Source organism: Lepidochelys kempii, chromosome 21 (assembly GCF_965140285.1).
Source record: "Lepidochelys kempii isolate rLepKem1 chromosome 21, rLepKem1.hap1, whole genome shotgun sequence".
NCBI lineage: Eukaryota > Metazoa > Chordata > Testudines > Cheloniidae > Lepidochelys > Lepidochelys kempii.
This window is the reverse complement of record NC_136400.1, coordinates 16,028,580-16,081,600: the sequence shown is the minus strand read 5'-3', so window position 1 is coordinate 16,081,600 and position 53,021 is coordinate 16,028,580. Positions and strand designations below refer to the sequence as shown.

General features: G+C 46.7%; 1 protein-coding gene across 1 annotated transcript; it reads left to right on the top strand.

Annotated features, from left to right (window-relative positions):
- Window positions 1–458: 458 nt before the first annotated feature.
- Window positions 459–49,817, top strand: PKP1 (plakophilin 1). Its single transcript, XM_073320054.2, has 13 exons — window positions 459–660; window positions 9,227–9,327; window positions 20,677–21,074; window positions 28,969–29,113; window positions 30,308–30,515; window positions 31,877–32,054; window positions 35,151–35,265; window positions 35,828–35,983; window positions 36,316–36,492; window positions 42,478–42,631; window positions 43,333–43,519; window positions 48,514–48,598; window positions 49,746–49,817. The coding sequence occupies exons 1-13, from the start codon at window positions 459–461 to the stop codon at window positions 49,815–49,817; spliced, it is 2,178 nt and encodes a 725-aa protein (XP_073176155.1).
- Window positions 49,818–53,021: the final 3,204 nt, after the last annotated feature.

The window sequence follows — 53,021 nt, the reverse complement described above, 5'->3', positions numbered from 1 at the left end:
GTGAGTTTTCTATCTAGACACACAGCTGGCAATGAATCTATGAAGGGGAACTGGAAGCCGTCACTCCGAGGATGAAGTTTCCCGAGTCTGTTCCCCTCCCACTCCACCTGCCTGCTCTCGCTTCTCTATTGCCTGGTGCATTTATGTAATGAGTGTAAAAAGCGCAATCGCATCCAGGTCAGCAATAACTTGCCTGCCCTGCAGCACCTGAGCTGAGCGTGCTGTGCTCTCGGAGTGGGTGTGTGCAGGCAGGGGGCTGTATATCCAGTCTGACGGAGGGCGTGCCAGCTCACACCCCAGCCGGAGAGCCAGGGGAAGGAGCGCGGAGAAGCCAGCAGCAGAGGGCCGTATGGCAAGGAGGGATTCTTGAGGTTTAACCCCAGCTCAAGAATTGTTACCATTGTGTTTTCTGAAGTGCAGTCAGGTGAAGTTGTACTCCACTCGCTCTCTCTGCAGCCATGCTTCACTCTCCGCTGAAAACAGCCCTGGCTTATGAGTGTTTCCAAGACCAGGCCAGTTCTACATTGGCCTTGCCCTCGGATCACAAGCTGAAAACTAGGGGCACGGGAAAACAGAGAGTCCAGGAGCAGGTGATGATGACGGTGAAACGGCAGAAGCAAAAATCCTCTCAGTCGTCGAACCTTGGGCACTCCAACCGAGGTAAAACAAAGGAAGGGTTTGCTCCGCGCTGCCGCGCTCCGAGTAGCAAGGGATTCACGTTCCCCCTCCCTGAGCCAACTGAGAACCCACAGTGGGTTTTTATTTGGGGTCTTTGTAATCTAGGCTATTTGGTTCTGCTGGGTTTTGTCGAAAAGAGACAAGCTGGCCCGTTTCTCTGGAGTTGCCTGCTGGGATTTCTCTGTCCAGAGGAAATGGCAGGAAATCTTACAGCCTCTGGAAGGGCTAGCACAGGACTAGGAGTCAGGACCTCTGGGTTCAATCCCTGACTGTTGCTGTGTGATCCTGAGCAAGTGACTTTAACCACCCGTGCCTCTGTTTCCCCATGTGGAAAGTGGCAATCATCCCCTTCTCATGGCTTGCTTTGGGGCATAGTTAATGTATCTTCATGATGTGCTTTGGCAGCATCAGATGGAAGGTGCAAAGCATTATTAACTACTCGTTCCCTGACTCTAAATAGTGTTTCACTTCCCAGACAGTGATCTATTTTCCCAGCTTTCCTCTGAGTATTTCCCTGCTGTTTGGATTATTTGCCAAATGTCTTATGACCTGCTCTGTATCTGGGCTCACAGCTTTGTGCCTTTTGTGCCTCTAGTCCAGGCTTAGGAACACTGACCATGAGCAGCCCAACGCATGGTTTCCTGTAATGGCCCTGCAAGGCTCAATGCAGCCAGCTAGACATGTGCTGTCTTTACACAGGGACAGTGTAGCAGCTCAGGCATGCTAAGGAGTTTAGAGTGATGGAGAGCCCACGCTTTGTAAATCACAGGATACATTCTTTGTAAATGTAAATGCGCTTTGTAAATCACTGGTTTGCTCTAGCAATCGCTGCTCTGTCGATTTGTTAGCACCTAAGAGGAGATGATGGAGGATGAGGAATCCCTATCACATTTGAAAGGTGACAATCATCTCTCCCCCGGCTCATTACTATAACTGTGCACCTGAGCTCAAAGCGCTTTTATGAACCCGACTGAAAAGCAGGTCAGCAACGTTGCTCACATTTTACAGACCGGGTTAGTGAGGTACAAGCAAAGCAACTCATCCGTGGTTACACAGCAAGTCTGTGGCAGAGATGGGAAAAGAACTGAAGAGCCCTGTCTCTTAAGGCAGAGCCTTAACCCCAGGACCATCCTTTCTCTTTAGAGTTTGCTTCATTGTTCTTCCTTTGGGGAACTGTAGAAATTCTCCAGCAGAGGGGAAAAAAACAAAAACCAAAAAAACCTCAGAGCCAAACTGCGTCCCCACCCTCTCCCCCTCCCCGTGCAGCGTGGTCCATGTGTCAGGAAGGGCTTTCTGATTGGGTCACCTACAGCTGAGCCGCTCTCACCATCCATTGCGCCAAGTTATTCCGGTCTCAGTTGTGCTTGTGATTTCCAGTGGCCTTGTGATCTGGATTTCACTCCTGCTGTCAGAGCGGCAAAGCTGGGACACATCCTCCTGGGGAGAAGATGTCCAGCTGTGATGGAAGGATAGTGAGAGGTGTTAGCAGGAAGGATGAGTGATACTGATGCTGAATGAGACATGCAAAGGTCTCTGCTCAACCCTTGAGGATCTAGACTGGCTTTGCAAGGTTGTAAGAGTCTCAAGGCAGATATGTATAGATGACTCAAATATGAGAGGGGTCAAATATCCAAATGTTCTAGGTAACAGCAGCACTTGACTTCAAATGTGGGGCTGGCTTCCGAGGAGAAGCAGGGCTGCATTATGGAGTTTGGGGTAGGGGCCAAATGTTTATACAGTTCCAGCTGGCTTCCTAAGCCCCCTTGAACTATTTCCTTTGCATGCCAAACCCACTGCATGGGGGATGTAGCAGCTCTGTGGCGGAATGTGTGTAGGCAGTACCCCATACTATGCCAGGATGGTAGTGTATGAAGCTGTGACCGCTGTGATTGTGGGAGCCAGGAGCTGGTGTTGAAGAGGGCAGAGGCAAGCTTGTCTGTGGCAGCTGAAGGCGCTAATCACAGGGGTAACTGGAAGATGTGGTCATGTGTAAATCTGTTCCTAGCTCCTCTCACTTTTATCGATTAAGGCTTTGTGGTCTCAGGATCTGGTGGAATAAGAAACAAACCAGGCTGACAGTAGGTGCCGGATGAAGAGGCAGGGACTCAGACAACTTTGCCAGTTCGTGATGTTATGGTCGCTGTTCACCACAAACACCTCAACTGTAGGCAGAAATCTTTGCAGGTGTCCGTGACGATTCTGCCCCACACCTTTGCCACAGCTCTGCTGGGGATTCAGCCTACGGCTGATGGGCAGGAGTGGGTGCCATTCAAAAATGTCTGGAGAAATTGGGCAGATATTTACATTCTGAAACAGAATCGCCCTTGAGGATTTGATCCAATAAACACCCTGATTTTCCAAAGTGCTGAGCACCCACCACTCCCATGGATCTCAATGGGAACTGCAGAGCACTCCGTGCTTTAGAAAACCAGGCACCTTGTTTAGGTAGATAGGCTCCTAAATCCATGCTTCACACCTGGCTGCTGCTGTTGAAAATTTGGCTAATTGTTGGTAATCACCTTGGACATTCCTGGCCAAGATATTTAGGAAACATCGACTCTGGGACATTTTCTGCTTTTTAATTCTTCTGTGTGTATTCAGGGACTAAATAGCATTTCATGTTATGGCACCCAACATTGTGCTGGGTTCATCACATGATATATAAATTGCACAAGGTCCCAGAATCAGAGCAGATATCCCAAAGTTCCCTAGAGAGTGGGGCGGGGGTGGAATCTCAAAGCAAAGTCACTTGAAAGGAGTTGGATTAGCATGGGATTTTTCAAAAGGTCCTATGTGACCCAGGAGCTTGTAGAAAGTCAACGGGGCTTGTGGTCCTAAAATGAGGTGCTTTTTGAAAATTCCACCCCAAATCAGGCTGATTCTGAGTGAGCAGGTGTCTTCATCAACAGCGACTCAGTGCCCACCTTGTGCAGAGAGGCCAGTGAATAAATGGGCCATGGAAAATGAACTCTCTCATCCTGGGATGAGTCCCTACAGCTCCTACTGCTATGGCAGTGAGTGTGGGAAGCTTACTCTGTTGCCGCCCCAGGCCGATCTCTGTTGTGGCTGGATAGAGGACTTTGCGTACTCCAGAGCTGTTAGAATAAACATACATTGATATTTTTTTTTAAAGCCATAACATGGGCCATAAAATTTCATCCCATTAGCCCTTCATTGAGCACAGTAACTTGTGTTTGGCTAAGACATGTCTTCTAGAGAGGTAGCCAGTCTTGAGATGAAGACTTCAAGAGCTGGAGAATGCATCGCTATCCATTGCTAGTTTGTTCCAATGGTTAATCGCTCTCCCTATTTCTAATTTGAATTTGTCTGGCTTCAACTTCCAGCCATTGGTTCTTGTTGTGCTGCTCTCCGCTACATGAACGAGATTAATACACACCCATTCCCTTGCTGTGGTGTGGGTTCCTGGGTTGTTCCTTGTTTACTGGGTGGCTGTGGTTTATTCCTGTGGTGTCACTTTGCATTTTTTTTAAATAGATAAGGTTTGGAAAAAAAACAACCTTCTGAATTTGCAAAAAAAATGGAAAAACTGCTCCATTGACATAGCTTATCTCCTCCCCTATCCCTCCATCAGTCCTTTTAGCCCTGCTTAAGGTCAGGTTGCCTGTGAGGAATCTGATTAACTTCCATTGACTAATGGCATTCCTGCAACTCACTCACTGCAGCTAGCCCTTAGTCACATGGGCAGCCCTACTGAAGACCCTCTCAGCAGGACACAAGGTTTGCAGGGGCAGACCCAAAAGACTTACTTTCTTTGTAAAAGAAAAGCTATTTCTAAGGAACGATAGAGATCCATACAGCAGTCTAACCAGCCCCGAGCCTGCTCTTGCCAGCATCTCTCTGTTCAATGTCACCTTTAGTGTGTACAGCTGCAAACTATAATGCTGTGGCCCAGATCTCAGTTGGTGTAAATCAGCATAGCTGCTGTTGACTTCAGTGCAGCTCACAGGCGCCGGAACTAAGCGTGCTGCCCCACCCCCTGGCTTGAAGTGGATTCCATCGTGTACACTCAGTAACAGACGTAAAGGTGGCAATTTTGCAACAGAAAAGCTTCAAAAACAGACTCCAGTGAGAAACTGCTGAGCTTGAACTAATATGCAAACTAGATACTATTAACTTGGCTTTGAATAGAGGCTGGGAGTGGCTGGGTCATTACCCATATTGAATCTATTTCCCCATGTTAAGTATCCTCACGCCTTCTTGTCAACTGTCTAAATGGGCCATCTTGATTATCACTACAAAAGTTTTTTTTCTCCTGCTGGTAATAGCTCATCTTAATTAATTAGCCTCTTACTCCACCTTTTCATGTTTTCTGTATGTGTGTTTATATATATAATCTTCTTACTATATGTTCCATTCTATGCATCCAATGAAGTGGGCTGTAGCCCATGAAAACTTACGCTCAAATACCTTTGTTAGTCTCTAAGGTGCCACAAGTCCTCCTGTTCTCATTGTATCCAGGGTTTGCAGTTGGTTCAATGGCTCTCCGCACCCCCACTATACAAATGGTTCCAGTGCCACTTTTCTTTCTGCCAGTACCCCTGGGGCAGCTATGCTGATCCACACCTGCTGAGGGTGTGGTCCTTCGTGTTGTGTCTCACCCTGCCACTAGGAACCCTCTGGCTTACACAGACTCCGGCTTAGTCCAAGTGCATGCGTTTTAAAGATCTCATTAACTGCCGGGCTAAAATAAATGGTGTACAGTACACATTGAACCGTTAGGTCTCAATACTTCTGGTGGCAAGTGTAGGCTCTTCCCCAGTGAGCAGGACCAGCGGATTTCCCAGCCCCAATAAAGAGTTCCATAAATGCTCCTCCTCTGGGACTTTTCCTTGGTACTCTCCCTTTTCCACCCCTCGCCATGCCATTTTCCAGGAGACTTTGGCTTTCAATTCCAGAGCCTCGAGATCTGGGATACACAACAGCCACCTCCACTTGGAAAGGCAGATTATGGGAGACCTACATTGTCCTCCTCTCCTATCAAAGCCCCCCCCGCTCATGATAAACCGAAGCATCAACTGCTTAAGTAGGACAGGACAAAATGAGGCTGATGTTTTACACTGATTTCCCCATGCCCCTGATGCTCTCTTGCATGGAGTTTGAATTTCCTGTCCAATTCTACCAGCTGAGGGCCACAATTCCATGACAGTGGAGAATGCAGATTTCACACCCCAGGCTTTAAAGAGCATAGCACATTTGGTGCTATATATACAACAGAAATTCTCAGTAATAATGCCAATTGTTAAATCTCACGGGGGGGCGAACTGTCCGTGATGCAAAATTCCTTGCGAGTCCAGCCCATAGTAATGAGGCTACACAAGGAAAGCAAACATGTGCCTCAAAGGGGCTTATTTATTATTTGTATTGTTGGAGTACACAGGACCCCATTGTGTAGGCATTGTCCAAACACAGAACAAAAAGACAGCCCCTGCCCCAAACAGCTTACAGTCTAAGTCTTACAGACCGATGGGGGGAGTACAAAGAAACAGTGAGACAATATCTGTCAGCCTGGCAGGCCATGACCATGCAACTCTGCTGGCTGGTGACCCAGTTCAAGAAGCATTTAGCACTCTCTCCATTGACGAGCATCGAGCGCGAATGACTCGGGGTGATGCTCAGCTAGGGAAAGAAAGGGTCTTGCTGCAGCTCAGGGCAAGGTCCTTATGAAAAAGGAGGGGTGGGGAAAAATTATCCCCAAAACAGTGAGGGTCAGATAAGCCCACGACCTGCCCTGAGCACCAAACCCTTCCTGGCCTCAGGAGTGTGTAATGAAGTAGTTGTGCTATGTTTAGCTGGGTTACACAGAGCATTATGGGATGGAGCCAGGCTCCACCCCTCCCTTACTTTTAGTTAATGGAGTTTTCTCCTGACTCTTGTCATGAAGTTGAATAAAGCAGCAAGTTCCCAGCCTGCAGAGCTGTAAGGCTGCAGAGAGTGGCCCTTTTACAAAAAGGGGAGCTGTTGAATTGCATGGGAAGTGGGCAAGGGAGGAAGGCATAGAAGCTCCACTCTGGGTGTTACTGGACGTGAGAACAGATCAGGAGAGCGTTAGCTAAGAAATTATTTCCAGGCAACTGGGGCCAAAGGATCTGTCCCTAGTGCTGGCTTTGTTAGCTAACACATATCACCGGGAAGAACTGCATGGGTTAAACCCATAGATTCATGTCCCACCTTCCTCCTTCCCCACCCCAGCACTCAGTGCAGTAACCTGTCCCATTGAAATCAACATGGAGAATTGTGCCAGGGGAATGCACAGAGTGGGGGAGTACTCAAACTGGAGAGATGCGAGTGTGCCGTACATCCGTCCACACATGTCTTGCCAATACAGCCCTTATAGGAAAGTCCTTTGGAAGTGAATACGGATGAAATGAGTAGGGTTATAGAGAAATTAATAGAGTTCTGGACAGTGCTTAATTTGTAATGAAAGAGGTGCTGGGGCTCAAGCAATTATTTGCCGGGGCTCAATAAATGGTTTTCACTTTCATAACTGATGTGGCAAGCTCAGACGTGCCGGGGCTGTGAACTACCAAGCCTAGAGATGCTGGTGCTCAGTCCTGGCCCAAATTAAGAATTGGTTCTAGAGAAGTTACTCTCCGAACCTCTTGAGTTTAATGGACAATAGAATCTTCAGTCTAGACATGGGCACTGAGGGGTCGGGGAAAATTTCCCTGCAGATGCCCATTCTGGGTAATTTCTCCTACCTCTTCTGGATCAGTGTTTCTCCCCCTCTGGTATAGTGCTCCAGCCTAGAATGATCACACGGTCGTGGTCATCCTCCATGCTATTACTCTGGCCTAGAGTGATAACTAGAATGTGCCAGCCTCCAGAGGCTGGCTGGGCTGGAGTGCTCACCTGCGCCATGTTTGTTCATGCCCCAATGTGGGTGTTATTAATGAGTTAGAAGTTAGGAGCCTAAATACCTTTGAGGATCTTGGTATTAGTGGCTGTAAGGCACTTTGAAGAGGAACAGCTCAGTGTGAATGACTGCAGGGTGTCTCAGAGCTGGCACACCAAACAGTCAAAGATGTAAGAGAGAGAAAGAGAGTTGGTGAGGAATCTTCTGATGAAACAAGGCTTTATCAACAAATGCCTGTTTCTAGAACACAAAATATTTCATGGAACCTTTGGATGACCTGTAGGCAGGTGTCCATCAGAAATCTGCCAGGTTTCCTGTAAGCTCACCAGGTGGAATGCTGAGCCAAGGCCTTTCAGAGTCTGCAGCTCTGGGACAGCCAGCCATGCAGACTGGCCTGGGGCTGTGGGCACCAAGGCTTCCAGGCTGCCTGCCCCAGAGCTGGGAGCCTAGGAGGGCCTCAGCCAAGGTTCCCAGAGTTTCTTGGCTTCTGGCTCTCCGTGAGCCAGACTGACAGAGAGCCTGGAAGCTCTGGCAGCCATGGCTGGGCCAGGGACCATGGAGCTTGGGCTTCCAGGCTCAATTTTCTTTTGGAATTTTCATAATGAAGTATTTTTGATTATTTTTTTCAGATTTCCTTTCCGTGTGAAATTTTGAAATTCTGCTTTTTCATTCTGAAATGGAACAAATTCTTTTCCAGACTTTTGTGTTGAATGGAAATTCAAGAGATGAAGGGGCTAAATTTTCAAAAGTGCCCGCTAATTTGGGTGCTCAAATTGAGATGCTTTGGGCTTGATTTTCAGAGGTGTTGAGTGCCTAGCGCTCCAGTGAAATTCCATCATTTGGAGCCAGTGGGTCTTTACGTTTCCTTAAACCAGGCCTTGGATGTCTCATTTTGGGTACCCAAAATTAGTGGGCACTTTCAAAAATGTAGGTCTTACTAACTCACACTGTATTGTGCTGTCACAAGGTACAATGGAGTTCCAGCTTGGAGGACAGTTAACACTTCTTCTAATCTTTGTTCTTAACGGTCAATGTGACCTCATATAAAAGGCTTTTGGAAGGAAGGGGAAATTGGCGAAATGAAGCAAGGATTACCTTCTTAGAGTTTGCCAGTGGGAGGTAGATGGAAAGAGGCTTTACACAGCAGGGCTGGTCAGTTGTAGGCTGTTGAGAAGTTCATGTTTCTGGGCTGAGTTATGCTGGTAGCTGATTAGAAAACCTGCAGGGTTTCTTCTTGATCTAAGAGATTTGGATAAGGACAGAACTGAACCTCTAAACTCCATTTCCACCACCATTAGCTAAGGGCTAGAATCTTTCACCTTGATTCACAATGAGTAGTTGAAATTCATGGGACTGCTCTCGGAGCAAGGCATTACCCAACACAAGAAAAGATGGAAGACTGTGATCCTTAGAGGTGACTGGAAGGTCGGATCACCCCTCTCCTGCCCTTTATTCCTTTCCCAATGACTACTCAGAAGGGGCTTCTAGCCTTATGCAGCCATGTCCATTGAGAGAGGGCTTCTCTTCTCCCTGATTTGTGATACATCCATTGTCCTTCTCTGGTGGACAGTAGGGAAGACCTTGACCCATCAGAGAACAAAGAACTCCTTGTCCCACATGCAAACCACATAGGAGCTTAGCTTTCCGTTCCTAATGTTGTTCTTCTGCTTGCAGGTTCCATGTATGATGGTTTGGCTGATGGCATTAACTATGGGACGACCCGGGGCAGCTATTATGCCAAAGCCCAGACAGGAAACAGCAACTGGGGGTATCCGGTAAGGTGTTCTTTTCTCTGTGCCTTGCTATTGGGGGGTACAGAGAGCAACTCACAGCATGAGAGTCCATAGGAGTGGACTGCTGGTCAATATGAGGAGCCAACTGTGCCGTGGAGACAAGAGTAAGATGGACATCAACAGCCTCCAGATGTTCTAGGTGGGCAAGGGAGGAAGTTTTCTTGTTCCCCTGAGAACGGAGGTAATAAATTTGTTTGGGCAGCACAAGAAGCCTGGATCTCAGCAGTCCACAATCTGGATCAGAACTCTCCTCTACTTCTGGGTGGATGGTTTGGGGCCATTATGGGGGTAGGTTCAAGGAAACTTGTTTCTGAAATCGGATCCAGTATTTTGCTTCAGGCTTATCTCTGCAAATAAGGGAAAGATTCAGTGACAGGAGTGCGGGGGGTAGGTAGGAAGGTAGGTCTCACTGAAGCTGTTGCCCCACCTAATTGCTCTGCCTGAGACGGAAATGCTGCATTTCAGAGCCCTCTGTTTAGCCAAGCTGATGGCACTGAATCCAGGATAACCTGAGTGGTATTTGCAGCACCCTACAAAGCCTGGTGATACTTTTCAGTGATTTGGCCATTGTGTAAAAACACCCTGGGGGTGCAGCTGGCAGTTTGGGGATTTAAATCTCCCCTTATTTAGCTTTGTTCTTGCTCCTTCTCTTGTTCCCGCATGTTTGCTATAAATGCTGTGTCTTTGTTGGCTGGTGAAAGCCAAAGGCTGGTTACAATTTAGATACTGGTTCACGTCTTCTGTGCTTTGCTTTGTTGAATGATCCTCCATATCCCCTAGCCAGCGCCAGCTGACCGACAACAGCTGTGGCCACCAGGAGCGCCCGGTGTTGAATGAGCAGCAGGCAGAGAGTGTGTATCTGACCTGAGTGGTAACTAGCAATGAACTCACAGGTCAGATCCGAATGCAAACCTATCCCCAAACTCAGTGCTGGTTAGAGTTAGGACTTAGGGTTCAGGGTCACCGAGTCCTCTTGGAAAAAAGCAGATGAGATGACTGGGAATGATCAGGGCTTCTGTTCTACATCTTCTCCCAAAGATGGCACCCGCAACAGCACAGTGCCCCCTAGCATTGCAGCTGGGCACGACTTCACTATTGACTTGTGCCGCACCTGGCTGTTTTCTGAAGGTCTCTTCTCCAGGTACGGGCCAGGGGTACAGTTCCTCAAAGTGGCTGAGTCCGATAGACTTTCAGTGAGGGTCCTAAGTTCCTTGGTGACTTTTGAAAACGGTGCTGAGTCTTTGGTTACATTGGTGCTTTTGAAAATGTAACCCCAGGCCTAAATCTGCTTGGGCCCGTGAGATTACACACTACATCCAGACAGGGGAACTTCTTTTTCCACTCTGCTTGCTCCCTAGAGGTAGTAAAGGAATGCAACCACCACCACCACCCAACCTCCACCACCACCTGTTTTCAGCGAACTTTGAGCTCTGTCTTCAAGTTTGCTTGAAACTAATAAAATGTCTAAACTCTGTTATGCAGGTGTGTCTCCCATTTGCATTTCCTCTACTTTAAGAAATGGAAAAGGTGGCAATAATAAGAGGGGCAATTTCCTTAACACCTTTCATGATGTCTTGATTAGAATTATCGTTTCTGTGAAGTCTTAAAGGTTTTTGAGCTAGCAGGGCAGTGATAAGAACGTGACATCACTTATGGTTTTGCACTGAGTCCAGACAAAACGTTGGGCACAGTGATCCATTATAATCCTTGCAAGCCTTGATTGTCTATCCCCAGAGTATGAAAAGTACTAAAGGAAATCCTTCTCTATCCCCTACAGTAAGATACAGTCCCTGCCCTGAAGAATTTGCACTCTAAATATTGTTCTTTTTGGTAGGTGACCTTGAATCACTGATTCTACCCAATGTCTCTTTGGTGATAAGAGAAGTTATCTAGGAAGTACATGGAGTTGCTGGTTGGCCTATGGTTTGCGTGTTACTCGTTTATTCTCTTTCCTCTGCAGTTTTCTTTACCTGGAGAATCTGCATGGTCACTCCTGGGTTTTCCCTTGTATCTCATTTTACTATGTGATGCACTCTCGATAAGCATGTGTGATCATGTCTCTCACTAGTGGCTGGCACACATAGATAAAAGCCTGCAAATTACTTATTAATAAAGACCAGATTTTGATATCCTCACTCCTGCTGCGTAGTACCTTACTCTGCACTTGGCACCACTGAGATCGGTTGGACCACTCATGGAATAAGGTAGTATTCAACCCGAGTGAGGGCATCAGAACTTGGCCCTATGGGTGCTCTCCTTTGGTGTTCCCTTGGTAGAGACTTTTGATGATGAAAGTCCTGGGTTCTATCCCTGCTGATGACCCATGGTACAACAGTCTTATGTCGGATTGTTCTGACAGAAAGAGGACCTGTGTTTAGGTAAATGTGGGCCCTTCTGAATGTTACATCATCATGCCATGGGAGTGGTGGATTGTGTGATCTCATTTCGCTGATGGCTGCATGGAGCCACACTGCGCAGTGGGGTCTGAGTCATGCACGGGAGCCTGCGAGAGGCCCTTGCAGGTACTGTACGCACCTGCAGGCAGCTTGCATGTCAGTCCTGAACCTAGAGGTTGCCACCACTTCCCCATCTTGGTGATCACAGACCTATTGACAGCCAGGGACTCATCCAAGCTGCAGCTGTTGTACTGAACTGACCAGCGTCTGACCCAGAGGGTTCTGAAAGGGGAAGGAATGCTTGGAGCAGAAGCCCCATATAATTAGCACAGCAAAAGACCCTTTAGGCCCGCGGTTGCCTTTCCCTGCCGATGTTGCCCTGCCCTCTAGTTTTTTCTTTTATGTTAATGTTGTGGGGAATGCAAGGTGTTGGATTGGCAGCCCTAGAGGCTTGAGTGCTCCGCTTGCCCAATGAATGGGTACATACTAAGCAGCAGAGTGCTCTGTCTCTGCAAACGAGGCAGACAGCTGGCCATCCTAGCAAGGAGGCCATAAGTTGGTGTCCATGACCCTTTAACTCTTTGGTCTGTCTGATGATGATGCTAACATGGACAGTAAATGGAGGTAAATTAGTGCCTGTTATTACATTAATGAGTAAATGCCCTTTTGTGACACTTCTCCACTAGGAACTGTCCTGAGACCCTCAAACTCATGACATTTGTGGAAGCAGCTGGTGCAGGAGGTGGCAGAGCTCTAGCTACCTGCTTTCTTCCAGCAGAGTCCACCTGCTCACACTGAGTCCTCCACCAGCTGCAGCGCAGAATGGGCCTTAGCAGACCATGGAATATGGCTTTGTTATCCCCAGTCCTGCACTCTCTCTGCAGGCAAAATTCCCACTGACTTCAACAGGAGTTTTGCCTGAGTTAGGATTTCAGGATCAAGGTCGTTATTTGTTGCTACTGAAACATCTGTGGAGAAAAAAGGATGCTTGGGGCATATTTCTTAAAGAAAAAGGAATTTTGTTTGTTTCATACAACCACAAGCGCAGGCGCCCAAATCCGTGAGTCCCGATCCAAGGTTTTGCATCCTTCACAATAGCCGCAAGCTTAACATTTGCTTCCCTGGCCAATGCAAGTTGGCTCCTCACAGAACTAGATCAAAGTTACCTCTCTGCCTGCGACAGAGAAGCAGCTTCCAGAAGTGAATGGGAGGGGATGAGCGTCTCTGGAGGAACAATGTATTTTTGCTGCTTTTGCAAGTGTTCCCCTTGCTGTGCCGTGCCGTGCAGCAGCCACTCCATTTCACAAGCAAGATCAAGGGTGTTCTCCACCCATCACTCAGGGTGGGACCCAGTCATATTTCATTGCTGTAGCTTTTCCCTGCGGCCTGGGAGAGACTCGGTCTCAACATGTTTATATGGCATCATTTCCTTTTTTGCTGTCTGTTGCTCTAGAAATGCAACTGAAACTGGGAATGAGTAAAAAAAAAGAGAGAGAGAGCTGGGTAATAAAAAGATTGCATTCTTAGGTGCAGAATTCAGAAACGTCCAGCCACTGGAGTGTGTGGGGGTGTCGTGGAGTTGCAAAGAAAATCAGGAGATCTGGGTTCAATTCCTGGTGCTGGCACTGACATGCAACCTTGACAAGTCACCTCGCCTCTCTGTGCCTCAGTTTCCCCATCTGATCAGTGGGGATCATGAGAATGACTCTTCCCTCTTGGTAAAGTGCTTTGTGGTCTGTGCATGAAAAGCACCATAACAGGGCTAAGTGTTGTTAACCATAATACTAATGAATATTGTTATGTGACTTGCCATGACTCAGTTTCTCCATCTGTAAAATGGGGATAATGATACATTTTTACTTACCCCCTGTGGGTGTTATGTGACTTAATTAATTATCCCAAAGTGCTTTGAAATCCTGGGCTGAGGAATGGTGTCCTAGATACGCTTGTTAATTTAGATGTGGGTGGATTTTACTGCTCGTAAAGGAAATGGATTGATATTTGGTCAGAGAAGTTCTGACTCTTAGAGCTCCTCTACCTTTGCAACTCTGCCATTGCCCCTCAGCCCCCTTCCTCATTGTATTTTTATATGGATCAATGACCCCTAGGGACTAGGCTTGGATTTCTAAGGTCGTTTCACAGGGGTGATGAGAATTTCAGACTCAAACTCAGGGCCCTAGCAGGATACGTGTGACTTCCCTGGAGTCAATGGGACTAGGAGGACCTCAGCTTTCCAGAGCTACAAGTTTAGACAGTATCGCCGTGGATCTTCTGCCCTGCTGGTAGGGACTGTACGAAATTCTGAACTCACCGAGGGAATCCATGCTGCTCAGGGCTGCGCAGAGCTGCTGTAGGAAAAGCAGAAAGTCTCACTGTGAGATCTCTGTGTGGGGACTCTCGTTGCGCTTTTGTATGGAGATTTGCAAAACTTGCAGTGAAGAATGAATCCTGATTTTCTGCCTCATTTCTCATTTTCAGGGGCAATTTCTGGGCTTTGCCAGCCCTGCTCTGCACTCTTAAAAAAATAATAAAGCTAGATGTGAGGCTGAACCAAACCCCTGAGCAAACACCCAGGAGAAGTTCAGATCCCTGTATTATGGCCTGGGGGTCTGTGGCAGGTGTGTGTGGGAAGTAGTGATTTATTCCGCTTTGTTAATCCTCAAATAAGCCTGTTCCCCATAGTAAATGCTGGACCACCTGGCTTCACCCAAGTGATACTTGTCCACGTAATGGAAAGGAAAAATTACATGATTCTTGCAAAGTGGAGAAGAGTCTTGGGTGCATAAACTGCTTAGTCACATAGAATCATAGAATCATAGAATATCAGGGTTGGAAGGGACCCCAGAAGGTCATCTAGTCCAACCCCCTGCTCAAAGCAGGACCAATTCCCAGTTAAATCATCCCAGCCAGGGCTTTGTCAAGCCTGACCTTAAAAACCTCTAAGGAAGGAGATTCTACCACCTCCCTAGGTAACGCATTCCAGTGTTTCACCACCCTCTTAGTGAAAAAGTTTTTCCTAATATCCAATCTAAACCTCCCCCACTGCAACATGTTCTCCTCCTGCTCCAGAGTTGGTTCCCCTTAGTCTAGATGGTGAACAAGGCATCCTTAATCAATTTTACCCTGCTGCTCATTCCTTTCCCCCCACAAGATCCCATGGGGCAGCCCCCAGTTTCTGGTCAAGGTGAAGCAGAGTGGTTGAATGCCATTCCTCAGAGCTACCTTTTGGTGCTCAGATTCTCTTATTATACGGTACGATCACCCTGGATTGGACGGATGGCTGGCTAGATATTAGGTCGAGAGCACTGCAGGTGAGGCACCAAGCCCACGCTTGGAGTTAATTAAGTGATCAATTTAGCTACATTTTAGAGAAAAGAAGTGATTTGGACAAATTCTTTGGTGACCTGTACCCTGTCTGATCCAATGTGAGTATGTGTGTGTGCGCACATGAGCAATCCTCTTGGATGACTGTACAAACCAGTGGAATTCCCAACTGAGAAACACCACATGATAAAGGAGAACAAGGGTAATTATAATCAGCACATTCTCTCTCTGTGTCCCCTCTCCTGCTCCTTTTCTCCCACCCCGTACTATTGGGTCTGGTTCCAGGGGACTCCCTGAATGTTCATTACATTCATTACCTTGTACATCTCCTTTGAGCAATCAATGTCTGCTGTAATTCACGAATATATTTTGGTCCTCTCTTTGCTATGACCAGGAAACTGGCGTAGGTGGGGAAACAGCCGGTGACACTGTGCTCAGATAGGTATATAACCACTGTGTATTTTAGACAGGGATCCAGACTGCTCTGTGACCCTAGTGCGAGAGCCAGTCAGAAATTTTCAGATGAATTGTTTATTTACTGAAAAAATCCAGCTTTGGCTCAAGTGAAACTATTCATGTATTTGGCTCTAATTCAGCAAATACTTTTGTCTGGGGGGAAAAAATGGAACAAGTCAAAATGTTTTGTTTTGACATTTTCTAAATGAAATGTTTTAACTCTTTCATTTTGAAATGAAGTTTCATTTAGAAGTTTAGCTAGCTTTGTTTAAAACAAACCAAGAGTTAAAAAAAAAAAACCCCAAAAAAACAAAATGGGGGGGAGGGGGAAACTATTTTGGGTCGAATGAAACGAACAATTTTTGTATTTTTTAGTTCAGCCACCAAACTGAAAAAGTAGTTCTTTGCTCAGCTCTACCTAGGGCAGATCCAGAGTCCAGTGTAAATGAGAGGGGATTTGACCCAGTCTGTTGGCCCGATTGTCCTCTCCTCTCCATAAATCTGGGGATGGGGAGTAGAGAAGCAGGCCTTGTATTCAGGAGCGTTCCCTCCCTCACTTGTGCCAGCTGTTGATTTTTGGATTATCCTCCCCACCTGGCCTAAGCCCCAGATCAGTGTGACAGCAGAGGACATTCTGCGTGGTTAGGAAACTCTGTTCAGCGAAGAGAGAAGGAGGCATGCTGGAGCCTACTTAGCTGGGATTTGGCCCCTGTGCTCATCCTGAGAGGGGAGGAAGGGACGCCCCAGCAGGATGTCACACTGCATCCAAGCAGGGGAAATATCTCCTCCGTCCCTGCAACCTGAGTTGACTGACACAGGCAAGAGGACCTTCCCCTGTCGCTTGTTAAAGCGGTTCAAAGGCAGGGCTGGCTAGCTCATGAGCTTATCAGGGAAGCCAGAGCAATTCCTCGGTTTGGAGGGGACCCTGCTGCTTTTCTGGTGGACGTGCTCATTCCTCAGTCAGAGTTAGAATACCGGGTATAATGAACTCGCCAGCCAGTAGCTCTTTCTCTTTGTGCTGGTGCCTTCCAGGAAGTAGGACCTAGGGAAGGGTGGAGGGTCTCGATCATATGATTCAATACCGGCCTCTTACAGGATCAGCACTGATTGGCTAAGGAATCATAGAATCATAGAATATCAGGGTTGGAAGGGACCTCAGGAGGACATCTAGTCCAACTCCCTGCTCAAAGCAGGACCAATCCCCAACTGCATCATCCCAGCCAGGGCTTTGTCAAGCCTGACCTTAAAAACTTCTAAGGAAGGAGATTCCACCACCTCCCTAGGTAACCTAGGGGTCAGACTAAAGGTTCCTGATAATAAGTGGGCTCTCTTAACTACTCTGGAGGTCTGAACAAGCTGCCTGCAGCAGGTGTTCTCATCGTCTCATGTATGCTAGTCAGCAGAGGTTTGAATTCAAGCTGGTGAATAGTTGGCAGGACCAAATGTCCTCTGCCTTCCAACAAACACAAACCCGCTGTGGACGTGCTACTTGAATGCACAGCACAGCCCCAGCAGCTCAGAGGAGGATTTTGTGTGCAATGAGGAAAGGGCAATACACATGAGGGAGGCAGGTGGGTGTATAAGATGGACTCTGGTAACAGTTTCAGGCAGGTGTATCGGGTTAGTGTCACACCAGAGAGCCTCGCTGAGTAGCAGCCCTGTGACAACTTCCATCAACCAGTCATGGCTGTGTGGGGAAGACTTGGCTGTATCCAGTGGCTAATGCCACCCTTGCACCAATGATTAGTGGCCCCAAGGAGATGGCCTTTGACCAAAGCCATCTCAGTATTACATTTTACACGGAGACGTCATATTTAGAGATGGGAACCTCCACAGTGACCCTTGGGAAGCTTCTAGCAATGGTGAGGATGCAATTAGTGTGGGGTGAGGCTCTGACATCTCAGGAGTGGCTGGGCTCATTCTCTCCTGCCTACCCATCATCACCTTTGCTCTCTGCAAGCTCTCAAGGGTACGTGATCTCTACGGGCTGGGTGGAATAAAGACGCAGCAGGTTGTTAGACTGAGTACCTCCCCCTTGCTATGGCTTCCCTTTATGAGTCAGTGCAGGGTTTCACTCTGGTAGGATTATTTTGAGGAGCTGTCAGCAATTTGGCAGAGATATTGAGCTCCTGGGGCCTTTGCTGCAGCCTTTCAGCTATCTATTATGTTTCCATTAAGGACTTAATATATTATTGATGTGAAGCTGCTGTTTTTCTTTTCTATGTGTTCACATCGGGGGTCTGCCGGGAGATCAGATATGGGGAGGTGTGTGGGTGGGGGCGTGAGCACACTGTTTGTCTTGGCGTGTATGCAGTGGGGGAATTATTTCATCCTGCATTTTAGCACGGCAGGCAGGCAGTTGTTTAGCTGATAACCTGTCTCTCCTCCCCACTGTTCTTGGAATGGCAAATTCCAGCTTATTGCCTTTTTTGGGAAGGCTCTTGTCTGGTAGACAGTGAGCCCTCACCAGCAAGTCAGCACAGCTCCTATCTGGGTGGGGTAGGGTAGTTGGGAAACCTCTTGCAAACTCCTGGGAAAACAGCTGCTGTGTGGTGAGAGGCTCATTACCGAAGCCAGCGCATGAGCTTCACTGCGGATGCTGCCAGCTGCTGGGCTGTTCCCATTCTAGAACTCTTTCAAGTGTCATGGCCCTAGTCGTTATCTGAGGGTTGCTGTGTACGGTATGGGCCTGAGGCAAAGCCCTGGGAGGTCAGTGGAAAGACTCCCACTGACTATGGATCAGGCCTTATATGCAGGTAGAGCAGAGGCCAAAGCAGAGAAGTGGGTCTCTCAACAAATCCACTCAGCACCTATGTGTAGGGTAGGCAGGGAGTTCATGAGGTGAAAATCTGCAGCTGCCCTGTTCTGAGCTGCAGGGCAACGTTATAGCCCCACTCTCAACCACGGACACTGAGTTCGAGGCCTGAATTTCCAAGGGAGCTCTAATTTGTATGGGGCTGTGGCTTATCCCTTTCCAGAATTCATAGGGAGGGTTTGGATGGGGGCCCAGGACAGTGTTTCATCATTCCCCAGTTCCTCTTTGCTGTAGCTGACCAGTAAGTTACCAAGTCATCTCTTCCCCTACCCTGTTCTCTCAGGGCAAATTGGGCCAAAGCTTGGCTTAGCTGGAGGATGCAGAGAAAGGGAGCCTTCCCTTGTTCAGTAGAGTGCGGTTCACTCCACTCAACTGGGATGTGTGGAATTAGGAGCCCTGCCTAATGGGGGGGTCCTGTGAGGAACCAGTTTAACCCTAATGCCACTCAATGCTGGTGGGCCAAATTTTGAAGACTTCTGTTAATCTTTTATGGGAGTCTGCCTGGGTTAGGACTGAGTGAACATGAAAACTAGATTCTGTCCTCAGTGATGCTGAGTTGCTCTGGAGTCGTTCCAGATTTATGCTGCTAGAACTGAGAGCAGCTTTAGCCCCATGGCAGGATCTCAGGGTGTAGCTTCCTATCGTCCATGAGCATTTGTAGGGCTGAGCAAGGAGCTCAGGGCCTGGCCTGTTGATGGAGATTTAAGGAGTGCGTTTTATTTCCCTTCCGCGCTCTCTGTGCCTGGCTCCTTCATTGTCAAAGACAGGCACTGGCCATGGGCATCGGGACAACGTGTCTCGCAGCTCTCCCTGCCTAGGGGCTCAGACACAGTGGTGATGGGAGAACCTGAGTACATTAGAAGAAGAAGGACCTGAGTACATTAGAATAGCACTGAGCAGGCAGTGGACAAAGGCTCCGTTTTTTTCTGGCCTGCAGCATGGCCGCGGGGCCTCCTCACGACACAGCTGCCTTAGCAGCAGCGCTCGTATCCCACTGGCATCTTCTGCTGACCAGGAGAGCCGTGTAACTGGGACCGAAGGCTGTGTCCGCATGGGTGTCCTGACAATGCAGGTTCCACTGCGCTGTAAGAGGAATGGGCCAGGAATTCCAGTGTTACTAGGTGTCTATCAGGCAAGCTGCCATAACTGCCTGGGTTTGTTTGGGTTTTTTTTATGTGGGGTAAAACACCTTAGCACCCCCTTTCCTAGCTGGCAACGTTCCCAAGCCTCTGCCAAGTGCAGGCCTCTGAGAGGCAGATGCCACAGTTAGCATCCAGAAGTGTTGTTGCAACAGAATCTCACCCCAGTGTAACTGGCCTAAATCTGGAGTAACTCCACTGAAGTCACTGTGGATGTACACCAGTGTATCAGGTCAGAACTGGGCCCCTTTCTTTTAACTAAATACGGTGGCTTTTTGCTGGCTTAGCCCTGGCATTTCTTAAGAAATTCCACCTTATTGTTCTCAAAACTTCAAACGTTATTGTTGGCATGAGCTATTCATTCACTCCTTTAATGCATAAATCCATCCTCTTTTCCCCACATGGGCCCCATTTTGGGCCTCCACGGGGGAATTCTCACCTACGGGTTAGTGTGTCTGTCAGGGTGGAAGATGGGTAAGAAGAGTTAATAAGGACAAAGCAAGCAATGGGAAGGATAGAATAGGGTTAGAGTCAGCGTCTGTAACGGGACGGGCGTGATGCCTTTCACGTGACACAGACACCTGAGCTCCAGACCCCTGGGGTACATATCGGATCCCAGTCTGTGAGAAATGGAACAGGTGCCCTGATGCCCTGCCAAATTCTGTTGGATGGCAGTGTTGCTGCACTCTGTTCAAAGGCTGCCACGTTCCAGTCCAGAGGTGGCTGCACATTGGTGGTAGGCGAGGTAGGTCAGGTGTATCTAGAGTTTGTAAGAGGCTTAGAAGCCTTTGGGATGAATATTAATACACAATATTAAGTAAAACTACAAGGAGGTGGGGTAGTTCAGGGGCTAGGGTGCTAACCTGATGCAAGGAGACCAGGGTTCAATTCCCTGCTGTGCCCCAAACTCCCTGGGTGAGTCACTTAGTCTCTCTAGCCTCGGTTTTCTAGCTGTACAATGGGGATATTACACTGCCCTACCTGTGAGGAGAGAGATGGTAGAGATTGTGAGGTGCTCAGATACTAGGATAATGGGGATCATCAAAGTACCATGAGCAGGTCCTGTTGTAGTTAATGTGTGGTGTGCCCACAGCTCCCATTAAAGCCAGGGCTCAGTGCCCCTCAGGATTTGGCCCCGTTTGGTGAACTCCTGGGAGTCACTTCAAGCCCCTTTTAATTGTTTTGTTTCCTCCCCCTTCAGATGTACAACGGGACCCTTAAAAGAGAGACAGACAATCGACGCTTCAGCTCTTACAGTCAGATGGAGGGCTGGGGCAGCCGGCACCTCAACAAAACCGTCTGCAGCCCCACCAGTCCCGGTGGCAACTACTGCCTCAAGAGCAGCCGGAGTGAGCCTGACCTGTGCTGTGAGCCTCCCCGGGGCACGCTCAGGAGAAACCAGGTGGGAAGCCACGCCGTGCAAAAGACCGCCCTGAACCGCCAGAGCACGTACAGCAGCTGCAGCACCCACCATGGGACCGCTAGGAAACCCATCCCGGATCACAGCCTCTCCTGCAACAAGCCGGATGCGTTGTACGCCCAGCCCGTGACGGGCGGCAGGCAGGACGGGGTGTATGGGCATTCTATGTCCAGCTCCAGGTGAGTTCCCACGTGCCTGTGAGGTCAGTGGATTAGCCTGGGACTTCTCTGCAGGGTGATACCGCTAGAATGGCAGGGACCTCCGTTGTGTGCCTCCCCTGCTCACCATGCCACTTTGGGTTGGCATTCATTTCCCTACAGAAAAGCACCGGTTTTCATACTGCAAGTCCAATTTCCAAATGGTCAGCTCCTGGAGTCCTTCCCAAGGGTCTGATCCTGAGAGGTACTGAGTCCCACTGCACTCCCAAACCAAGCCTTTGCTTAGGCAGCACTGGCTGATTTCTGCAGGAGGCGAGTAAGGACGAGCAGACGCTCACTAAGGGCCTTGGATTTAGTCCAACTGGGAGTTTGTCCAGAAAGAGGACAGAGTGAAAGTACTTCAAAATCGGATCCCAAATTATGCTGTGATCTATTCTACTCTGCTCATTCCCTTCCCTATACGCAGTATGCAATCCCATCAGATACTTACTTACAAGTGTGAGAGGTATACGAGGGGTGGCAGGGATGCGTCGTGTCCCAAACGTCACTTTCTCTCAAACATCTACATTCAGAGATTGAGGAGCCTGGCTTGTGCTCAGGAGGTGATGCTCTGAGCCATGGTGTTCAAACCTGCATTGTCTCACTAGCCATTTCTCTGTTTGTACAGCACCAGCACAAGAGGGCCCTGGTTTATGAGGCGCTGCTTCACTGCATAGAATGAATAATTACAATAAAAATAGCGATCACAACAGGATCTGCGTGAAAGCCTTGCCTAATTCAGCCTGAGAGCACGAACCAGAGGTTGTGAAAATTCCATTATGGGGGCCAGTTCATGCCCCTTGATCATCGTTGAGTTTTGGCTCTTAGCTTTACATACCACTTGTAAATCTCCCTCATTGAAAATTGTCCACAGCTGTTTAGCAGGGTCTGAGACTCCATGAACTGGCCTGTTGATGCATTATCTTTTGGCGATTTGGCTTTATGTATGCGCACTCTTCGCTTCTTTTACATGTGCAAAATGTTACTCAGTTTAGCCGTGGCTTACCTTGTGGCTGGATGGCACATTGCTCAGAGCGTGATGTTGTCCATTGGCTCATTTCATAAACCCTGTCATTGTTTTGGGATGGAAAGCCGCCGTTTACATAACTAGAAGCAATTCATTCCAGGAATTTCTGACCAAGGAGTTACGGGCAGTAGGCTGAGAGGCTGTAGGGTGAAGAAATACACCCTGTGAACAGCTGCAACAATGAAGATGTTTTCTGCATAAGGTGAATGTTGCCTTTAAGTAATTGGTCCCAGCTGGGTCGCTGTTTCCCTACCGAAAGAGCTGGTATACACGGGGCTTTTCTCATATGTAGAGTTACTCGTAATTATGGAATGATATGCTGTCTTGAAGAATGGCTGTGGTTTTCTGAAGATTTACTCCAGGGAGAACTGCCCTTGTGTCAGAAATGCTCTCCAGTTCCAAACATCCCCTGGTTAGGGAGTGGTCCCCTTTGCAGAACCCTCCCAGCTCGTGGTGTGGCTCACCCTGCAGAACTGGTTCTGATTTAGGAGTTGTCTGTCATGAAGCATTAGACCTGGCTGGGGAGGTGTCATCCTGGTAGAACTGGTTCTGGATGGGGAGTTTAGTCCTTTTTAAAATTGAACCTGGCGGGGGGTTGTCCCCCACCAGAGAACTAGTTTAGTTTGGGGAGTGGTCTGTCTGGTAAAAGTGGCTCTGCCTAGTGAGTGGTGCCCTCTAGAGCGAAGTGAGATTAAGAACACTTCCTCTGTGTAGATCAGGTTAAGGAGCTGTTCCCTTTGAAAAGCCACTCTTGCTTGGAGGCTGGGGAGAAGAAAACTAGTTCTGATGGGGGTTGTTATTAACCTGGGTCTGGTTGAGGAGTTGTCACCTGTGCGTTTTTTAGGTTCTGTAGAAGTGTTCTCACTGGTGACATGCCGTCTTTATAGAACTGCTTCTGGGCTGGGTGCAGTTTGTTGCAGAACTAGATCTGGCTGGAGAGTTCTGCCCCTTGGAGACCTAGACAGTGTTTTGTTCTTTTGGAAGTACAGGTCTTTCTTGGGCATCTGTCCTCATCATTGAGAGGAGTTGTCCTTGAGGAACTGGGCTTGGCTGAGTAATGGTTACTATTGGAGAACTTTCCCTGGTTGTGGCATTGTTCACTGTGTACTAGTGGTTCTTAAGGTGGAGTTTTCACCTTGCAGAATGGGGACTGTGTGGGGCGTTGTCCTCATACTAGGAACGTTTTGTGTCAGATAAGTTTTCTGCAATGATACACTAGCCTTGCTTGTCAAATTGTCTCCTGTGAACAACTGGACATGGTTATGCAGTTGAATAAGTGGTTCCCCACCACAGAACTGAGAGTGCTTGAGGTATTGCCTCCTATGTAGAACAGGTTCTGTGCAGTTATCCTCTTGCAGAACTGGGTTCTGGCTGGGGTCCCTGTTAGCAATCTCTCTGGACTGATGGTCCTCTCCAGAGAGAGCCCTGGTTTTGGGGTTGACCACACTGCACTACTGGTCTTGTTTTGAGTAAATTCTCCTTTTTAGAATCGATCCAGGTTGATGCAGTGCATAGGCAGGCATTGTACCCTGCAAAATTGAGCTGGATTGGAGTGTTTTCTCTTTTGGAGAACTGTTTACAATCGCGAGTGGTCCTCCTTGTGGAACTGATTCTGATATGGGTGCTCTCCCTGCTGTAAAACCATTCCTGGACAGAGAATTACCCCTGATATAGAGCTGGACTTGTTCTGAATGATCCCTGTAGCCAATCTGGTTCTAGTTCCATCTGCTAGTTCCATCTCCGTTGTAGAACTGGCTGAGGTTGGAGAGGTCTTGCTGTGGAATAGGGCTGGGAAAATGTAAAGACATCCTTTTACCCTGGCTTTTCTTCAATAATTCTGAAGCTACCTCGGTGGGGACAAGTAAATGATACAGAGAAAAGAGGAGGAGGAGGAGGAGGAGAAGTACAAAGAAGTAAAAGGAAGAAGGGGATGAGTGGAATTAAAAAAGAACTACAAGCACATATCACAGTGGCTCTTAGCAAGAGAAAATGGAAAATACCGTTGATTTAACTTTTTGGTATGGCTATGGTATTATTTACACTCTGGTACCAGGATGGTAAGTGCATTAGAAAGTTCGACTGAGTAATCCCTCGTACAGAACTGGATCTGGTCAGGGTGTTATTGTACTTCTAGAACTATTCTTGGTTGTGTGTTTTCTCTGAGTTCTTTAGACAACAAATCTTCCCCTTCTAGAAATGACCTCTCTTGTGCAGTACTTTCTGTACAAGAAGGACTCCAGTCATATACCACTGGTTCTGGTTGGGGAATTGCTTCCCTTCCCTATCTGGCTGTGATTGAAGCGTATTGTCTCTCGTAGATTTGGATTGTGGAATTGTTGTTCTTGTAAAACAAAACCTTGTTGCGGGTTTCCCCCCGCCTTGTAGAACTGGTTCTGTTGGGATAGTTGACCCCTTGTAGAACTTGTTCAGATCTGCTTGTAGATCTTGGTCTGATTTGAGAATTTTCCCTCTTGAAGACCTGTAGCTTCCCCCCAGTACACCAGGTCCTGGCTGGAGAGTTTGCTCTGAACAGTTATCAGGCAGACGCAGTGGTTATGTGAATAACAACATCTTCAGCTTGTTTAACTCACAGCAGACAATCTCCTCTTTGCTCACCTCTGTTTCCCCCTTCGCCTGGAGGTAAAGCATGATATTCCTATTCTACGCCCTGGGGCATGGTGGGACTCACTGAGAACCACACGTCCCAGCTCAAAGTCTTTGAGGGCTCAGAACATGTCTTTTGTTGTGCTTATTCCAATGGCTGCTGCAGCTGCTCAGTTCCCAAGTAGTGCCATTTGATTGTCCCTAAAGTGGAACTCTTTGCAGTCAGTTCCTCTTCCAGTCGTATGGTGTGTCATCTGGAGCCAGCACTTGGTCACTCATTGCTGGCCATGTTGGCTAAATGATCTGTAGCGATTCTGCCCAGTTAGGAGAAAGCTCCCTTTGCTCCAAGGCCACCAGATTCAAACTGAACGCTATGAGCAATTAGTGATGGGCATGCTGTATATAAAGCACACTAGGAGCAAGGGCATCTTTTGTTCCTCTCCAGCTGGTACACATAGGAGGACAGGAAACTATTACTGCCACCAGCTAGGGAGGTCCTACCTTTAGCTGAAGCTGTAGAGGCTCTTGCCTTTAGCACTTCAAGTCCCAGATTCAAATCCCACCGTGCTAGGCCAGTTAGACCTTCTCCATGATAACCTGCCAGAGAGGGACTCGATGCTCTTCTCTGTAAGGAGGAAAAGGTGAGTTCTGGTACCTGCAGACCCTCCCTAGCATGAGGACTGCTGGAACTGAGCTGTAGCAGGCCCTGAATTTCGGAAGGGGAACAGTGTCCGCCATAATGCCGGATGTGCACTGCGATCATCTTTCAAGACGTGGTTGGCGTGTTTGCTTTACCCTCACTGTTCAGCTGTAGGTGGAAGAAAGAGGCTCAGATACATCCGCTGGGTACACCTTCAAATGTGTGGCTGTGAACCGTGGCTGTCGGTGGCAATGGCATGCAGTGACCCGCCTGCCCCCGTTGGTAAACATCTCATGGAGCAAATGCTTCATCACTTCAGAAGTGACAGCAGGTGTGGGCATGGCCGTAAGTCGTATTGAGAATAACTGACACAGGAGCACTAAAAACCTGAGAGAAACCGGAGCTGGCTAAAGAAAAGGGCCACAGGCATCAGACTGGATGCTATGGAACAGGCAGCAAAGCTGTTGACTCGAATGGGATCCTCTGGACTTGTTGCCTGGCCGGAATGCAGGACGAAGCCTGATAGGGTCATCACTGTCCATGTGTGGCTAACACAGGACATCCTGGCAACGCAATACCAAGTCCTCTGAAAAGTCAGAGCGCAACCCCCCACTGACCTGCTATCTCCAGCCACTGCAGACCCGTCTCTGGTGGAGGTCGTGATGCCTGGTGGAGCTCCTTTCCGGAGATGACTGGGAGACTGAAGAGAGGTCACTAGCAGGGAGTGTATCCTCCCTGTCCATGCTGATGGAACCATGGGTCAATCCCAAATGTGGAGCCTAGCCCTGAGTGGTTCTTCCCTGCTGTAAACTGCCTCTGCAAATGACTATCAGCACAAGTAATCACAGCCTGGTCCACTAGAGGCCAGAAAGAGTCCCCTGAAGTGTGTGTCTGTTTCCCAAAGGTAGAGTGATGCATCTTTTTGTTATGACATCCATCACAGCTGGCATGGCTGGGGTTCGTACTGCAATCGTTCACGATAGGAAGAAAACTGTCTCCTTTCAGTGTCTTGTGAATAGCACATTGGGGTTCAGCTCTCAGGTCTTTAGCTCTCAAACCATTAAAGCAACTTGCCAAGGGTGAGATTCGAAAACCAGAAGGGACCATTATATCATCCAGACTGACCTCCTGTATGACACAAGCCATAGAACTTCCCTCAAAATAATTCCCAGAGCAGATCCTTTAGAAAAATGCCCCATCTTGGTGGATTCCCCATCACTGGCAATTTTTAAATCAAGATGGGATGTTTTTCTTAAAGATCTGCTCTGATTCAAAACATGTATTATTTTGGGGAAATTTTAGTCCTGTTTTATACAGGAGGTCAGACAGGATGATCACTGTGGTCCAATCTGGCCTTCATTATGAATCTATGAAGAATGTAAGGGAATCCTCCTAGCTAGCTGCCTATGGTGCCAAAGCTTCAACTGTAATTATTTGGGTGGATCAAAGATGAGTGACAATGCTCTGAGCCATATTTGAGTTCCTAATGGTTGTGGAAAGGTGTTCAGTGCAAGGGGGTTTGAGTCATATGTTAGGAATCGCTGGGCTTGTGGATATTACCTTCTCTGTAATGTTTTTAATAAACAATGAGCAGTGGCTTTCTTAGCTCCTCCCTGCTCCTTTGTCCCCTGGGCCCCTAGACTCTCAATAACAAAAAAGAAAAGTTTCCATTCTGTTTAGTTGCTCTGGTTGTAGAACTTAACCTGAGTGAGGAGTTGTTCCCCTGGATGAATTCCCCTGGAGAAAATGGATTCTGGTTACTGACCCTTTCCACTGTGGAACTGGAGCTGGTTGCAGAGATTTCCCCCTATGGTTCTGGCTGGGGATGGATTTGTCACTCTGTAGAAATGCCCGTGTAGGGAGTTGTCCTTGAAAAACTGACCCTGGTGGGTCGCCTATAAAAATTGCCCCTGCTTTGAGAACTTCTAGAACTGGATGCCATCATCAGAGCCGCCATCACAGCTGGCAGTCATCGGCTGGTCTTCTCAGCAGAATGGCTAAAGATTGAATGATCCCTGGAGATAGAACTTTCCTACTTTCCTCTCCCAGACAGCATGGGTACAGTGGAGGGAGAAACTTCTCCTGTCACAGCTCATGCTGTGCCTGTTCTGTTTGTGGAGAGAGGGATTTGGTTCCAAAGCTACCATCAGCCTGGTAGAGATGGTCAGAAAGGTTTAGATAAAATGACACTATCCTGAACCTTCACCAAAACATGGCCCGAACCAAACATCTTCTGAGGTTCCGAAGGTTCAAAGTCAACCTTTCCTGCCCCCATTTTACATGACTCCGCACTTCTTGGTTTCTGGCTTAATAACAAAATCTCAGCAAGAGGGGTTATCCTTTATGGGGAAGCCCTATAGAACTTAGTAGAGATGAAACCATTAGAATGCCATGGAAATTATTCTGGACAGCCTATACAACATAATAGAGAATGACACCTTTCTGTGGATTGTTTAATAGAATTTAATAGAGGATCATATCTCCATATAGAATCTCATAGGTTAATTTAAAAATCCCATAGAAAAGATATAATTCTCTTTTAGAGTCTGCTGGATTTTCCCATCAGGGATATTCCCTCCATATGCTGAAACCAAGAAACATCCAGTTCCCAAAGACATAATGTCCTGACAGGACCTGATCGTGACCTCACTGAAGTCAACGGTAAAACCCCACTGATGTAAATGGGAGCGCAGAGAAGGGAAAACATCATGGCAGAAGCTGAACTTTTGGATGCTTTGCTCCACCAAATCCCCTGAACATTTTAGTCTCACCCATCCTGTGACCTACCATTTTCCACTTGCATTCAGTTAATTGTTTAAATAAAATTAAACAAACAATTGGACTGCTAGTGCTTGATTTTTCCTCGCGTTGCACCTTGTGTTGTCATTAGCATTGTGAATTGGGAGCACTTTCTACCCACTCTGCATAGGTGCAAGGCAGGAGATAATCAGGCCCCCTGTTTCCACGGCAAGGAGGTGCATTTTCAAAGGTCTGGGTGGGTTTTTTCCCACGCTTTCCATCCCCCCTGCCCCACACCAAGTCCATACTCTCTTGTAACTCACCTCGGGATTCTATAGACATCTGCAATCATTCCACTGTCGGTGTTCATCTGTAACTCCACTTAAAACCTCCCTCTCTAGGCTCTTTTTCTGACAATAACATGGCCACAAACAGCAATGGCTTTCCTTGAAACAAAACTGTGATTTAGCACCCCAAAGGTTAAGGTAGATGCGTATGATCATGGGTATCATTCTGAAATCTACAAGAGGTCACACGCAGTTTCCCAGTCTTCTTTCTGTAAACAAACAACGACATTCCATTATTATGGATGTCAGTGGGAGTAAGGACTGGGTAAAAACTGAGTCATGACCTGAATACTTAGCCCACCAGGTTTCTTGGTGGTTGCAGCTCTCTTTGCAGGGACCATATTGCAGTATTGATAGATCTGTCTAGATAAACAAACCCATAAGCTCTAACGGTAGTCGGCTGAGGGGCCGTTGCCTACTTGAATCTGGTGGCATCTTTCAAAGAAGTCATCAGCCTCTAAAGCATCTTGCACTTGCCACATAGCGACTGATCCACTCCTTTCCCTTCTTTTTGTTTAGAATATGCACTGATGAGTTGGACAACGTGGCAATGACCATCCAGAAAGCCATACAGCTCCTGTGCTCCTCGGATGAGAAATCTCAAGCCATGGGTGCATACTACCTCCAGCACACCTGCTTCCAGGATGAATCTGCCAAGCAAGAGGTAAACTAACTTGTTCGTGGCTGCATTTTCAGAAGTGGGCTCTGGGTCTGGGTGCCTTCATTTTAGAAGGTCCACGTGAGACCTCTGGGGCCTGATTTTCAAGCAGTGCCAAACATCTTTATTTCCCATTGCCTTCGACTGGAATTGTGGGTGCTGAGCACTTTCTGAAAATGTGCCCCAAGGCTCATTAAGTGAGGCTTCCAAATATCAAGGCATTTTTCCCCAGCTGACAGTTTCATTCATTCATGAACAGGTGGTTTCACTAACTCCTAGGCTCACAGCAATGAATTCCTTTCACAGGAGCTCTGGTTACTTCAGAGAAGTAGGACCAATTCAGTGCTGAGACTAATTAAGTCTACCAATCTACAGAGAGTCTAAGCTTGTGTGACTGCTACCTTCTCCCAGTCTCATCAACATGTATGTTACATCAACTGTAGGCTGCCTTAGACTTAGATTCACACCCCCGTCCCCTTACACATCAGCCCAGAATTTGGCCCCTTGATTCTGAGTGTATGTTACGCCAACATACGTGTTGCCTCTGTATAAAGCACTATGGAATGTTGCTATATTACAATTATAATGTGGTCTCTAGGTAGCTTTTCACCGCAGAAATAAGACTCGTGAGGCCGGATCCTCAGGTGACAGAAATCAGCGTAGCACTGCTGAAGTCAGTGGGAGCAAACACTAATTTACTCCAGCTGAGGTCATTACTTGCAAGTCTTAATTGTTGACATCTGTTAGTAACAATACCAGCTCTTTTCATAGGTGGAGTGGAGAGTGCTTTACAAAATTGGTATAATTCATTATCCCTGTGTTTACAGATTTGGTAACTGAGGCACAGAGCTATGAAGTGACTTGTCCAACATCACCCAGCAGGTCAATAACAGAGCCGGGAATAGAACCCAGTTGATCTCAGTCCAGTGCTCTGTCCACTAATCTTATACCCTAGTCATCAAGGCAGTCAGCACAGACGCTCTTGACTATAGCTATCAAGCCATTTGACTGCCTTGTAAAAAATGGGGTATTTTGGGTCTAGCCATCCTGTAATGCTCAGGGTATCCTTTCCATTCCAATTAGTACGCGCTATGCTGTCTTCTTGCATTAACTTCTGTCGCCGTGGTCTTTTAATACACCAGAGCAAATAGATGAGCTTTTCATGGGATGCTGATCCTTGTCTGTCTTCTCCTCTCGCAGGTCTACCGGCTAGGTGGAATTGGCAAGCTAATTGAACTCCTCCGCAGCCCAAACCAAAATGTCCAGCAGGCTGCAGCTGGGGCTCTTAGAAATCTGGTCTTCAGAAATCCTGCCAACAAGTTAGAAACCCGACGGCAGAATGGGATAAGGGAGTGTGTGAGCCTCCTGAGGAGAACTCCGAACACTGAAATACAGAAACAGCTGACAGGTACATGCAAGCAAAGGAGAGAGCCTCAGCTCGTGTAACTTAGGATAACTCCATTGACTTCCACACCAGCCTATAACACCTGGGGATCTGGCTCCTAGATACTGGGGCCTGAGATTCACCTGCCTGCCACCTTGCGTTGCCATATGCACCTGTGCAAAGTACAACACTATCAGACCAGCATGACACTTTGTACTCGCTTTCCCCATGTGCAAATGACAACACAAAGTGCGAGGCTGTGCAGGATCAGGCCCCTGGATTGCCCAATTTATCAGCTTTGTGAATCTTGCGTACAGTGTTAGGGGTTCCCAACCACTGGCCTGTGAATCAGGTCTGAGACTTAGAGATCACACCTATGCAACCAGGTTTACCACCACAGCTGTGACCATCAAGGGCTTTTGAGCCATCAGGACCTACATGTGATCACCTGAGAGCTGGGTCCAGGGCATTCTCAGAGGAGGGTCCCATCCTCTGGCACTTAGTTCCCCTTCCTGGTCTGACAGGAGGTGAGTTTTGGGGGTTTGTTTCAGAGAATATTACACAGTCTATTTAGTGTCCCAGGCTTACCCTGAAGAGTTGGGTTCTACTGGGATCACGTGCATGTGCTAACACTGGGTCAGCCCGAGTTGTCTTTGATTATAGTGTACTTGAGCCTTGGGTAAATGGTCCACTCCCCTCACTGCCCCAGACTGAAATGTGTACAGAAATATGATCTTTGAGGCTGGGACACCAGGCTCCATTCTGTACTGTAATAGAGGGCCTCTGTCCCAGGCCGGTATGATGCCTCTACTGTCTCCCATTTAACTGTATATACTCTGAAACTAGAACTTAGAGTATGCCCAAGTCCCATGGGGGGTTAGAGGGCACATGGTTAAATAGGAAGCAGTGAACACTGCTTGAAATACAAGAGGTTTTTGTTGCCTGGAAAGGATGGAGACCACTGAGCTAGTACAATGTATTATGGGAGAACTAGTTTCAAGACCCTTCTCAAGATAACGTGGACTAGGTAGAAGAGGTGACATTCTGGGTCTGTACTGGGAAGCCTAGTTTGAACAGCACACGCAGCACCACGCAGGTTGATCATGGAGTGACATGTTGGTTAGTTACAGAGGAAACTGCCTTTTCTGTTAGAACTGAGATTGGATGGGGAGATTGGACCAGAGCGTGTCTCTCCAAACCTGGGGGCTATCTTGAATGCCTCGATTGTAGACCTAGAGCTTGATTCTCTTCTTCTTTGCACCAGTTTTGCATGGATGTAACTTTCATGGAGTTATTCCCTAGTTGCAATGTTAGTGATAGGAGATTCAGGCCTTTACTGCATCAAGACCTTAAGGTTTAATGTTTGTCTTGCATTTTCTTTCTAGGGTTGCTGTGGAACCTGTCCTCCACTGATGAGCTGAAAGAAGATTTGATACACGAAGCCCTCCCTGTCTTGACAGATTGTGTTATCATCCCTTTCTCGGGGTGGTCTGATGGTGTCAGTAATAGGACAAGAGAAATTGTTGACCCTGAGGTATTCTTCAATGCTACAGGCTGTTTGAGGTAGGTCAGCAGACAAGCATCGCTCACACCCTTTGTGGCTATGCTTAAAATGGACCCCTTATTTTAACAGTTATAAACCTTTAACTTTTTGAATCTCAACATCTACTGTCATTAATTATTGTCTGATCTCCCAAAATTTCCTGCAACTGTGAACATTTAAATTGATTAAAAAATAAATAAATAAAAAGCTTAAAAATAAGCATGATTGATATTATCCATCAAAATTATAAGGACGGCCATACTGGGTCAGACCAATGGTCTATCTAGTCCAGTATCCTGTCTTCCTACAGTGGTCAGTTCCAGTTGCTTCAGAGGGAATGAACAAACAGGGCAATCATCAAGTGAACCATCTCCCATTGTTCAGTCCCAGATTCTGGCAGTCAGAGGTTTAGGGACACCCAGAGCATTGGGTTGCATCCCTGACCATCTTGGCTAACAGCTGTTGATGAACTATCCTCCATGAACGTATCTAGTTCTTTTTTGAACCCAGCTATACTTTTGGCCTTCACAACATCCTCTTGCAGGGAGTTCCACAGGTTGACTGTGTGTTGTGAAGAAGTATTTCCTTATGTTTGTTTTAAACCTGCTGCCTGTTAATTTAATTGGGTGACCCCTAGTTCTTGTGTTATGTGAAGGGGTAAATAACACTTCCCTAGTCACTTTCTCCACGCCAGTCATGATTTAAAAAAATACAAGTGAAATTCTGCCAAGCCTATTCATAAAGTTTTCATGGTGTCTAGAGCTAGATGAACATTTCCCACTGAACTTGTTTTTCAACAGAAAATTGGGTTTTTGATAAAACAAAAATTTTTCACAGAAAGTGTCCTGTTTCCTTGGAAAGTTTTGATTTTTCATTAGAAAACTTTTTGAAATTTTTTAGCTAACACAAGGAATTTGTGGTGGGGGATGAGGCTGGTGGTTCTGGGCCAAAAATGTTCAGGTTTCAGCTGAATTTTTTTAAAATTTTGATTGCCAAAAAACAAAAATTGTTTTCCATTATTTGATGAAAAGTCAAAATTTTCTGTGTGGGACTAAACCCCCAGATTTTCGATCCAGCTCTAATGACTATCTCTTGCCAGCAAATTCCAGCTGATTCTCTTTTTTCATACTGGATCCATTCATTCCAGTTACAGTCACTAGGTGTTGGCCCATCCCAGTGTAAGTGTCGGTGTCAAAGTGAGAGGCTTGTATTTGGGCCTGGGATGGTTTTATTTCTTCCTTGGAAAAGCCAGAGAACTTCTTGGCATGAAGATCTTCGTCCTGACTTGCAGTTTCTTCTACCAGCTTCCAAATTCCCCATCACGTTGGGAACAACTCAGTGGGGAGATGAAAAAGCTGTATAATTAGGTACTTTAATGAACTAAAGCTCTGCCTTAGGGAATGTAGCAACAGACCGCGCCCTTACCAGACACGCTAGCTAATGGGAGCTACATTCGCTTGTGAAACTGATGAAGCAGACTGCAGCAGGGACTGCAGCTTTCTCTGCCTGTCACTATCAGCCCCCAGAGGCTGGAGATCACTTCTGAAGGACAGCGCGCTCCTGCCTCCATCCCTCTCTTGGAGGAGAACTTTCCATGTGCAGTTATGCGGCAGAATGGTTCTTGTAAGCAGGGCTGTCATCTGCTCCATCCCTGTAAAGGCACTGGAGCTCAAATATGCGGATACATGTTAATGGAGAAATGGCAGTATTGGGGGATACTGCAAAAATAGCCATCCAGGGGGCAGGGTCAGTCTTCTGTGCACTGGTTTGTCATGTCTTGTGCCCATAATGCATAGCAATGACATGGAGATAATTCCAAACTTGAGGTCAGTTTGGGCCTAAAATAGGTCTTGAATAATGCGGGACTTGGACATCTGCTCATTGACAAAAGCCTAGCCACGCAGGTTTGTTAAGAGTTTCTGTCTGGCAGATGTCTGTGAGCTATTGCAAACCACTCATTTGCAAGCTACCGGTGCATTAAAACAAGATCATGTCATGCCGCTGCTAAAACTCTGCTGTCTTAGCCAACGCCTGATCCAGAGTGTAGCGCAGCGAAACCATCACCACTTAAATCTAAGTTTTTTGCCCCTTTTTCTTAAAACCTGGTGTCCCCGTGTGAGAGAGATGACACATTCCGGCAATATCCTGGACAAACCTTCTTGGATTAAGCTAAACCTTACTGAATTCAGTTAAAGTATTTTAGGAGTTCGTATTGTGAGATCGTATGTAATGTCTCTAGGGGAGAGACACGACTCATGTAAACCCTGGGAAATGTTAGGGGCTTCAAAGGACTCTCTTAAACAAGGTACTTTTTAAAGCTTCGCCTTGAGGAGGGGACCTTTGTGTGCTAGTCATGGTGGTCACCTGTCACATGAGGACAAGATCAGAGACCCAAACAGTAGAAAGGAGGGACTCAGAGAGACATGGGGGTTCTTGTTATGAACTGATGACCACAGAAAACCCTCTGTGTGAGGTCTGAAGGACTGGTCACCAGCCCAAACGCCTGCTGGAGTTTGGGGTGATCTCTGGTAAGCTTATTAGCATGCGTGTACGTTGTATTGATTTAATATGTTTTCTCTGTAATGTTTTCACTTTAAGAATAAATGTGCTTGTTTAGAAAGAGCTGTGTGGTAATGGTGGTATTGAAGTCAATGTTGCTACACTGACCTACGCCCGTTGAAGGTGGGCTCCTTGTTCTCTGTGGCAATCTCCAGCTACTCATTATTCTACCCTCTCTCTGGAAATAACTCTAAGCAGATATCTTGCGTGTCCCCACTGTACCTACATTGTTCTCTCTAAGGGGATATCTTCCCTCTGGACTTACCCTAAAAGGAAAATCTCCATGGATGAAATTCACCCCTCTGGAGAGGAACGTGACAAGGCCTATACACCACCTAGGTCCCACTTTAGTCGTCAGAGTTGAAGTGGGACTTAAGTGGTGCACTGGCCCCCTGCAGAGAGGTGAATTTCACCCTATAAAGGCAATCCTTCCAAGTGGGTTGAATTCAAACAGAATTATGTAGGGAGCTCAGTGGCTGATGGAAAATACCCAGCTAACGGAGCTGCTTATCTGTCTTGCTTTATCTCCCTACATTTTATAAAATGTCTTCCTTCAGAAACCTGAGTTCTGCAGATGCTGGACGTCACACCATGAGAAACTACCCTGGCCTGATTGACTCAGTCATGACTTATACCCAGAATTGTGTGGCTGCCAGCCGGCCTGATGACAAGGTACCAGACATATGAGCTTCCCACTTACACACAGTTCACCAGCCTGTGCCTAGCCCTAGCCAATTAGTAGTACACCCTGAGCACTGACCGTGCACAGCTCTTTTGATAGTCCGGCTATTGATTTTGGTGCGCAAATGGGTGCAGAGCTCTTTTGAAAATTCTGGCCTACATGTCACAATGGTCGCTGCTGTATGCTGAACACTTCTGAAAATCTGGCTCTGATTTAGAAGTGAATTGAAAGTGAATTAAACTAAATCAGATTAAGTCTACTCTAACTCCAGATAAGAGTGTCCACACAGGGATTTAATGCAGTTTAACTAATCCACTTTAAAAGGTAATTCAGATTAATTTTCCAGAATGTCCCTATGTAGACAAGCCATAAATAAAATCAGAGTAAGGACCTCAGAGTTTGGTGTATTATATTTATGTTCAGGCAGCAGGGTTTATCTGCCTTACACCGCAACACATCATTGACTGTCATTAAATATTGTTACAATGCGCATACTGTTCCATGTTCCTGTCTGACTGTAAAACTGTGTGTTTTTTCGGGGGCTGATTTCAGTCCGTGGAGAACTGCATCTGTATCCTGCACAATCTATCCTACCGCCTGGATGCCGAGGTGCCCAATAAATACACCCAGCTCAACCACATGGCCAGGAATGCCTATGTGGACAAGACCCTCACAGGCTGCTTCAACAGCAGGAGTGGGAAGCTGGAGGTAAGACGTGCTCCTGATTCTGAGTGCTTGCAAAATGCACCATTCACTCAGCCCCTGTCACTGGGTTCGAGTGAAGAGCTGCCCTGCCCCTGCATTATCAGGACCAGAAAAGGGGTATGAGGAGTTACATAGAGTAACATGTCCTCCAGTTGGTACACCTGGGAGAGTTGAGAGAGTGGCCGCATATGCCCAGCCACACTAGATGTGTTGTCTGTACGTGATAGGTGCATGCAGATATTTGTATGTGACCGCCCAAGCAACCAGGGATAATGACGTGTGATTCATGTAGAAAACGCCAAGCTCCTGGATGTCAATCTATTACTTCCCCTTAGATTGATGAGTATGTTCTACCCATTCCCGATGAGGAGTACAAACCCAGAGGGCCCAGCTGGCTCTACCATTCTGATGCCATCCGCACATACCTGAACCTGATGGACCAGAGCAAGAAAGATGCCACCCTAGAGGCCTGTGCTGGGGCCCTGCAGAACCTCACTGCCAGCAGAGGACTGGTGAGCGCTCTCTCTCTCTCTCTCTCTCACACACTCACACCTCAATGGGCTCTACAGGGGGAAAGCACCTCTTCTAAACTGCAGAGCACCCTTGAATTGCTCCACAGTTTCTATTACAGCATTAAACTCTAATGCCATTGCACGCACACATCCGACACAGAGTGCACTGAGGATTTAGTCCGTGGATCCTCTGGACACGCCCTCAGCACTCCTCTGGCTAGGGCTGACACTGCAAACCTTCTTCCATACTAGCAATGATGGACATAGTTGCACAGCACACACTCTTCATGGCTTTCACCCAGCAGAAGTACCCTGGTTGTGTTGCCTTTTGAGGTCTGTGTGCCAAGGTAGGAAGGACTGGGCCTAAGACACTATCTGCGTGTGTGCAAAATAGGGGATGGGCATGGTGAATATCTGGTCTTGTTCTTGCCTAAACTTCATTGATTTTAATTTAAGTGAGATGGCTAAATAGATAAATGAATGGATTTTAAAATTTTATTAAAGCTAATGTTAAAAATATAGAGAGAGACAGATAATGCATAAGTTGGGAAAAGAGTGTCTGTACATCTGGGTATAGTGTTTAGATTATCCACAAATACAAAGTTAGTTTTTTAAAAATCATATGTTAGAGTACATTATCAGCAATAACCCAAATTTCGGTGAATAGATTTAACAATACAGTTTAGATATTAGAATCCAAATACTCGGGTACATCACTCATGAAAAGTTGTACAGAGAGCTGATTGTGGGAAGCAAAGTATATCAACGAGTGGAGATTGTCCCTCGGTAATTGAGAATGAGGTTGGTTGTCCTTTTAGAAAATACAATCTATGAAGAAAGTATTTGTTACTTTTCTGACTGCGCTTCTCATCGGCACTCCAGCTCATCCCTCCTGGTATTGCCGATGTCCGGGGATGTGTTCTATGCAGCTGTCCCTCGACCACCTAATGGAGTCTGACACCATGAGTTGCTGCATTAGCTGAATGTAGTGTTGACTGATTCCTCATTCTCTCAGCGCTTGCTTGTTACTGGGGTCCCATGGGTACACAGCGCAGAGAAGTGTTGTGTGTTACAGCATCCCACCCAAAGGTCACCGACGATGACACTGGGGAAGTCTTCTGCTGCATGTCTAGCTGGTGAAAGGATAACACTAACCTGTCAGCCTTGATTTGCTCAGTCTTTGGACATGAAAAGCTTTGATTTCTTTCAAATTTGAGAAAATTATCCCTTTTGTCAGTGGGGTGAGGCTTCTCAAAGGGGCATAGGGAATTTGACTTTCAGTGGGAGTTGGGTAGAGCTGGTTTGGGAAATTTTGATGGAACCATATGCCTCTGGGATATGCAACTCTGCCTAAATCCAAACGCTTCATGACATCTGTCATAAATATAAAGGGAAGGGTAAACCCCTTTGAAATCCCTCCTGGCCAGGGGAAAGCTCCTCTCACCTGTAAAGGGTCACCTGTAAAGGGTGCACTATAAGGTGGGTAGAAAGCTGGCTAGATTGTCGGGCTCAACGGGTAGTGATCGGTGGCTCCATGTCTAGTTGGCAGCCGGTATCAAGTGGAGTGCCCCAAGGGTCGGTCCTGGGGCCGGTTTTATTCAATATCTTCATAAATGATCTGGAGGATGGTGTGGATTGCACTCTCAGCAAATTTGCGGATGATACTAAACTGGGAGGAGTGGTACATACGCTGGAGGGGAGGGATAGGATACAGAAGGACCTAGACCAATTGGAAGATTGGGCCAAAAGGAATCTGATGAGGTTCAATAAGGATAAGTGCAGGGTCCTGCACTTAGGACGGAAGAACCCAATGCACAGCTACAGACTAGGGACCGAATGGCTAGGCAGCAGTTCTGCAGAAAAGGACCTAGGGGTGACAGTGGACGAGAAGCTGGATATGAGTCAGCAGTGTGCCCTTGTTGCCAAGAAGGCCAATGGCATTTTGGGATGTATAAGTAGGGGCATAGCGAGCAGATCGAGGGTTGTGATCGTTCCCCTCTATTCGACATTGGTGAGGCCTCATCTGGAGTACTGTGTCCAGTTTTGGGCCCCACACTTCAAGAAGGATGTGGATAAATTGGAGAGAGTCCAGCGAAGGGCAACAAAAATGATTAGGGGACTGGAACACATGAGTTATGAGGAGAGGCTGAGGGAGCTGGGATTGTTTAGCCTGCAGAAGAGAAGAATGAGGGGGGATTTGATAGCTGCTTTCAACTACCTGAAAGGGGGTTCCAAAGAGGATGGCTCTAGACTGTTCTCAATGGTAGCAGATGACAGAACGAGGAGTAATGGTCTCAAGTTGCAGTGGGGGAGGTTTAGATTGGATATTAGGAAAAACTTTTTCACTAAGAGGGTGGTGAAACACTGGAATGCGTTACCTAGGGAGGTGGTAGAATCTCCTTCCTTAGAGGTTTTTAAGGTCAGGCTTGACAAAGCCCTGGCTGGGATGATTTAACTGGGAATTGGTCCTGCTTTGAGCAGGGGGTTGGACTAGATGACCTTCTGGGGTCCCTTCCAACCCTGATATTCTATGATTCTATGATTCTATGAAGAAGCTAAAGGTAACCTCGCTGGCACCTGACCAAAATGACCAATGAGGAGACAAGATACTTTCAAAAGCTGGGAGGAGGGAGAGAAACAAAGGGTCTGTGTGTCTGTCTATATGCTGGTTTCTGCCGGGGATAGACCAGGAATGGAGTCTTAGAACTTTTAGTAAGTAATCTAGCTAGGTATGTGTTAGATTATGATTTCTTTAAATGGCTGAGAAAAGAATTGTGCTGAATAGAATAACTATTTCTGTCTGTGTATCTTTTTTGTAACTTAAGGTTTTGCCTAGAGGGGTTCTCTATGTTTTTGAATCTAATTACCCTGTAAGATATCTACCATCCTGATTTTACAGGGGGGATTTCTTTATTTCTATTTACTTCTATTTTTATTAAAAGTCTTCTTGTAAGAAAACTGAATGCTTTTTCATTGTTCTCAGATCCAAGGGTTTGGGTCTGTGGTCACCTATGCAAATTGGTGAGGCTTTTTATCCAACATTTCCCAGGAAAGGGGGGGTGCAAGTGTTGGGAGGATTGTTCATTGTTCTTAAGATCCAAGGGTCTGGGTCTGTAGTCACCTAGGCAAATTGGTGAGGCTTTTTACCAAACCTTGTCCAGGAAGTGGGGTGCAAGGTTTTGGGAAGTATTTTGGGGGGAAAGACGTGTCCAAACAGCTCTTCCCCAGTAACCACTATTTGTTTGGTGGTGGTAGCGGCCAATCCAAGGACAAAGGGTGGAATATTTTGTACCTTGGGGAAGTTTTGACCTAAGCTGGTAAAGAGAAGCTTAGGAGGTTTTTCATGCAGGTCCCCACATCTGTACCCTAGAGTTCAGAGTGGGGGAGGAACCTTGACAACATCAGGTTGATTTCACTAGAACTTTGGCAGTACTTTATCTTTGTGGTTTTCCTCCAAAACAATGTTGAAACGTCTGGTTTTGATGTTTTTTGGAACAAAACATTTTGATGTTTCATTTTGAAATGACGTTTTGTTTCCGTTTTTAAAAACACTAGATTATACTACATTTTTTAAAAGTCAGCATTGAGAAGAAATGGTTTTGTTGAAATGAACATTCCTACCACCCTGAAACCTTTTTTTTTCAGTATTTTCCTTCACAGAGAATTTCCGATTCGAAATAAAGCCAATTTTCAGAATCCTTCCCAAAACGAATTTTTCCCCTCCTTTAGAGTTGAGTGTCTAATTCTCTTAGACACCTTTGAATATCCCAGGCTCGAGCTGGGATTGATTATGTATTTTAGGAAAAGACTTGTCAACAAAGGAAAAGGGAGATTGGTGAGGTGAGTTACTGACTCAGGAAGGTAGAGTTTTGTGAATGGTAGGAATGTAGAACTTAAAAGGGGAGATGGAATGGAATGCTACACTGGTCAGCATTCTATTACCAGAATAATCACGCTACTCAGATTTCCTGCCATGAAGATTCCAGGTCTCTTCTGTAGAGATTTGTTGAAATGTGGTATTTGTAGGCAATTAATAAACTTCATTTTGTTAAGCTGAGTCTTTTGGCTGAAATCTAGGACACACAATGCCTTGTGTGTTAGATCCACGTTCCTTTCAGCTAAGATTTACAGCATTTTTCCTTATATTGATCTCTGTTTGCACTCCCAAAATTTCCTAGAGTACTGCAGGGTTGCCATGAGATGAACTGCAGAGCACAAAACAAAAGCAGCACATAAATGACATGGAAGTACATGATTTTTTTTTTTTCCGTTGGACTATCTTTTCATGTGCAAATGTGAATTTTAATGAGCTCAACATTGCGAGGGAGAAACTTGCAAAGGAAATTTGCAAAGCCTATCCTACAAGCCTTCCTCAGACAGATCTTCCATTGAAGGTGACAGAATTCTACGTGCAGGGAGTTTGCAGAATGGAATCCTTTAGCCCTTTAGGTCACAGGCTAGTGGATCCGTTCTCTCCTCAGTGTCCTGGGATACTTACCTCAATCCTCTTAGCACCAATAGGTAACACAACACATGTCTGTGGTGTACGCAGGGTGGGCAATCAAGCTGTCTGTCATGGCAACCCAGTAGAATGTGCTAGTGGTTAGAACTGCAGCTGATTACCCGAGAGGAGAAACGACCCTATGCCAATAATACATGCCTTTATTGGAAGAAAGAATGCAGCTGTCTGGCAACATAATAAAATTGTTCAGTGTTGGTCTCTGAGGCCAAGAATTCAAAAAACAAGGCGTAAAGTCAGGCTTCTGTGTCCATATGTAGGCACCTAACTGAATGGACTGAGTTGCTGGGCATGCATCAAGCCAACGGAGTCACTCTGGATTTACACCAGTGTAAACAAGGACAGAACTTCATGCAAGTGCCTGTCTTTTTAAAAGTGGTAATAGCTCATCTTAAGTGATCACTCTCCTTACAATGTGTATGATAACACCCATTTTTTCATGTTCTGTGTGTCTATAAATCTCCTCATTGTATTTTCCACGGTATGCATCCGATGAAGTGAGCTGTAGCTCACGAAAGCTCATGCTCAAATAAATTGGTTCGTCTCTAAGGTGCCACTAGTACTCCTTTTCTTTTTGCGAATACAGACTGACACGGCTGCTACTCTGAAACCTGTCTTTTAAAAAGTATCATTTAGCTGTACAAGGAGTGGTTTGTTCCTCTTGGGGTGGGATGGGTGGCAGGGGAGGGGCAGTTTGTGCATGAAACTCAAAACCCTCCAATTAATGTTGATAGGATTTAAGCTCATAAACCTCCCCACCTTGTCCCCGCACCCTCCCACCCCACGCAGGCTGAGGCGAGAACTGACTCCCCAGCCCCTAATATAAGTTGTTCATGGACAGAGAGGGATGCATAGGAGAGACCCAGATCCTCAAAGGTGTTTAGGCACCTAATTCTCATTGAAATAAATGGGAGTTAAGCACCTAAATTCCTTTTGAGGATTTGGATCCAAGAGGCTACAGAAGAATAAAGTATGATATTGATGATTATTTTATGACCTAGCTATACTATAGTGTGTATACCCAGAAATACTGTATGGATACAACAAGGAGTCCGGTGGCACCTAACAGATTTATTTGGGTATAAGCTTTCATGGGTAAAAAACCACTTCTTCAGATGCATGGAGTGAAAATTACAAATGCAGGCATTATATGCTGACACATGAAGAGAAGGGAGTTACCTCACAAGTGGAGAACCAGTGTTGACAGGGCCAATTCAATCAGGGTGGATGTGGTTCACTCCCAATAATTGATGAGGAGGTGTCAATTCCAGGAGAGGCAAAGCTGCTTTTGTAGTGAGCCAGCCACTCCCAGTCCCTATTCAAGCCCAAATTAATGGTGTTAAATTTGCAAATAAATTTTAGTTCTGCAGTTTCTCTTTTGAAGTCTGTTTCTGAAGTTTTTTTGTTCAAGTACACCTGTCCTGCATGGGTTGGGCATCACTAACAAATTCTAGTTTATCCCCTAGATGTCCAATGCAATGAGCCAGCTGATTGGCTTAAAGGAGAAGGGTTTGCCTCGTATAGCGCGGCTCCTCCAATCCAGTAACAGTGAAGTTGTCCGATCTGGGGCTTCCTTGCTGAGCAACATGTCCCGACATCCTATTCTCCACAAAACCATGGGTAAGGAGCTTCCATAAAAGCAGTTTCTGAGTGGTTGACTAACCTCTCCCCTTCTTTCACAAGCCCATCTTCTGTTGTAAACCCATCAGCTGAACTATGCCAAGCATCACCACCAGACATAGATTCGTCAAAAAAAATGCACTGATGTCACACGTCCCCTCCCCACGGCTGGTGAGCATCAGGGCTGTGATGCTGGCCAAGAGATGCTATTTGTCCTGGCCTGTAGCCACCATAAGGAACCCTTATGACATCTTTTGGAGTCGTGCACAGTCTGATTAACAAATGCTACTTCATCCCATTAGTGGGCCTCTCACTTGATCCCTGGCATGCTTCATGGATAAGAGAGATCAGCTGGTTTCTCTGGGCCTCTTTCTGGGAGAGGGAGTGTTTCCCCTGGTTGGGCTGGACTTGGCTTCTTGGGGTGGTGTATACGGTTTCCCGAGCGTAACCAAGCCATGTCCATTGTTATTGTTTCGATCAAATAGGACCAGATCCTCAAAGGTATTTAGGTGTGTAACTCCCACTGAGTTAGGCGCATAGATACCTATGAGATCTAGGCCACAGCAGCTATTGCATGATTATTAATGCCTCACTTAGGGCCTGATTCTGCAGCCCTTGTGTTGCATAGGACTTACTCAAGTATCTGATTTATCTGCACTGGTTTTTATTTCAGTCCTGACTGGAATATTCCTCCTCTTTAGCTCCCCAGGTGCTTCCAGATGTGTCCCGTCTCCTGGCCTTCCAGTCCGGGAACAACAGCAATTTGGGAGATATCATGTCCTCCGCTTGCTACACCATGCGGAACCTAATCATGTCCAACCCGCAGATGGCCAAGCCTTATTTGACGAGCAGCATGCTAAATAATGTAGTAAACCTGAGCCGAAATGGGTGAGTGATGGCAAAGAGGAGGCTGGAGGGCCATGTGCAAGCACGTTAAGAGATTATGCAGCCAACTTGTGCACATGCCCATGGGGCCCAGAGCAACTGCATCCCTGATGCAATGCTGTTCAGTGACCACTGGTAAAGACCCAGCGGTCACCAGGTACTATCACTGTAAGGGCTGAGAAGGCCGTGATGTTTGTTATGGGGGAGGACTGCAGAATCTCAGATACCATCTTGTGGTGACAAATGGAAAGCGCTCACTTCTCAGTGGGGACCCCTCTGTATCGAGGCTGGGGCTTGCCTGGGAGCTATGCACTGCAGCAGGTGGCGGGATTCCCTGCGCAGGTAGGCAGACGCATATAGCTATGCTTGAGTTGTTAATGAGAGCAGTGTGGATGTTGTGGCAGGGGCCAAGGTTCAGGCAAGCCAATTAAGCTTGGATCCAGGGCTCAGGCAGGCTTGGACTCTGGCAGCTAGCCCATGCTGCAATCTCCGCACCGCTATTTGGTGCATGAGTCTATCTACCCATGCTGGGAGTCACACCTCCCCGCTGCAGTGTAGACATATCCTAAGGGAGTTAGGAACCTACATCCCATTGAAATTCAATAGGATTTGGGCACCTAACTTCCACTGAAAATCCCAGCCCTAAATATCAGTGATGTTGTTATGAATCCCATGTACCTCTTATTCAATCAGTTGCTATAGCTCTGGGTTCCCAGCATTATTATTATTAACGATACTCCTAGAAAGTGCTTGACAAAGAAAGCCAGGATCATTATCCTAATTTTACAGATGGGGAAACTGAGGCAGGGTCAACCTGCAGGCCAATGCTAGAGTCAGGAATCAAACCCAGGTCTCCTGAGTCACAGTCCAGTGCATTATCCACTTGGTGCTTCAGTCATCAGCCAGGCTCTGAGGAAAAGCAATAACCATGGCAGTAGAATCCACAAACTCATAAATAGAAAAGGAGGACTTGTGGCACCTTAGAGACTAACCAATTTATTTGAGCATGAGCTTTCGTGAGCTACAGCTCACTTCATCGGATGCATACCGTGGAAACTGCAGGCTTTATATATACACAGAGAATATGAAACAATACCTCCTCCCACCCCACTGTCCTGCTGGTAATAGCTTATCTAAAGTGATCAGCAGGACAGTGGGGTGGGAGGAGGTATTGTTTCATATTCTCTGTGTATATATAAAGTCTGCTGCAGCTTCCACAGTATGCATCCGATGAAGTGAGCTGTAGCTCATGAAAGCTCATGCTCAAATAAATTGGTTAGTCTCTAAGGTGCCACAAGTCCTCCTTTTCTTTTTGCGAATACAGACTAACACGGCTGTTACTCTGAAACTCATAAATGAGGCAGAGAATTGCTTGAACTGGTTGGCACTTGGCACCGGCATGAGCAATGAGGTTCTCCCAGAAGGTGAGAGGAGACTCGTCTTGGAGAAAGCTCAGATACTCAGAGAAGTGTTTGGAGCTGTGGAGAAGGCACACAGAGAAAAGCAAATGGAAGCGCAGAATGGGCAGGCAGACTTCATGAGCAACGCCCAGTCACTACACCGTTACTGGCTCAAGCTTGTATAGCGCTCTTCTCACCCTGCGCCTCCCCTTCCCCCCGCAGGAGCACGGGGGAAAGGGGAGCTCCAGAATGTCTCTCTCACCCATTTGGGCCCCCCAGGCTCAGGGCTCTGTGTCTAGGGCATGCAGTGAGACTGCTTGTTCTCAGTTCCCCACCCTGGTTTGCAGGGGTGAGGCTCTGGTGCGCACTGATGGGGCCTATTCTGCATTCCCCAGTGATCTCCGTGCTTGTGGCATTCACAAAGCAGGCCCACTCGCAGCTCCTGGGGACTTGGCGGTGAGTCTGTGGTATGAACCCAACAACCCCTCTTTGGTCTCAGGGCTGTTTGCCTGAGTCATGTCCATTCTCAGCGCCCGTACGGTCGCCAAGCTGCTTGCCTGTAATATGGGCCAAGTAGACTCGGCTCCCCTCTGTCTCAGCACACAGGGACTTGGGTGTGGCAGTATTCGGGACTCCCTACGCCTGAGTTAGGTGCTTAGGCTCCCTCGCCGGTGAATGGGGAGAGACCGGCACCGCAGAATGGGATCCCCAAAAGCCAGCACGCTAGGCAGGGAGCCACCTAAGCCAGCCACTGGGGGATGCTGCCGAGGGGGTGGAGGACCATGCTAAGCCCAGCCTGTCACGGAGTTTGGTCCCTATCTCTGCTTGTGATTCACAGCCAGGAACCCCTCTCCTGCAGTCAGGTGACTTAGGCGTCTACACCATTTCATGGGTGATTGTCAAGTACCTGCCCAGCACCACAGAGCACAACTAGGGGAGATGGGGAAGAAGGTGGCTGTCTACTGTCTAACCCTTTCCTCAGTGGCGAGGGCCCTCAGCTGGGATGTGCTTCAATTCCCCTTGTACTTGATGGGAAGGGATGGGAACAAGGGTGTACCCTCTTTTAGGTGAGTGCCCTGATCACTGACCCCAGGGGTTCTCTGATGTGGGTTGTTCTCCATCTCTTCTTGAAGCGGTTTCACTTTAATTAAATAATTAACCATTACTTGGGCCACAGAAAGCCTAAGAATCACTCTCTAGCCCACCATTTTGGGTGCTCACCTAGACTAGGGGAGGCTTTGGTTCAATCACCTGCAGTTTGCTGAGACGGGATTTAAGCAACGTTCTCCTACATCTCAGTGAATGTCCCAACCGCTGGACTTAGAGGTATGGTGAGGTGGGGCTCCGTTAGTCATTTCTGCTGAAGCTGTTCCACTTCAATTAACTATTAATTGGGCCAAGGCAAGACACAGCAACAGGAAGTCCTCTGTTGCCTAGTGGTTAGGGACTCACCTGAAATGGCAGTGACTCTGGCTCAATTCTTCCCTGTTCCTAATGAAAAGAAGGGATTTAAACAACATTTTCCTTCTGTCTTGCCTGCTGAAGCTGGTCTTCTTTAGTTAAATATGAATTGGGCAAAAAACTGCTGTAAGCAGCCTTCTGTGGTAAAGGGATGGGGGGCTTGCTCAGGCCGCTGAAGACAGGGGTTTGAGTCCTCCAGCGACCGACTGTCATGAAGGGATTTGAACAGGGAGCTGCCCTGGCTTTCCTGTTGACACTGTTCCACTTTAATTAACTATTAATTGGGCCTAAGCATTAGAAGTCCTCTGTAGCCCACTTGCTAGGGAAGCCCCTAGGTTATTATAGACTTGAGTTCAAGTCTTGCTGAGGCCTGAGGAGAGGTTTAAACAGCAAGCGCTCTCAGGCTTTTTTGTTGAAGTTGTTCCATTTTAATTAACCATTGATTAGGCCAAGCAACCGCTAAGCATGTGAAATTAAATATACTCTATAGTATATTGGTTAGGGTGCTCACCTGGAATGTTGGATCTCCTTGGTCAATTCCCCTCTGTGCCTGCTGAGGGGAAGGATTTTGAACAGGGATCCGCCATCTCTGGGCCCTTTTAATAAAATGCAAATCACTCTTTTGTCCCCTGTGGCTGGCTACCTGCCCAAGCTGTGGGAGATCACGGTTCCAGTCCCTCCTCTGCAAAGGGACTAGAACAGGGATCTCCCACCTCCCAGGGACTGTTGCAACCTCTGGTGAACAAGGACCAATCCAGCTTTCCATTAGTCAGTGGAAAGATTCATTAGGAATTGGATCAGACCCTTAATCTGCTACAGGTTTACAGCATTCCTTTGGGACTTAACTGGGTAGAGCCTCTAGCTTGTCACAGGCCGAAAGATTTCCAGAGTCAAAAACCCAGCCACTGTGTACATCGGCCATAGTATAAACTGACCTTCTCTCTCAGCAGAAATCATTGCCTGTAATTTTCACACTTGTTTGGAGGGGTCAGTTTGTTTTTACCAATAGTCAGTCAACTTCATTTCACATAGTCTGACCAGCATCTGCTGCTGCTACTTGTCTGGCCATGTGGACACAGCTGCGTCCCACCTAGAGCTGGCCACATCCCTGCATGAGTTGCTTTCTAGCACTTCATTGTCCAGGTTTTGGCTGGAGCTGGGGCCAAGTTGCAGAGTATGAACTGTGTCAGAACTCTCTGAAAGTCCGGGGTGGTCAGGGTTTATACTGGGCCTGTTATAGTGATCAGAGTCAGCCGTGAAGTTTGGATCCAGTTCTGGGTCTGGAGTGTTCCAAAATCTTAGAAGACCTGAAGCAAACCCCTGAAGGCCTGAGTCTTGTTCACAAAGTTGTTACTTGGGCAAACTCCCATTAATTTTTGCTGAGTAAGTATTTCAGGGGTGGTACTAGTACAGGTCCAGCACCTTTGGGACCTGACCAGTCCCGAACCAGAGAATTTGCTGAACAATATTGTGTCAAACGGGTCTCTTTTTATTTTTATCTCGCTGGGGCGAATAAATGAAACAACGCTTGCAACGCCGCCTAGCCAAGGCTTATCGGCTTTCTTCGTAACAAAGTGTTAGTGTTGTTACAAAATTTTACTGTATTGGCACAAGGAAATAAGTAGATAAAGCATAAAATACAAAATAAAATCATGCCAGACCATGGATGTTGCCAGACCAGAGAGTGCCGGACTAGAGAGGTTCGACCTGTATTGTTGTTGTTTCTTCTGTCGCATCTCAGCTGTCCCCCCAAAGTAGCGCGAGGTTGTTCCTTTCATTGTATTACTGAGTGAGCTGTGCTATCTAGTTCCAAAGGAGTCGGGGCTTGTGCCATTTCCCTCCTGTCTTGCAGCTTTTTAGATTCTACAGTTCAGAAGTGTCTCTTTAGCTCCGCTTCCTCCCATTCCTCTGAGTTACTCCCCTTTGGACCATCCCAGAAATCCCCCTCCTCCTTGGCATTTGCCCAAATGATGTCTTCAAAGCAACCTGTGAGCATGTAGCTGAATGATCTCCATTGTGGCTGGCCAACCCTCTGCAATGGTGGAGCTGGTTCACACCATGCTGACAGGGGCTGGGTTGTTTGCATTGGTGGGTTGTGGCCAGCTAAGAGTCACTGGATTTCTTTCATCCTTCCAGCTCCTGTCCAAAAGCAGCTGAAGCCGCTCGCCTCCTGCTGAGTGATCTGTGGTCATACAGGGAGTTCCAGGGCATTCTCAAACAGGTGAGGAAGCTAAGTGTTAGCCTTTTCCTGATTCTCAGCTAACTGGATAGCAGCAGGCTGGATTTACCCCCGAGGTCAATTTGCTAGGGATGTAAGTCAGTGTTGAATATTGCCAGTGTCTGAGAAAAGCCAGGGGCTTTGAGAGTGCCCTTGGAGCTGCCCACCAACATATGGGCCTCATTCACCTCTCCTTTACGCTGGTGTAAATAACTCCATTGAGGCCCATGCAGATCCACTGGTGCAAAGCCAGCGCGAGTGGAAGAAGCAGCTCCACGCAGTCCCTAACTTGTGTGGCGAGAGAAGTGATTGTGACAGCCCCCAACATGGGTTCCTTTTCTCTAGTCCCACACTTCATCTTTTATCCCCAGACCTGCCCTGTGGTCACCTCCCCTACTTCAGGGACAGAATAATCCGTTAGACCAACAAGAGAAGCAGCCAGCATTTGTCAGGTTCCCTCTCCTTCCCCAGCAAAATCCCCAAACTGGCAGAGTCGCGACTAGCCTCTGTTCCAGACCGGTTTCTTTCACCAAACCGGGGTTCTCCTCCCCACACCATGGAAAGCCAAGAGCATAAGGGAGTAAAAGGATTGACTGAGGGGAAGGGGCAAGTGTGGAAAATGGGGGCAACTTGTGGGCCTCAAATCCACACAAAGGTTGATGGTGAGGGTTTTTTTTTTCCTGTTTTTAACCTTACAGCAGCCCTCCTTAAGACACCAATTCCACCTCCAATTTGACATGACAGTCACTCTAGCATATTTTACACATGGTCGTTGCACAAATATGCATCATACATACCTGATCCTTACTGACTTTCCAGTATAGGCAACGATATTTCCTCAGCAAGGCAGGTTGAGGTCCTGCTATCTATAGTGGGAAGACAATGCAGGAAAGACTCATTCCCTCAATAACTGTGACTGTTTGCATGCACACTGCATGCTTTGTGCAGGCAAAAGATTGCATAAGGTGCATACAACATTAACGTTTCTGCAAAGGACATAGTGAGTGCATGCAGCCAACTTGCTGGATGCAGGTGGCCTTTGAGGTAGGACTGAGGAATTTGACTCATGGGTAATGACATTAGATAATTATTGATTTGCAAGTTACCTGCATTAACTGCCTTCCAATAACTTCCATGTCTCATTCTGCAGCAAGGATTCGATAAGAACATGTTGGGGTCCTTAACCGGGAGCACTTTCAGGACCCTGTCTTCCAGATTCTAAGCAGAGACCTTCAGCACAAGTTCAGCCTGCAGGTGAGAAGGGGATTGTCAGTGCTGGAAAAAACATGGTGTTCAAGGACAAACCAGCAGCAGTGTCATGTCATGTAAATGCTGCTCTGCTCACTTACATTTGGTAAGCATGTGAGGCTGTTTCTAGGGCCAGTTGCAAATATTCCATGAAAACCCTGTTTCACCAGAAAACAGGGGTTTTTTTGAGTCAGTGACATTTTTCACTAAAAAAGTGCTTTTTAAAGAAACCTTTGACTTTCAATCGAAAACCTTTTCGGCCAAAAACTTAGTTTTAGGTCAACAAAAATTTCCAGTTTTTGGTTTTTCAATAAACAGTCCAAATTTTCAATAGGGGAGGAAAAAATTCCAATCATCAGCCCTAGCTGTTTCTAACACAGAAATTGCCTCATTGGTCTAAGATGTAGGGAAGCCATTTCCTTCCGACTCACATGGTGTAACAGCTACACGGATGAGGTCGGCAGGACAGAAACTGTACCTTCTCTATGTTCGTACAGGGCCTCGCACATTGAACACAGCATGTGATGTGACCATGACACCTCCTCTCTACAACTAGGACAGCCCTTCAGTGGCTTTGACCTTTCTTCCCAAGCTAGAATATGAACTGTTCAACAGCAGTTTGCAGAATGCAATTATTGGGCAATGCAGCTTCTGTTTCAGCTCTCTCCAAGAACATGTTAATTCTTGAACCACGAGTCACATTAATCAGACCTTGTGATTAGCGTGGAATGATTCCCAAATTTAATATGGCACTTAACAGCTTCTAGGCACTTTATGAGCCTCATTAGTCCTCAGAAAAGCCCATTGAGATAGCTAAGAAGTGTACTAGGATCTGCATATTTCAGGTAGGGAAGCTAAGGCTGAGAGGTTAAGGCCACCAGGATTTTGAAGTACTCACTAAAATTCATTGCTTCAATTTTTGGTCAAGCAATCTGAGACATGTAGGGTCCAGTGGCATGCCGTCATTTTATGCACACATGTACTGGATGCCCCATGACTGGCTGTGCCCATGGGACGATTCTGTCCAGTCTCCAAACATGCAAACAAAATGGCATGCATGCACCACGTGTGAGGTCACACCACAAGGAGGACACCATTTTGTAGGACAAAATGGCATCCGCTGCACAGCGTGGCCTCACACGCATGGTGTGCGTGACGTCACGCTGTGTGAAAGTCGCCATTTTGGATGCAAATGCACAATTGCATGCCACTGGGAGAACCTGATCTTCAGAGGTGTTGATTGCCCATAACTCCAACTGAAGCGAACAGGAGTTGGGGCTGCTCAGCATCTCTAACACATCAGGCCTTTCACATCTGGCGTTTGGGCACCCCAGAAATTGGGGCATCCAAAATTAGTAATTGGCCCCCCGGTATGTCCTGTGTGGTCAAACACTGTGGGCCCCCCAAAATGTCCCCGTGGTGGGGCAAAAATGATGGAATCAAGTCCCCCTGCACAGCGGTGAATTTCAGCTGTGACAAATAATGTAACCATCTCCGCTGAGAATCATGGTCTGATAGATACTTGTAACCTTACCACAGATTCAGGGAGGGGAGGGGAACAGCACAGGGAAAGGATGTGAGGATTACGGAGAGTCAAAGGGTGAGGACGTTTCTGAATGTGAAAAAGACATTTTGAAATGAGTAATCAAGGTGTTTGTTTGTCTTTCCCTTGCAGAGTTTGTCGTTGGTTCGTGTCTGGAATGACTTAAACCTCAAGGGATCAGTTAGGACATTACAGATATACAGTGTTTATAGAGTTAATCCAACTGTAAAGCAAACGAAGTATGCAATTTTTTTGTGGTTGATACAGATATTTTAAAGCATTTTGGGGGGGAGGGCGGGGGAGGAGGAATTTGAGTTTAAAGTTTTCTGTTGTCAATAACTCTTTTTTTCAAATTGTGTGTGTGTGTGTAGACACACAGATACACACAGAGTGGGATTTTCCAAAGAGATACTTAAAACAGTTAATTCCACAATTTCCACTGAAAGCCAATGGGCGTTGTGCACCTTCACCCACTTAGGCACTTAGGAAAATCCCACCATATAGGGGTGTGTGTGTGTGTGTGTATATATGCACTAAACACAACTGTACCAACCCATGTCACAACCCATTCTTATGCAAATGTGTAAAACTACTAATTATATGCTATGTGTTTATTCCATTGTAGATGGCCACTGTAGACAGATACAAACCATAATGTTTTAGATGGCTGGTTATTTCTAAACTTGGTGGACATGGACTTCTTTCTGCTTTTGACTCTTTGTCAAGTGAGCTTTCATATTCAGAGATAAGTATTTTCTCTCATAGGTTACATGGTTTCTAAATCTCAAGAAGCAAATTCATGTCTGAGAAATAGAACAGGAGTACTTGTGGCACCCTATAGACTAACAAATTTATTTGAGTGTAAGCTTTTGTGGGCTACAGTCCACTTCATCGGATGCATAGAATGGAACATATAGTAAGGAGATATATTTATACATACAGAGAACATGAAAAGGTGGAGTAAGAGGCTAATTAATTAAGATAAGCTATTATGAGCAGGAGTAAAAAACATTGGCCAAACCGGACAGTCTCTACACAAAAGAATAAATGGACACAAATCTGATATCAGGAATCATAACATTCAAAATCTGGTAGGAGAACACTTCAGCCTCTCTGGCCACTCAGTAACAGACTTAAAGGTGGCAATTTTGCAACAGAAAAGCTTCAAAAACAGACTCCAGCGAGAAACTGCTGAGCTTGAATTAATATGCAAACTAGATACTATTAACTTGGCTTTGAATGGAGGCTGGGAGTGGCTGGGTCATTACCCATATTGAATCTATTTCCCCATGTTAAGTATCCTCACACCTTCTTGTCAACTGTCTAAATGGGCCATCTTGATTATCACTACAAAAGTTTTTCCTCCCGCTGGTAATAGCGCATCTTAATTAATTAGCCTCATACTCCACCTTTTCATGTTCTCTGTGTGTGTGTGTGTGTGTATATATATATATATATATATCTTCTTACTATATGTTCCATTCTATGCATCTGATGAAGTGGGCTGTAGCCCATGAAAGCTTATGCTCTAATAAATTGGTGAGTCTCTAAGGTGCCACAAGTCCTCCTGTTCTTTTTGCGTATACAGACTAACACGGCTGCTACTCTGAAACATGTGTGAGAAATATCACTGGA

Coding starts and splice junctions, on each gene's coding strand:
- PKP1 (XM_073320054.2), top strand. CDS start 459: ATGCTTCACTCTCCGCTGAAAACAGCCCTGGCTTATGAGTGTTTCCAA. Junction 35,984..36,315: donor GCAGGAGTGGGAAGCTGGAG/GTAAGACGTGCT, acceptor ACTTCCCCTTAG/ATTGATGAGTATGTTCTACC. Junction 42,632..43,332: donor TATTCTCCACAAAACCATGG/GTAAGGAGCTTC, acceptor CCTCCTCTTTAG/CTCCCCAGGTGCTTCCAGAT.